We start from the raw sequence: 72,089 nt of genomic DNA, 5'->3' as shown, positions 1-72,089 counted from the left end.
ATCGCAGGCACACTGCCTCCCTTCTTCGCCAAACTCTGCACCGTGTACAACCCCATCATCTACTTTCTCATGAACAAACAGGTGAAAACCAATGAAACATTAGAAGATGAAGTCAATGATAATATCATTTTGCAACCACCAAGGTTGGCCCGTAGCGGGACAAGTGGACAGAGCGAAGAAGGGTCAATATTGACGTCACAGACACCACAAAATAATGGAATGTCTGTGTTCAGACAAGTTTTGTTGCACGGTTATTTGCCAGGAAATTGTCATGAAAATACTTCTTTGTTTGCCTGGTATTTCGTAATTACACGTCTTCATAAACGGTGTGATCTGAGACAGTAAGGTTATTATGAGTGTTATCTTGAGATGAAATCAAAGAAGCCAAAGATACTACCTAACAATTTCTTTAATCTTGTAGGATCTTTAAGATTTATCGTAAAATTCTTGTTTCTTAACGACTTTCTTCTCAACTCTCTTGGCGATGTGATAGAGGCCAAGAAGACGTTGTTGTCCCTATTTGTTACTTATTAAACATACATATTGATTATAAAGGGAGGGTTTTTGCAGTAAAAGCCGTCAGTATCGTCAACAAGTCCAAGGATTTCACCGAGTGCACGCACACCAACATGGTAATACATGTCAAAACAAAAGAGTGACAACCCAGAGTGTTTCACTTTACTTCAATGAAATTTTAGTTTGTTTCCACCAACAAACAAATAAAACATAAGAGACAGAATACATTTCAAATATCATCTTTTCGCATTTGTAAAAAATACGTTTAGTACACGTAAATCACAAAGTATATCACAAAATGTATGAACAAAGGAATCATATAGTAAGAAAAATAGTGCATTTTTGCAAGGTTGACAGGGAAGTAAATATGATGATAGAAAAGAATAACCCATTGTAAAGCAGAGCTCGTAAAACATTGATCACTCAAATGAATTCATGTTTAAATAGCGTAATCCCAAATAGATACGACTAGAGTTGTTGAATATGATGTAGGTAATATAAAAGCATATCATTGTAAATATAAATCATAATTAAAGTACAGAGGAGATACAAATTGAGAATGAGAATGCTACGCCTAGAGACACTACTTGTTGAACTCCGTGTGTCAGTAAAACATGGTAATGAAAACAACAACAAAAACAAGAACAACGACACAGACAGACATACACTAACACACACGCACACATACATTTATATACATTTTTGAACCCTCTATCAGAATCAAGATGGAACTCATCATTAGGACAGCCCTCAGTGCAAATCAGAATCAAAACGTCTTCAATTTATTTCATCTGATAAGAACTGGGCGTTGTTGTAGAAACAACTCTGAAGCTACTTTCAGCATCAATTTACTGAAGATTCCAAATTTCCTATTTGTCAGTGAAAAAAAAAGATTCAAATGCTTCACAACATATTTCAGGTAACCCTCGAGAAATGCGTCACTTATAAGATCCTGAAAATAAGTTTTTCTTCAGCTTTATGCAGTATCATCCTTTAATGGGACGGGGGAGATCGAAGGAATAAATCTGCGAAGATTAGCCTGTAAGTCGACATAAAGAGACAAAGGTTCTAATGGGTAGCAGCTTGCGTCAGAGAGAATTATGTTTTTGCAGTGCCTATGGCAACTTCATGGATGTCATAAACTGTTTTCATGACAAATTTTCTTCTCTCTCCCTCCCCCTCTCTCCCTTTATATATCTATATTTCTCTCATATGTATGTTTGTATGTATGTACGTATGTATGTGGGTGTGCATGTGTGTCTTTGTTGATCATGTCGATAGTTTAAAGATGCCTTGATTGATATGGTCTTCTGCGGGGAAAACCCATTCGACCGAGAAGACTCAGGTGAAGGGCGGCAGGGTCAGCGAGGGAATCGCGCCGGCGGGGAGGCTACGAACCGGGGACGAGGACGTCGCGTATCAGCTAGCGTCCCCACCGTCTCATCAAGGGCCGACATACCGCAGTCGTGTGGCGAAGCCGGTGACGCGGCCGACGACGGGGACAATACCGGCTGCCAATCTGCGAGCGGGACGGTGTTCGAGCTGTCGTCCAAGGTTCAGAGTGTGAAGCGCTGTGAAGTCGGCGCTCCGGACAGTCGATCGACGACCTTGTCAACGACGGCTGCGTCGAAGGTGTCGAAACGAACGACGAATAAAGTAGAGAGCCTTCCTCCGGTTGATTGAACTTGACGACATTATTGGAAGTAGAGTTCCCTCCGCAAGTGACAATGCTACTGAAGCAGAGATCCAATCGATGTTGAATATGTGCAAGTATTGGTTGGAAGAACAAAGAACTTACAAACAGTAGTATGTATTTTTGAAGTCAAACTGGGCAATACAGATGGCATTTGGTCGAGGTAAACAGTCATGATCTCTTCTTGGATGCGCACGCTTCTCCGGCAAAGAAAATATCCAACTGGTCTGTAGGAACGCACAGAATTATTTCCACCCTGGAAAATTATCGTTTATCCATATAGCACGGAGTTTCGTGAAACTAGGATGAAAATGATTTGTAAAAAGATCGACTTTGGCAATGAGAAATGATGACAATTTGAAGAACTCCAAATGAAAGAGCAGAACTGAAAAGAACATTGTACATGCCAGGACAGCAGAAGGACAAATAGACCATTGGCGAATTTTAGTTTTCTGATTTACATTACACATTATGATTGATGAGCTTGTGTTTCTATTGCCACAAACGCAGGAATCTATAAGACACATACCCTGCCACGTGCACGTTGTTTGTTTGGTTTTTTTTTTGTATTTGTAATAGTTTTCTGGTTTCCATTATACATTATGACTGGTGAGTTTGTGTTTCTATTGTTACAAATGCATGGAATCTATAAGAAACACTTTGCCACGTGCACGCTTTTTTGTATTTGTAATCGGAGTAATTGAACATTTCCACCAAAATCTCCTGTATAAGTAATAATTATTGTTTCTAAGAAACCCTTGCTGATTCAGTCAAGCTGGCCAGGAACAGCGGGTAGCACATCTTCTTGAAATGACGATTCTTCTGATGTCTGTTTGTAATTCTGGACAAGATTCTGGGTCCCGTCTTATAAAGATTTGTGACTGATTCGAATCAATCACAACTTTACGATTGAATGCAAATCCATCTTATAAAAAAGTTGTGATTGAAATTAAGACGGAGAATTGCAATCAATCACAGGTTGCGATAGATTGATTTCTATCACAAGCTTTATAAGACAGGGCCAGGTCTTGTATACCAGCTGGACATCATCAAGTATTCCTGCGAGGGAATGCCCAGTTGGTGATAAAGTTGACATTTATGACCAGAGTAAAGCCTCAAATACAAAACAATGACTGTGTCAACCACATAGGACAAAAATATTGAATTTATAGAATTGTACAGTACTTTTGATATTTTTGTGACACAGTGATATCGGTCACACTGTGCCTCTAATAGACTTGTTGTACAAAATATTCATTATTGATGTTGAGATGATATTTTGCTCACATTTCTACAATAGCTTTAGTTCTTGTCCATATATTTGCCAATTGCTGATGCTGAATCACATGAATTTGGACATGATTGTGTATACTTTGATCGCAAAAACGAGTTCAGCAATTTCAGATATTTTGCGATTAAACATGCCACAAAAACAAAGGAAATAATCAGAAATTATTGATTATTTCAAATCATAATTCAAAAAATAGTCCTTGTCATGCAATAAAAGAGATGTCATTGAGAAGTTCTTATTTTGCTCTGGACTTACTTTAACATGATTAAAAAATATTACATTATCATATAATATCTTGCTTATAATGACAACGTTTTCACAAGGATGCATAGTATCCTATATTTGTATACTCCTCAGAGACTTGAACTTTAACGCTTTAAAAATGTTGGTGAAAATCTTCGTTAGAAGATCTAAGTGTCAAGAAGAACATTACATTTTTTGTAGTTGTCTGATGTGTACGCTGCCTTAATTGCTAGCTCTGAAAGTTAGACCTCCCTACACGATCAACTCCTGTCTCATGGATACAATGATATCAATTATGATAAGAACATTGATAATTGGCATCATGTTTCATCGTTGTAACCATTCGTGTCGTAAAAATCATCGTCGCCTTTTCTGATATTGCTATTCTTATGCTCTTCTGTGTGTTTGTGCATCCTAACGCAAATAAGATTTGTAGTACTGCAATATTACTCTTAATGAATAATGTTATACATTGTCAAAGTTATACATGTAGTTGTTTTAAGTGCCTTTCCACCACGGCGTAATTTTTAAAACGCTCTACTGCGTAACACTATGGCAGTCCACCAGGTCTGTCGTTTCACGTACGACTTTTACATTCTAAATTCTAAACTCAGCTGCATTAGCGTTCAGCTTCATAACGCGTTCACATTTACCCGTGGGTAGAGAGGCTTATTTTGCATGAAATGTCTTGCCCAGTGATGCCATAGCAGGGCCGGAGCGCCGAAACATCTAGATTGACGTCTGACCAAATCGGGAACTATAAAGGCTGTTGTGACTAAGCACTTTCGACGAAAAAAAATATTATTATATATATATTCAGCAAAGTTTTCTGTGCTAAATATTTGTCAATGAGAATGACTCACTGCTAAATATCGAGTGTTCGACATTTCGTACTGTTACACCTAGTGATAATTAACCACGCCCAGCAAATCCAACACAATCTGGAAAGACAGGATATTGAAAAGAATGGTATGGAAATGACGAAATCTTAGGAACGACAGCCGTCCATCACTCCTACCAGCAACTCTAATCACAAGGAATTACAAATCGTCCTTCTCACTGGTTTCGATTCATTGAAAGTATTTTATACTGTGTGTATCGAGACTGCCGTTAATCTGTTAATAAATCAACCACGGATCGAAGTAAATCTGTTTTTGTCACTATAACCATTGATATTCCTCTTTGATACTACTAGTAGTAGTTTTATATACTTCTAAACGTTTCTTCCTTCCCTGGTACCATGCACACTGCAAAATTGAAGCCACGAAAAGTTTATTATGAGCTCAATATCATGTAATATTTTGTTCTGCTCGTTGGCCTGATTGAATTCTCCCTATAAATTAGATAGGAGAATATACGATGATCTCTCTACCCAATTCATGAATTTTGGATCGTGTCTCAGCTAATGGGTGCAACTTGAGACTGACCGAAGGGGGTAAGCTTGTGTTGTCACAATTTCCAAAGTATTCCCGCCCTCTATCGACAACCTCAGACCATCTTCGCTTACAGACCAATTTTTCCATATAGAAGTGTTAATCGCCAAGGTATTCCTGAGTGACGTGGAATCTAGTACTGTACTACTCCTAGAGCATGTTTCATAAAGCTGCTCGTAAAGTCAAGCATGACTTTACGAACGACTTTAATATGAAGTGCCAGTATGTGTGCCCATCTTTTCCTTACGTTTTAACAAAGTACGACTGTATGTGAATATTCATCAACATTGGGGGAAATAATACACTTTCAACTAAAAACTTATGTTAACATGTAAGAATACTAGTAATCCTTATCATCTGCAAATTTCAACTTTAGCTATTGAAATTAACATTGATGAGGAAACCCACTTGGCTTGTCTCATTTAAGTCGTTCGTGAAGTCGTGCGTAACTTTACAAACAGCTTTATGAAACCGGGTCCCTGTACTGTAGGCCACAAGTCACTGGGAAAATAAACCCCATATATATCTGAGAGCTACGGTTCACGCGAAGCCCCGTCAATAAAGATTGGCAGTGGAATACAAATGAAATGAAATAACTCCTAACAATGACTGTATATTCGTACCGTTCTGAATCTACCATGAAATTATTGTGAATTTAATGTGAGATGCTGGCTTTTTAATACTCATTCAGAACAACCATTTAAAGGGCAATGTAACGAATTTTCATGGATAGGAAATAATTCTGACCGAGATTTATTGTGATTATAAGCAGGTAATAGGCTCGCCTATAATAGGCTACCTCCTTTATTGTTGCTACGCCATGTTGTACCTCGTTAGCAGATTTACCATCCTAAGATGATTAGTTTGTTAAAGGGATGGTACAGTTTCGGTTGAGATGGGGCTACAGGTTACCAACGTTTTTTGATGATAATTTTTGAGATAACGAAAAACTTCTAATGAATTATGAAAGAGCACATTATTCTAAAAGGAATTCAATGTTTGTTTGATGAAGATTGTTTTTGAAATTGCTAAGATATCCAAAACAAAGCAAAAGGTGGGACCCACCTTTTATTAGGATCGCTTGGTTTTACTTTGGCTTTATATATATATATATATATATATATATATATATATATATATATATATATATATATATATATATATATATATATATATATATATATATTATATATATATACATATATATATATATATATATTTCAGCCATTTCAAAATCGATTTTCATCAAATGAACTTCGATTTTTTCTTAGAATCGTATGCTCTAAAACATTTCATAAAAATGTTTCTAAGTATCTTGAAAAGTTAAAGGCTGAATCCTCACCTCGACCAGCACTATACCATCCCTTTAAGCAGTTACTGGATGTCAAAAGTGAAATCAATTTTATATAAACACACTAGATATGTGAGAGAGGAAGAAACCCTTGCGTACGGCTTAAAAGACCACAGAAGAAATTATATACAGCAGAATGACTGACAGACACACGACGTTTATTTCAAGAATGTGTTATGCCTTGTTATCCGGCAAGGATTCGTTAAAGGAATAGTACAGTATTGGTGGAGATGAGAATTGGGCTTTAAACTTTTTGCGAGATACCAAGAAAACACCTATAATGTAGTACAGAACATACCATTTTAAGAGGAATTCAAAGTTTATTTGATGAAAATCGGGTTTGGAATTACTGAAGCATCCAAAAACAAAGTAAAACAAAGCAATCGTAATAAAGTGTGGGTCCCACACTTTCTTAGAATCACTCTTTTTTGGTTATCTCGGCCATTTCAAAATCAATTTTCATCAAATAAACGTTGAATTCCTCATAGAATTACATGCTCTTTCATATTTCATGAAAGGTTTCTCATTATCTCACCAAAAAATGTGAGAAACCTGAAATTAGGTCATAACCAGAACTATACGATCCCTTTAAGCAGATACTCGATGTCAAGAATAAAATGCTATAAATGTATAAAATACGTCAGAGACAAAGAATCCTTTGGGTAGGCATGGTATGACTAAAATGTCCACTGAATGAATTATCTAGCAGAATGTCACAGCCAATAAAGTAATTGTAATACACCTTATTGCTGCGTTCCTCCACTTTTTTTAACGTAATTCTGCACTTCACCATCTTTACAATACAAATCAGCTGTTATATGTGTAAAAATGTAACTCGCTATCGTAATTAGTCATATACGATCGAATTGTATAAGATGAAGATGAGAGGACTTTCACTAACCTCTCAGCTCGGGTATGTAGGGTATTGGCTCATACACAGAAATAAAATCAAAACACCCGGATTTAGATCTCAATGACATCAACCTTTAGTCGAAACTATTTTACAGCAAACGAATCTCAAGTCACGATAAAAGAGCCGCGTAGGCTTCATTTCTTTTATCGCTTAGTTTCTCATGAAGACAGTTTCCCGAAATCTTTTTTTTTATTTTTTTTTTTTTTTAGTTGAGTCCTCAGCCACAATCACTTTGCTGGCGATTGAGAGTGATTCCAGCAGATGGCCAAAGAGATGATAAGTCCATACATTCACCACAGACAAACTCAAGATCGAGCGGTTCGAGCCAATATCGAAGTAACCTTGGCGGTACGAGACGATTAGCGAGTGTGTTCGTCAGAAATCTCGGCATGCATTTTGGCGTTTAGGTTCTTGTTAGGCAGATCGACGCATACTAAAGCAGACTGATGCACGCCCGCTCCTATTTCTTCATATCTCCCTCTTTATCTCTGTGTTATTTTCTCATTTGGTCTCTCCCGTCGCTGCATTCATCCCCTCTCTCCCTCTTTCCAAATGCCCTGTGGAACCGATTCGCCTGGCCACCAGAGTATCAAGGCGGCAGCGGCGGTCAAGCTGGCAGCATTTGCAATGTGAAAACTCAATCCGAAATGACACTACGGCATGTAGCATCTCTTCCGCACTTCCGCAGCTGATTTTTTTTTGTTCATCCTGACGTGATTTTTTGCCATTGGTTTTTTGACTGAATCAAATGTAAAACGCAAAAAAAAAAAAAAAAAAAAAACCGTTCTAACTACTGGTGATATTCTTTTCGGTCGAGTGTTGATAACATGCGAAATGTATTGATGCACGCTTTGTCTTGAAGACCGAAGAGAGCTGCGTTGTCGGTAAGTTTTAATTCTGTATCTGTTTACGTCGTGGTCTTAAATGAGTTATCAAAACATTGATGATAAAATCCCGACATCCACTGACAGAGCTGTCAAGTTGACAATAATGTTTCTCTGTTTCGCAGTAAAATCGGTCACTAACAACATCGGTGACGGTGAGTTCAAACAAGTGTTATTTCGACAATAGCATTTGTTCATTATATTTTGATGATTCAAATGAAGAAGCGTTGACTACATATTGTCACAGCAATTGCAAATTTTTAAATTTCAAATTTCGAATGGCGGTAAGATACTATATCATAACAACAAAGAGAATTACGACCTCCTACTTCAGTGCATTCTGAGGTATTAAACGGCTTTTACAAATAGTCAAATATACTGCTAATCAAAAGTTGCGCTCGTTGCTTGGCCTCAAGGGTAAATGACTACATATAAAATGTGATGAATCACTAAGCAGCCACGCTTTATTCATATCACGTATTTAGAATTGTCGTTTTGTATCTAGGACACGTGCTTGCGTTAGGATTATTAGTTCATGGTTGTATACTTTACATTTTAGTTTTAAGACTCCTTTGCAGTGAGGTACTGCATAATTGTTATTGTCTTTTTAAAGGAAGGTTTTCTCGTTACTTGGTCCCGAGGAGAAAGGTCTACATACTGTGATTAATCAATAAACAGGCATGTAATACTCACTCACTTGACGCTTTCACATTTCTCCTATTGTACAAAATGTGCTTGATGCGTCAGGAATATTGAGTCACAGTTATTTATTTGATTTTTCATTTTTGTGACATTTCGTCAGAACACCACACTGTGTTGAATTTTTTGATGATACAACATGCTCATGAAATCCTGATTAAACTTTTCATGAAAAAGAAAGAAATTGAGAAATTTTGCATGATGAATGAGATATGCAATTTAAGGTTGGTTGACGGCGAAATGCGAATATCGAAAGGGAAATACGACAATGCGATGAGCATTGTGTGCTCGGTTGATGCAAAAATATATCCTTTCCAAAAATAAAAAAAGCGATCAGTCCTTTATAAAGACATTTTTTCCCGAAATGACAATGCTTTACTTTCCATGGTCACATTTTCCGTCGTTCGGCGCGAATAAAACAGCGCTACCCCCTTTTCTTCCTCTGGTTGGTCTTATTATCAAACATTTTCCAGCAGCGTATAGCCAGCTCGAGTTAATGGATATACTGCCTTATGACTCTCATGTGAGCGTATAAAGCTCTTTTGTTCTTTGCCGAAGCGCATGCTCTTTTGAACGCAATTCTATACTCTTTTGGTCTCCCTAGCAACACTTTTTTATTTTTATTTTTCCCCCAGAGGGTTCGAATTATGTAAACTTGCAATTATACAATATCAACCACTTTGAAAATTGTACTTGTCTTTTCACTTATGCAACCATGACAACTAAATTGATTTAATTCTTTTCCCCAATACGCCCAAGCCTCCTTGTGCTTATCTTTCTCCACTTTACTCATTCCAACTGTCCTTGCAGTTCTTTCGACTTTATATAATTCTAATGTGGTCTTTAAAAGCCACGTTTTAATGTCCACTTTGTATGGGTTACCTAATGATTCTGAAAAAAAGTAAATCTCTATGACGCAATCCATCCTTTCCATTTATATTTTAGAGCGTTTTCTTTGAATGGCAAGTACATTTCAGTCCGTGAGTGGTACAATGTGTGGCTTTTCAATGTATTATCTCCCATGGTTCAGGATAACTAAACCTCGGCAACGCAATTATTACATTCACTCAAAACAGGTAAACACAACGAGACAACCAAAAAAAAAAACAAACAACAACAACAACAACTCAGCCATCCACGTAAAATGTGCACATAATTAATTTCACTGAATCTCTAGCTTTGATTATTGTCGGTATACATAATACATCCATCTCGTAAACAAAGTACCGCTATGGCTGCCTTTATGATATTTGAGTAAGGGTCTTTATGCCTCCACCACAGGGTAGAGCTCTAAATTTAGGAACACCAGCGAGGTTATTGATGCCAATGACTTACCCCGCATAACTGTTTATCCTCTTAGCATGTCGTGGGAGTTTTCATTGCACGCATGGCCGAGAGAAGAGAATAATCCAGTAACTAAAGCAGGATGAAACGTCCCACAAATTGCAGTGACTGAACATAATGAGCGCTGATTGCATTTCTTGTTGATAAGGCACGATCCGCGGTTGGTGTTCACCACAAACTTTAATCACCATGCCAGAATTACTTACGGAGAGTTACAGTAAACTTTAAAGTTTACGTGATAATTCGAATAAAAGTGCTTATTGAAAAGGCTGGAGGTACCGCATTAATGTAATTGCAAACATCGGCTTTGATTTTGTTTGCGCCACAACATTATTGGATACATCTCTTTTGACGAGAGATTCCGCAAGGGAACCTATACTTAAAACCTTATAGCTTCTGTTCATACACACAGTCCTTCAAGTTTGTAAACAACCAAGGCAAGGTATCTAAAACAAGAAAAAAAAATCACACGGTTTGTATCAAAGTCTGTCGAGATTTATTCTGAACCGATTAGAACGTGAATAGATGATGATTGATGAATCATGCTTTCCATGAAAAACACAACAGGTAGACAACCTGACAATTCATTTTACATCTGGTTTAAAGGGGTGCATTACATATCAACGATTTAATTACGGAAAACTATAGTAATTCTGAAAGAAATGCAAGAGACCATTATACTACAGGTAATGACTGCATAAAGTGCCCTGATCTTTAACAAAAAATGAAGTGCATGTCTTTAAGCACAGGAGAGGAACCGTGGTATTGTAGTAGTACTCTCAAACAGTACACTATAGGCGTCTGGTAAGCTATCTTACTGATTGTGATTTCTACGTGTACTTGACGATATGTTTGGCTGATAATCAATTGAAACCTACAGTCTATCCATCACGGGTATTACACATCCTGTGTGAAATGTTCACATCTTCATCAGATGTTGGCATTTGATTGACTTTTTTTTCAATCAACACAAAGTCTATGTCTGTTTCTTTGTATTTCGCTATTTTCACATCTTCATCAGATGTCGGCACTTGACTTTTTTTTTCAATCAAAACACAAAGTATATGTCTGTCTCTCACTGTATTTCTCTATTTTTCATTATCGTATTCATTCCAAACATAGAAGTTGTTTGTGCCCGAATGGTCAAAACACCTTTTCCAACCCCACTGCCGCAAGTCTTTGACATGAATTAGCTCTTTCATTACGACATCGCTTATACACTGATGCTGGAGTTAAGATAACAAAAATCCCCGTAATGTCCTCGCGATTGGAGAAGTATTTCACCCTCCTCTAGAAGCGTGCTCTTGAGACCATCTGGTATAATGAATTCCTTATCAAATTGTTTTCCTCTTGTCATTTTCCTTCCATGATGTCCACACAAAGCCAGAATTACCTCTTTTTTTTTATTTCATTTATTAAGTTTCCACACAAAGTATGCAGTGTTGTATTTGCAACATCCGTCCATGACAATGTAAAGTTACACATAAACCATAAGTTTTTGCGTGGTCAGGGAGAATGCAAAAAGTTAATGCTTATAAAGCCAAAAAGTTTATTTTTTCGAAGTTTTTTTTTTTTTTTTCGTAAATGAAATATATTACGATATATAACGATATACCAGAAGTTCCTTTCTCGTAATATGGATTCCTTTCGTCGGTTCGTTAATCTGAAAACGGCATTATTATGGTTTGTTAATTAAAAAATGAAATAGGATTTGTGAGTTCCAAAAAAAAAAGAAGAAAAGAAATGTGGCTTATTGAGTCGAAAATAGATATCATCAGATTTCATTAATCCCAAATGGAATAAGATTCTTTGTTCGAGGACAGAACTTTGGTTGTTTAAAAAAAAAGAAATATCCAACTAATATCTGCTGAGGTATTTTGATGACTGTGTTTATGTTTGACTGCTTTGTACTGCCGGTACAAGCATCTGTGACTATTTTTGCAGTATAGTTACAGAAGCCTCTTGAGTTATTATTTCTAGATCATGCAGAGGAAGAAGTTGTGGAAAGTAGGAAAATGAAGATTAGGAACATACGAAGGAAAAGGAGAAATCTCTTCTGTAGATGACAACAATATTGTGATTTTTTTTTCTTTTTGTAAATTCTGCAGTGCACCCTAGGGCATTTCGAGAATGGTGACCCCTTTTCATATACGGATTTGCAAACCCTCTTTCATTTCGCATTCACGAACTTCTTTCTTTTTCGGGTCGATGGTACCTTCGAACGTTCGAAATAACGAGCTGAAAGAGTGAAAAATTACTGTATATTTTAATATCATGAATAACTAAAGCGTGTTTTATTCTAGAGATATAAAAGATATATATATATATATATATATATATAATATATATATATACATATATATATATATATATATATATATATATAGAGAGAGAGAGAGAGAGAGAGAGATTATAGATAGATAGATAGATGATATACATTAGTGCGCATTCCAAATTCATTTATGAATACACATAGTCTACTCATTCAGGTACATATTCATGTACATCGTATATATATATATATATATGAAAGGGAGTGTATCATAGGCAGTATGCACATTGACGCATTCCAAGACTTTTAACAGGCTTCTTCTGAATCAAATAATCAATGTAATATTTGATTTCGGAAAGACGAAGTTAATAGTATTAGCCATTTCTTTTGCTTTCCCCTTAGAGAGAATGCATTCTAAAAACGATTTTTCTTACCAGTGCCTTTTCTACTTTTTGTCAGAATTGATAAAACAGGAATTAATTTGATTAGCCACTAAACATCACTCATAATAGAATTAACAGCTATACAGAAAGCAAAAAATAAAATAAAAATATCTGTATGTCCAATCGCATTGATTTAGGTAAATTCTAGATTCTCGTCAGCGTTGCCATTTTTATGCGTACTGATTTACAACAAACAAACCTGATGCCAAGGTTGAAAACACCACAAATCTTACAAAAGCGTCGATAAAGCCACATAGATGACGAGATCGTTAAGCTATCATTACAATACTTCGAAGCTGTCATAAGTTATTCCCTTCCCAACGTGTCTACATTAAAGTTGACGGATTTATCGTAATTGCATGGTTTGAATTTCGACGATGCAGTAGGAATAAGCAACGACATCATAATCATTTTGATTTTAGCACATGTAGCATTGTGTTTAAATGAAAAAAGAAAATGTCACGAATGTTTTGAGCATAGTATCGGCAATACTCGCTAACATTTTTTTTTAAACTTTAAGATACCGTCATATTGATGGGTTGTTTTTGCAGACTTGATGAGTCAATGTTTTTCCTGCCAATTTGTTTCTGCTTACACTTACGATAATATTGTTTGACTGTTTTTTTTTTGAACTTACTTAAAGGGGGTACTTAAGGGAGCTATTATAGTCCAAATGCAATTTGACTTGTCTTGATTCATGATACCATCAGCATCACTCACGTGGCCAAATTCTGTAAATACATGCCATATATTTTATACTATCTTTTACTATATTTCTTCAGATTATTTGGATACTCCCACAAAAAAAAAAAAAAAAAACTTTCCAAACAAAGCTTTGGCATAATCTTGGTTTGTGAGCATATCCAAGTGTGAAGAAAAATTACAATGCTAGAAATATTATCATAAAAATATGCCAATTTTGTTACATATGCTTTTAGAAACAAAAGTGACGATGAGGGTATTATGAATTGGATACAACTCAAAATGCATTTGCATTCAGGGCTTATGAGCAAATTACCGTCGTATATACTGACAGCTTTAAGTCTCCTCTGCAGAAGAACTGGGAAATCCCTAATGGCGCAACCATGGACTGCTAACAGCTCGAACCAAGGATCTCAATATTAAGAGACAATGGTGCTGTCCACTGAATCACAACGACTGTCCTAGATACAATGATATTCACACATGATTATCGGCCATATTCATCCTCCTTCGCCGTTCTCTTCTAGCTCTTAATATACCTCATTCACACATGTTATGGTCTCATTGGTGTGCCGCATGGAAAAATACAAGTGACGCTAAATACTACAATGCCATAGTTTCATGCTATTGTTAATGAAAGTAATATTCCAAAGTAAAAAAAAAAATGGCAATGAAATGTCTGTCATGAACATGATTAAAACTACTGCAAAGCTGGTCGAAATATCACTGGCCAGGCGCAATGTTCACTTTAATGGAGCACAAATGGGCGAAAAAATGGTATCACTTAAGAATCATGCGCAGCTCCTTTTGAGAGTTGCTAGACCCAATCTAGAGAGAAGTTGCAAGTTATAAAGACATGCTCGTGCACCTAAAAAATGCATGCACATTTTAGTAACTAAATCTAACCATATAAACATATATTTATGACGTATATTGGTTATAAAACAAAACAATGTTTGTATGGCTGGATCTAGATATTACATTTTATTCACATGTTTAGTTAAAGTGCACGTGCTTGTGTGTGTGTGTGTGTGTGTGTGTGTGTGTGTGTGTGTGTGTTTGTGTGTGTGTTTGATTTTGCAATTACGCCAACCGAAGAGAAATACGGAGCATTCATTATTGTTATTACTATCATTATTATTACTGTTATTGTTATCATCATTAACATTTCTATCATCATCATTATCATTATAATTATCATCATTGTTGCTGTTATTGTTGTTGTTGCTGTTGTTGTGATTGTCAGATGAGTACAGGACACTTTTATCTTGTAGTCTTCAATAGCTCGGGAAAAGCTCAACCCAGGGTGGGTTTCCCTTGGCGTGCAGGTCTTAGGGCATTGGCTCTGGTAAGAAGAGATCGCGAAACAGTCTATTTCCCATTTATATTCTGCGAACAGCAGAGAAAGCAAACCTTCTGTTTTGACATGTAACTCTCATTGTTTCTATCACGTTCGCATTTATTTCAAGATCACAGAAACCAAAACCACATTGGTGTTTACTCCTTCTATTCTCTCATTGGGAGAGAAAAGAGATTGTTTTTACGTATAAAGTCATATCATTCACCTTTGATATCTGAAAATGCCTTTCCACATGTAACTCAAATTTCACTGAGGGCACTGAATCGAATGTATTCATACACGAATCAATGTCGGTTAATCTTGCTTTTTTACTCTTTTATATCGTGTGATGAGTAGTGGCCTTAGTTTGTTGCGCTTGTAATCACAGGATTGCATATATTTCATATTATGTCACTGTAACAATGAAGAATAAACTTAATGCCTCAGCATTACCATATAAGAAAAATGGTAAAAATACAATGGTACCCAAATTATATAATATACCAATCAAAGTTAAAGCTTGAATTAGAAAATGTTATCAATTTATGAGCGTGAATAAATCTACATATCAAAGAATTTTTCTTAAAAAAAAACAACACACATGTTGCTATTGTACAATTTATCATCTTTCATTATTCATTACTGGAGGATAAAACAGAATCCATGTGAAGAAATTTGTCAGCCTGCAAGTTATAAGCCAAATCTTGGACTCAGAAAGCTGCAATCATGTTTGTTTGGGGTTTTCTTTTTCTCTCTCTCTCATTCATTCCTACTTAAATCAGAATAGCTAGGGCGGGTGTGAGATAACTTATCATACGTTTTGTAGTTACAGCCTTACAACATCAATAGCCAAACATGTCTAAGATTGACATTGTAAAGACAACACCATCCCTTAAAACAGAAATAGATTTACCCGAGTGGCATTCAAAAGATCTTATAGGTAGACTTAATATCGATATTGTCTTGTCGGGACTTTAAACTTAGTCATTATTTCAAAGCTTAATTAGTGTCGATAAAATATCAGTAAAAGTATACCTGTCCAAAACGCTTAGATCCACGGCGATAATGTGAACTTCATGCATTTATCATGTATCACACTAAACGGTTTTATTCACAGTTTCTATATCAAACAGGGGAGTCTTTGAAGCGATTGGAATTTGTCGCTAACTTTCCTAAACGTAAACTTACACGTATACTTGAACTTGATAACCTAAAGTGACCAAGCCTTTTTTTTTCTAAATCTTACATGTGTCTTTTTGTATTTGGATACTTATGGAGGTGAATTCATGGATGACACTATGATTCTCTTACAGATGTTTATGCGATCCCTTGCTTCTTTGATACATTTCGGAGTTTCTGTTCTGTATACTGTGAGACCTGACTGCAAGAAAAGAATTATTCGGGAGTGTAGATCATTTCAAGTGGAGTAAAGCCTTTAATTTCGTTCACACTGCCGTACTGTGGAAAATTCAGCTATTGACTTTCTTTGATTATCAAGAAATAGCGAAAAGAGCGGGACATGTCATGATCTGTGAGTACAAAATCAATTGCTCTGAAGAAAGGTTCCAGCAGAAGTTTTGTGAACGCTTTAATTGAAGCTGTGTAGTACATGCAGATGTAAGAGTTTGTACGAACAATTTATGAAATATCTCTCTACTGCATGATTGATGTTATGTGTGAGTTGAGCTGATATAATGTTCGAATGAAGCAGCGGTTGTTGGCATTGGCCAATGCAGAAGACCCTTGTATCTCACGAGCTACAAACAAATCTTACATTGAAATATCTTCACTGTTAGTCCCATGCGATTGCAATGTCATTTCGTCGTCTGCTCTTGGTTGTAGTTTTTATTCTGATTAATTCTATCGCAATATGTGTGTCGAATAAAAGCTCTGGACACAGTGTTGTCATTCTGATGAAGTGTCTGAGGAATTTCCATTGTGTACTGTGATTATGAAAGATGGAAGTGTTTAGGATTAAAAGCAATAACGACTTGTTTCGGAGAGAGATACTTCAAGGTATCTTTCTCAACATTTTATAATGACACATACAATGTCATATTGTCAGAGAATCATTGTATATAGTATCAAACTACTTGTGATTTACTATTGGACACAACCAAACGCGTACATATCCAAGTGTGTTGCCATCCCTTGGCCTTGGAAGTAGAAATTTTCTTTTCATCTTCAGGAATACAATGAGGCACTGTTTGACATGATAGTGAAATTAGTTTGCACGGATCGCAAAAATTTTCATTCATGCTAAATTCATCGTTTTCATTTGGATGTATCATAAACAAAGTCATGATGACTATTCTGTGCTGTAAGCTGTTTATATACTGTTTTATGTAATGTTTATATATATATATATATAATATATATATATATATATATATATATATATATATATGTGTGTGTGTGTGTGTGTGTGTGTGTATGTGTGTGTCTCGCGAGCGCGCGCAGACAAGAACACGAACAACATCTCTAATTACACACGAAATTGATGTGTACATAACTATATCAGTAACCATCTATTGATGTATGTAAATGTAAATACAATTATATATACATATATATATATATATACATATATATATATATATATATATAGACTGCGAGAAGGTGTATATATATATATATATTATATATATATATATGTATATATATATATATATATATATACGCATATAAGAACACGAGCAACGTCTCTACATACACACAAAATTAATGTGTACAGAACTCTCTATCAGCACCTGTCTATTTATGTATGTTTTTTAGATAATAAATGCAAATATTAAATATATATATGTATTACTTATATATATGTTATGTCTACACATATCATATGAATATGAAACATATTGTATATACATTTACATATACATAGATATATATATATATACGTGTGTGTGTGTGCGTGTGTGTGTGTGTGTGTGTGTATGTATGATTTCTTTGTACATATGCGTACAGAAATCTCTTTCTATATTTCTATCCTATTTATGTTTCAATGTATGTAGAGACACCTCGTGTTCAAGGGCAAAGGAACTGATACCGCATGCTTGACCAAGCAAAAACTGTTCTCATTGGACTCTGCTTTTCACAGCTCGTTTTCTCTTCTCTGCCAATATGCATATTTTGAAATTGGGTACACAAATGTAAGAAAGAAATATCCACACTCAAATATACATGAATATGCGCATTCTTTCACAGTGTTTTGCAGCCCTGTGCCCTGCGTGTGTATATCATACACGTTTGTAAGCACGGGACGGTGTTATTGTCTCGTGGTCACGTCTTTCATTTCATAGGAAATTGATTATAGATTTAATGACCGGAATTTTACGCGAAGGTCTTCTTTCGCTCTATCGTCGCGTTGAGTTTCCGATGAAGCTTTGTCGGAGGAACTCATTAGAAATTTTGGTTTGAACGTATCATGTAAGCAGATTGCCAGAATACCAGCGTAATTGAGATTAACAGGCATGCCGAATAAATCCTTCATGTATGATTGAAAGGCCCATGATAAAAATTGCCGGACGGCCCGTTCTGGTTTGTCCCATAAACGACGCAATTAACGCACGCCAGCAAAGGCCGTAGTTCTCTATTATGTAGAAGAAGGGAAACTTTATGTTACAGCAAAACAAGACACTTTCACACGCAGACTGGGATCTTTCTTATGTTATTTTGATTTAATTCGATTTGTGTTTCCCTTACATTTCAACTTATTTCGTTTGATTCTCCACTTAATTGTCACCCCCAAGAAGACATCCTTACATACATAGATATAATAACTGGGAACTTTACATGGTACAGAGTTCAATCAGAAGGGATTGCATTTTCTACTATATTTCAAGTGGTGTAAAGGGGAGAATAAAGGTACCGTTCAACCTCATACCCATAGGTCATGTTGCTGCATCGGCATCACTTAAATGCGGGGTCTGATGTCTTCTAAATTCTGCTGAGTGAGTAATGAACACACCAAATGACACCTCCATATCATAGAACGTCGTGGAATTCAGAAGTTTGGTCGTGCTTTCACACAACTGCACTATAGCAGGTGCAATCATTTGATCACGTGACGCAGATAAGATGATGACGTCACGCGGAGATCGTTTCCAATAAATTGTACTAGTACTTAAAAGAAAATCATAATATTGCATTAATAATCTAGATTGATTGATTGCATGGAGTGGTGTGTCGTTAAAGGACATCAAACCGACACAAGATTCCATTGCACATTGGCTGTCCTTTAGTGGAGTCGGTAGGAATTTTTGCGATGGAAAAGGTTGTGAAGTATGTTTATGAGTAGTGTATCTGCCATGATACAAAAAACAAAGTCATAACTGCCTGGCGGCATCCTTTATGGACCGCATCCAATTTGGCTGAATACCTATTTGTCAGCGTTTGTGTATAATAACGCAAGCGAATGTCTGTCCAAGCCATATGAGCATGAGTTTACAAAAGGTCCACATTCAATGTGGTTGAATGCCCATTTGTGTATTCTTACAGAGGTCCATGTTTGTATAAACCAGGGCGTGCGTTTATGTGAGGGATAAACATTGCAACATATTAACCAGCCAACAGTTCAGTAATAAATGTCACTTTCACTCATGTTAGATGTTCACGAAGCTTCTAAGAAAATGACTTAACAGCAACATCAAAATATTCAAAATTTCCCTTATAGAAAAAAAAAGGCATCTATAGCACTTAATTATGGTTCGTTTTAATCTTAAGCATGCGGTTAATAAGTTTCATGTTCCTTTAACCAGACGAAGAGCCACACCAGAAAATTTAGCTAGCCTTGGTGCCAGCTTAGAAAGAGCTGATTGGTGTGGTGTTTGTGACAATGATGATGTTAATGTATAGCACTTAATTATGGTTTGGTTTAATCTTAATTATGGTTTGGTTTAATCTTAATTATGGTTTGGTTTAATCTTAATTATGGTTTGGTTTAATCCTAAGCATGCGGTTAATAAGTTTCATGTTCCTTTAACCAGACGAAGAGCCACACCAGAAATTTAGCTAGCCTTGGTGCCAGCTTAGAAAGAGCTGATTTGTCTGGTGTTTGTGACAATGATGATGTTAATGTATCATGTGATAATTTTGTAGAGATAATCAATAGAAATTTAGATGAATATATCCCCAAAATAAAAGCTAAGTTAGTTAATTATAAAACATCCCCTAAGCTTCCATGGATTTCTAAATCCCTTTTGCGTTCTGTGAATAGGAAAAATAGGTTGTAAATATATTATAGATTTAAAATGAAAAAAACTGAAGAGTCAAAAAGGAAATATACATCGTATAAAAATGTTTTAACTAAAGTTATACGATTTGAAAAGAGGAAATATTATGCGATTCAGTTAGAAAAATATAAACATAAAATGAAGAATACATGGAAGGTATTGTTCAGTTCAGTTCAGTTTTTATTTCTGCATTTCAAAATCAATAGAAATCCACAAATCCACAAAATACTTACATAGTCATTTACACAGCTAATATTCGTAACGTTTGGATCTTACATACATTTTTTTTTTCAAGAACGAATATCATATATGAAAGGAAGCAATAGGAAATGATAAAAATGAAATGCAGGGGACCATCATCATAAGCTAAGCTTGACGAGGAAGATGGCCCCAGGTAAAGAGATACATAAAGAAAATCTTGCCACTCACTGAGTGGGGGGTAATTGTGCAAAGGGCACAACGAAGAGATACATAAAGAAAATCTTGCCACTCACTGAGTGGGAAGTAATTGTGCGAAGGGCGTGCGGTGCAGTGCGGTGTGCATTGTGTTGGGATGAATCTTGGGTTGTTAGTTGAGTGTTATTTTGTGTATCAGTGTGATGAGGTGAATGTTACTTCAGTTATGGCCGTGAACTCATTGTTTAGGGTGTTTGTTGACCAGGTGGTATGAATATTTATGTGTCAGAAACAGGCCATGAACAGGCCATGAATGTATCAAAAAAGAAATCAAGTATTACAAAAATTCGATTTGATGATAAAATTTTTGAAGATTCTGATGATATGGCAAATATTTTTAATTCTTATTTGTCAATGATTGGAGAGAATTTGGCGAAAGAAGTACCACCGTCTAATACACATTTTTCAAATTTTTTAGGTGAATCTAATTCTAGTTCTATTTTTTTCGTTCCAACTACGAAACATGAAATAATGGATATTGTTACTGGAATGAATAACAAACGCAGTGCGGGTTATGATGACAATACGAATTTCATTTTAAAGGGTATTATATCTTCAATTGTGGACCCCTTGTACATATTTTCAATAAGTCTATGTTATATGGTGTTTTTCCAGATCAAATGAAAATTGCTAAGGTTGTCCTTTTATCTAAAAAAGGAGATGATCTTGATGTAAGCAATTATAGACCCATTTCTTTACTTTCATCCTTATCTAAAATTTTAGAAAAATTAATATTCAAAAGAACAATCAATTTATTTAACTTTCATAATGTTTTGTAAACTCACAGTTTGGGTTTCGTCGGAAACACAGCACTATTCACGCTTTATTGAAGTTTATTGATAATGCCGCGCCTACAATAGATAATCATTCACATCTTGTTGGTATCTTCCTGGACTTCTCCAAGGCCTTCGATACAATTAATCATGACATTTTATTTCATAAATTGTCACATTATGGCATAAGGGTGAAGGCTTTGGAGTGGTTCAGGAGTTACCTGCAAAACAATATGTATCTCTGAACGAGAATAACTCAAGTTTCAAATTTATTAAATGTGGCGTCCCTCAGGGTAGTATATAGGTCCTTTACTTTTTATTGTTTACATCAATGATTTTTGCAGGTCATCTGACACACTCTCATTTATACTTCTTGCTGATGACTCAAATGTTTTCTTTTCCCATCAAGACCCAGTTACTTTAATTGACACTGTCAACTCTGAATTGAAAAAAGTGACTCAGTGGATAAGAGCTAATAAATTATCACTTAATCTTCAGAAAACTAAGTATATGCTTTTTAGTAAATGCATATAAATATTAAGCACAGATCTTATTTTTGATGGTACTCAATTAGAACGTGTATCCCACATAAAATTCCTTGGTATTACAGTGGATGATAAACTTTCGTGGAGGCCTCATATTATCAACATAAGTAAAATAATTTCACGAAATATTGGTATTATCAACAGACTTAAGTTTCACATTCCATCGTCGTTTTTGTTAACGTTGTATTGTTCTTTAATATTACCTTATCTTAATTACGGAATTTTAGCATGGAGTAGCGCCCATCAAACTTTATTAGATAAACTATTATTGTTACAAAAGAAAGTACTTCGCATTATTTGTGGGGTTTCGTCACGTTCTCATTCAGATTCATTGTTCATTGAATATAAGATTTTAAGAATTAAAGATCTGTTTCTTTTTCAACTGGGCCAGTTCATGCTCAATTATAACACAAATGCTCTTCCCAATATTTCTAATTCAATGTTTCCACGAAATCAATCTTTTCATGATTATCTTACTAGGAGGTGTAATGAGTTTCACTTACCCCTTTTGAGAACCTTATTAGCTCAGAACACATTTATATACATCGGCCCTAAATTTTGAAATTAATTAAGTCCTGAAATAAAAAATTCTTCATCGTTATACATTTTTAAGCGTAATTTGAAATCTTTTTTGTTAAATTCTAACTGAGATATTTATTTTCATTACCTATACAGGTTACAGCAAACATGAGGGTCATCATCGGTTATTGAATTCATCATTACGCAGTGAAAAACGGCATTACTAGGCAATGAAATACGGCATGTTATTTGCATAATTTTTACACAGCTGCGTGCAGTCACCAGCTGTTCGAAGCACCTCATCAATTCTCTCTTCCGTTTCTCTTGTTCAGCGTGTAGGCATTCTCTTTCTTTTCTCTCCCTCCCTCTCCCGCCCCCCCCCCCCTCTCTCTCTCTTTCTTCCTTTCCCTTTCGTCCTTTAATTTTGTTTTTGTCCTACTCCGTTCAATTGTATCTCCTTAGTTTAGTCATGTTATGTTGTTGTGTCTCTGTTGTTTGTTCCATTTTGTCTAAATCGTTTTTGTGTAATGTATTTGTAATTGTATGTGAAGTAAGTATTTTTGGAAGAAATTCTTGAGTGGTCCACAATCTACAAGCATTGCTTTTTATTGGTCCTCTCAGTTCTCTTTTTTTTTCTCCTCAAAATATAACTTTGTATTTTCCCGTATATATACATGATTCATCTCTATCATATAGTTTGTTGTATACCGTTAATCCTTCGCACTTTGTACTGTATTATGCTTATGATGGATTTTCTAATTTACCTTGTGTTATGTTTTGTTGGAAAGAAAATGAGAATGAAATAAATGAATTGAATTGAATTGAATTGAATTGAATTAGCGACTACTGAGTTCATAACTGTAAATATCACACAAAATGAAGAGACCATCTGGTGATAGAAGGTAATGAGAGTCAAAATAGAGTCTCATTTCATGTAAAGCTGCCACTACGGCAGCGTCTAATAAAACTTCTCAGTCACTGAAAACTGTGTTAAGCTACCGAATTCCTTGCATCTGACTGGCTGAGAAAATCACTGGAAAAAAAAAAAAAAACGTTTGATGATATGCCTCCTAGAAAGGTCAGCGAGAATCAAGTTAGTCAATATCGTGACTTGGAATTAGGTAATTTGAACTCTCGTCATCTTTTTATATTATACTCTCCTTTTGAAGATCTTTTTTTTTCTTATCCGAATTAACCACGTACTAGCAGGTATGTCTTAACTGGATCCTTTAACATCACTTTTTTTTCTTTTATTATCCTCGCTGAACGAAATGAGACAAGTTAAATTACAGAGTTGATAAGATGTATGTAAAAAAAAAAAAGAGTACGTATGACAGTGAATATTGATAAGAATTATGCAAGCACTCCTACACGAGGGTAAGGAAAATAGAGAATGGTATGATTCATTTCGCGTATCACTTTGCTATCACTGGGTGCTCTCTTCGTTGAGTGTTTCATCACATTCTGATTTGCATTCGCATTCAATTAAACGTATCAATATTTTGGGAAGATTATACATGACTACAAAAGGTACGAATGCACACTTATTATGAGGTGTCAGAGCTCGTAAAGATTCATGAGTTTATCTAATTCGGCCTTTGACTGATAATAATAATAATAATAATTAGCATTTATATCGTGCTTCATACATTTCTAAGCGCCTTACATAGTATAATCATACCAAAACATAATCTTATATTAAACATAACTACAAAACTCTACAATAATTTACATTGCAAAATATACTTCAGCAATAATCAAATACTAAAATTAACATACTTGATAGACACAAAAAGAAGAAAACATAACATACAGGAACATGACATCTCTTGTAATATCAACTTATATCGACTTCATTAAATGTGTCTTCAGGAGGGTCTTAAACGTATCTAGCGAGGGTGAAGTTCTGATGTGCAGGGAGAGCTTGTTCCATAGTTGGGGCGCAGCGACGGCGAAAGCACGACTTCCATAGCGGGTACGTGGTATGGGTCCAGGGCTAAGTTGGAGATGGATTGAGCGAGATGATCGCAGGACACGGGATGATTCTTGGGAACTAATAGTTCAGAGATGTAAACCGTGCTTGGCTTTGTAGGTACGGGTGAGTATTTTGAATTGTATTCTTTAAACCATGGGGAGCCAGTGAAGGGAGCGAAGGATGGGGGTGATGTGGTCGGATCTCTTGGTGCGAGAGACGAGACGAGCTGCTGTGTTCTGGATTCTTTGCAGGGGGGCAATATGGGCATAGGGAAGGTTGACATACAGAGAATTACAGTAGTCGAGGTGCGTGGTGACAAAGGCATGGACAAGACGCTCCGTGTTGGCTTGATCCAAGAAGCGTCTAAGTTTCCCAATTTTGCATATGCCGAACGCGGCTGAGCGGCTGATAAAGCCCTAGTATTTATTTCCTCTCTGACCATTCACTTATTTTTTCATTATTTATACAGTAAAACTGCGCAATACAATATGCCATTTGGGCATGTATATATACATATAAGCAAATGAATATATATATATATATATATATATATATATATATATATATATATATATATATATATGTATATATACATTATATAACTTTTGATTTTATAATTTATGAAGTAGCCTACATTTTGCCCTCCTGAATCGTTCGACACACGTGGTGTGTAGGCTGCTTGTATCTTGCTCAGGCGAGGGTAAGACGTTCAAGGGTAGTTGTATAAGAAGGCCTTGTTTATAACGCAACTTTAACTCATCAAGGAAAACTGCACCGTTTCATAAGCACGTATTCTCTCTCTTGCCCTCTCTTTTTTCCCTACCCGTCCTCCCCCCCCCCACACACACACACACATTCTCTCGCTCTCTGATATGTGAATAACGTATGCACCAGCGTCACAATTTTTTTTTTAATACCTGTCATTATATAGTTATTATCAGGCTGGAGCATTGGCATTGGTGAGCCGCCTTATGCTGATATTATGTTTTCTGGGTTGTGTTTATTCTATTACATTTCTCATCATACTGTCAGAATCGTTTCAGGGATGTAGTTTTGCTCAGTCGGTGTAAGGGGGCGACACGCAATGAGCGTCATTACGTAGCACACAGATACGCATCAAACGCTGGCACGAGCGCACACCTCCAGATAGTATTCAATACTAATTTAGGGTGTATAGGAACATTTGCACAGACACACACTGCACCACGGGGTTGCGTCCCCTGGGTTTATGAATATTATTTCAAATTTTAGTACGCTCTCTCTCACTCTCGCTTTCCCTGTTTCTCTTTGCTGTAGCAATTGACAATCTGAAATCACACAAGAAGACATGAATAATCTGTCTGCCGACACGATGACGACTCAGTCTTTGCCAAGCTCATTGCCCTCTTCACCATTCGACTCGACACTGCCGTTTTCTTCGAGGATGACGACGTCGAGTACTGTGGCCAGCACGGCTACTGTCGGCGTTAACGAAACGACCGTCGATCCGAATTTGGTGTTTAACGTCTCTCGCGCCGCCTTCACGGCTCTGGCCGTGTACACGGGGTTTCTCACCGTCTTTGGCATACTCAACAACGGCACGGTCTTGGTGCTCTTCTACCGCTACGAATCGCTGAGGATCCCCATCAACAGCTTCCTCCTGAACGTCACCATCTGCGACATGATCGTTTCGTGCCTCGCTTCGCCGTTCACGTTCGCCTCTAACCTTGCTGGCAGGTGGCTTTACGGCGATCTTGGCTGCACTATTTATGCCTTCTTGGTCATGGTTGCAGGTCAGATCATTATCTTCTCATTCCTTAATCACCTATTACTTTGTTTGTTTGTTTGTTTGTTTGTTTGTTTGTTTTTCATTCATCCATCTATTTCCGTCTTAAAGGAATGGTATAGATTTGGATGAGATGGGGATTCAGGTTTTAACTTTTTGTGAGATAATCAGAAACCACTTATATGAAATATTAAAGAGTATACAATTCTTGGAGGAATTGAAAGTTTGTTTGAGGAAAAATCGGTTTTGAAATGGTTGAGATATCCAAAAAATAGATAGGACATGATGAAAGGTGGGACCCACCTTTTATTATGATCACTTTGCTATGCTTTGTTTTTCGATATCTCAGCCATTTCAACCCCGATTTTCATCAAGTACACTTTTAATTCCTCTTAGAATTGTATGCTCTTTAACATTTCATATAAGTCTTATCTACTTATAACGACTTATCTCGCAAAAAGTTAAAACCTAAATCCCCATCTCAACCAAAACTATACATCCCCTTTAAATATGGACTCTTGCCGATGAAAGAAACTTCCTAATTTATACCTATCAAAATCGATAGAAAGATGCATTTCTCCTTCCGCGGAAAGAGAAGCTAATATTGTTTTTTGGGCTTAGATACTGGAATTGTAAAAGAAGAGAAAATCCCATCCGTCCATCCATGCCCATTCTTACGAGCAAATCTTAGGATTCCTTTTCTCTTATCATGTTTGTTAAAACATAAATCAACAGTTGCGATCTTAACTAGATTTTTCAGAGGGCAGATAACCTGAAGAAAATTCATACCTCGCTCACAATTTTCGCTGTTCATCCACGCTAAGTCTTACACACAAATTCCAGGGTTGATGTTATACTTATAGGCCGCACAACCCCTCGACACAACCCATAGTTTGCGCATTATTCATGTGTTTCGAGCTTTAAACTAGCAACTGTAGTCTTCATCCTTACGATTGTAACAATATTATGATATAACTTGGAGTGGGAGAGCTATTATGATAAGTATAAGCTTACACGATGGATTTGATACTACTTTAGCAGTGTTTCGCAACTGTGATTATTTCACTTTTTATGTTTATCTTTGACTTCAAAGTTCAACTATTGAATCTCTTGATTTATGTACAACTTTAAGAATGAGTTGAATGGTAAATTTGAAAGAGCTAACAACGAGATGGATTTCATTGCTTCGTATCGAAGCAAATTATCGTCGTGATTACCTGTAAAGCAAAATAAGGCTTGTTATCTTGAGAATTTATTCAAGAATCGGAACTACAAGAAAAAAAAAATGACCCTAAAAACCCTGAAATAGAACGGCATACACGTTTAGTTTTCCACAACATTGGTATCAATACATGTGGATGGACGTCATTTATTGTGCATGTGTGTGTGTTTCTGTTTTTAGTAGTCGTCGTAAGCAACTTAAAATATTTACACCACTTGAAATGTCTCTTATGTGCTAGCATCAATCATGGCCATTAGTTCTCACGTTCTTATAGTTCCCCCTGTTGTAACATAGGCAGTAGTTGAGTCATTCGTATAGCATGTGTGGGAGCTGTGCAGCTAGGATAATAATTATGTTTCATTTCTTTCATTTTATATAGGGTTTAGGCGCGTTTGTGCTTGTCTGTTAATTCACTTTTTTTGCCAATGTGTCGTTGTGTGAAAAAAAGTCATTGGGCTCCAGTCACATGTCGTTAACTGCGCCATCTCACAATTTTTTTCGTGCTTATCTTGGAAGTATTGATATTATAATACTCATTGCATTTGGAATGATGGTAGAGATGATCGAAAGGCATGTGGAGAGTGAAGAAGATACCGTTGTCTTCAATTATGACTTGCACGGGCTGTATAGAAATTGAACATCCGCAGAGATGGCACAAATATTATCAACATGATCAATCTTAAAGACAAGTTTTATCTGTCGGTCGATCTAATCGGCAGGCTGTGAGCAGATAGTGGTTCTGGCCGTGCTGTCCGTACACCGGTGCCTGCTCGTAGTCCGCCCGTTCCTGGCCCAGCAGCTAAACCATCGCTCGGCAGCGCTCTTCATCGCCCTCTCCTGGATCTATTCGCTAATCATCTGCCTGCCCCCGTGGTTCGGCTGGAGCTCCTTCGGCTACGAAGGACCGGGAACCTGTGAGTAACCTTCGACCCCTGGTCGTTGTAGATGTACTACCTAGGCAACAATTACATTTGTATACAAGTGAATAAGCAAACGAAATTACACATACAGATGAACAAAACGAAGAACAACACATGTGGGAACCTCTTAATTGCCTCTATAGTCTTTGCATGAATCAGGAACCATTTCCATAAATAGGTGCAACAAAACGACAGTCATAGAATAATTGAAATGGTAAATAATGAAAAACGCTTGGCATCACAAAGTTTGACGAGGAAGAAACAATCTTTTCTTAATTGTCATCAGATGTATTTTTTCTTAAAACCAAATTGCTATAATTATTTTAAAGCGGAACGTTCTTTTCTACTAACGACATCTCTGGAAGAAGTGAAAGCTTCCATCGGTCGTTCAGCACATACTTAGCTCTGCATTATATATTATTATTATATACATTATTTATTATTATACTTAATACATTTTTCATTACCACTAGCGACGTTTTGAATGCAAACTGAGATGCCACCCTCTGCAGATTGCTTACGGCTTGTGTGTGTATGTGTATTTGTTTTATGTCTGTTTTCTACAGCATGTGCCATCAACTGGAACTCAAGAAGACCCTCGGATTCGACTTACATCATTTTCATCTTCATCGCTATCCTGGCGATTCCACTGACGATTATCATTGCGTCTTACTCTCTTCTCATTTTCGCAGTGAAAAAGGTATATACAGGCTCGGATGAATGGTTTGATGTGGTTGCCAGGATTTTGATCACAAAATGATTTTAGACGCAATCTGAGAGATAACACAAGTCCAGCTTAAATTGCCAATCGTGCCTTTGGCCGTAATGATATAGGTTCAATAATTATTTTGAACAATGTATGAAATTCTGTGCGTAATGTAACTTTATTACATTCTCAATATCATTATGTTCTCGTATGTTTCGTCATTTTTGTCAATGATACATTGCACTAAACTCTTAAATCCGTACTCATGTACTACGGAGTCTACATTCCACAAGCTTCTTTTTTTTTAGTGGACTCCTCATATTACAGGTTATTGATTACATTTGCCTGTTTTCATCTCTTGACTGTCTTGTGTTAATATTCTATCTTGAAATCAAAACAAATGTAAAATTGTAAAATGAAGATGCAGTCACGATCATTCACATGCTGATTAATGACCCTTATAAGAGATAACTGAATTATTGCGCTTTTTTGTTTGTTTGTTTGTTTGTTTGCTTGCTTGGCTGTGTTCAGATCGCCAGCAGCCAGGCCGCCCAGTCCACCGACACCAAGGCGGACAGAAAAGTCACCAAGATGGTTGTGCTGATGGTGGGGTTTTTCATGGTTAACTGGAGTCCCTACGCTATCTTCTCCCTCTACGTGTCGTTCGGAGAGAACCCACAGTTTGGGCCGGTGGCGGCCACCCTGCCGTCCTTCTTCGCCAAACTCTGCACCGTGTACAATCCTATCATCTATTTCTACATGAACAAACAGGTAAGCGGTGTATGACGCACCGGGATAGAGAAAAAGTCAATCCTTATCCCGTATACAATAGTTTTTCGTCCTGTTGTCTTTAGGAAAGTTCATTGAAACCAGAATAGATCGGACAACGGCGTCTACTTTTTGTACACTGAAAATTTTCACAGTGAAATAATAATAATCTATCACATTAAATCAGCATTTTGTTGTTCCGCTTTTTGGCACGATTATGTTTTGCTTGGATGAGTACTTGAATGAGGTATTCACGATGTATTCATGATCATATTATTTCATTTCAAGCAATATTGCTTTGTTTTCGGAAGACTCCGAAGAAGATGTAAGTAGGCCCTACGTTACGAGAAGCAGAGATAAAACATAGCATGCAGTTTGAAATGATGCAGCTGCCACATATTCAGAACCGATAACAATTCGGTATGTTGTGGATCCAACACTAGAATGGCTAAAATAGAATATAGAAAGCTTTGTATAGATCTGCGACGCGAACGCTAAGACGGCGCCTCCTCCAGCGTTGGACAATGGAAAGAGTGATCTTGCGCATGCGCAGAACACCTTTTTTTCCGGCCTAATAGGGCTCACATGGGTAAATAATTCCCCATAGAGACGTGTGTTTAAATTCAAATTTCAAAAAATTCTATAAAATAGCTGGGAGAAATGAGGTGTTTCATCTTCTCTAACCTGAATAAGTGAGATATACCCTTTTATCCAGCAAATTTCCAGGGTGGGTTCTTCTGCTCTAATTCTGTCCAAGGGTCCGCAAAGCCAGACTACGAGTTCTTGTCACTCAAAAAATCACTTTCCGTACACGTACCCAATGAAATATAGTCCCCTCAAATTCCATCAGAGAAGCTTTCATCTTCCAACCAAAATGCAGTTTGTAGAGGAATTCATACTCAATGTCTACAGCTATTCAGTTTTTTGCCAAACTACATCATTGATTTTTAATTAATTTTTTTTTTCTTCATTTATTTTGGTATCTTTGGTACGAATTTGTGAAGGGATCTGGGACAGTTCATTTTATTTACAGGTGTGAGCCCTATAGCGTCGTCTTGGTCGCAGATCTAAAGCTCGCTAATAATATATCCCTCGTTGCGACCATGTAATGTTTCGAGTGCAAAGTTCACAATGACATGAAGTCACCAATCTCTCTACATGTGTAGTCAAAAATTAAATTTCGTTAGTCTTTGTGTTCTTGTTTCTATTGGTTAATTTAGGTTTGTTAGTCTGTTTCGTAATTCTTTCGTCTATGTCAATGTTCATCTTTGAATAAGATATTTCGATTCAGTTCAGTCATAAGTTCAATGACATTTATTCCCAGCAAGCACTATACATAAGTACAACTATAATGCGATCAACTGGAAGGGGACACATCTTTAGAAATACAAAGCTTGTGGCAAATGTGACCTTAACATCTGATCATGATATACACCAATGTATGGAAATCATAGACAGAGATATAAAACAGATGAAGATACAGAACAAAGAACAAACATTACATAGCAACAATGACAGAGACAGATTGTTTTATTATTATTGGTTATTGGTTTAGACGTGTTGTGAACAATGTTTGAACTGTAATTGTTTAAGAGGTGTCTGTTTCGATTCCCTAGTTCAAAGATGCCCTCATCGACATGCTATGCTGCGGCAGGAACCCCTTCGAACGTGAGGAATCCGACGGAGGGGATGACTCGCGACGCGGGCCGCGGACGGGAGGGAATTCCACCAGACCCGCTGCCCGTTCTCGGCGGGATCGTGTCTCGAGTCTCCCGACTGCGACGTCGGCGCTCGACATCCCTCTCGAATGCGCCGAGGACAAGACGAAACAGGGCGTCGCGGCAGTTGAGGGACGAGTCCCCGAGACATCGACAAAAGTTCGACAAATTCAGGTTGCGGGGAAAAATGAGGACGGGGAAGGAACATCTTCGTCCATCGAGCAGCCATTGAAACTACCCAGAAACAATGTGGACAGTCTTCCTCCAGCGGAATGTTGATTCAGATGAACAAAATTTTGGGAAATGGATGAGGAGGACAAGGAGGAAATATTGTTACAAACACGGAGACAAACAGGACTTCAACTGAAGACATCGATCCGTATTCTTCAAGCTGGTTTGTAAGCGGCAGGTTATGATTCGGGGAATGTAGTCTGTAGATTCTGCATGAAAGCGTGTGGGAATTCGAAGTCTCCCCGATCATGAAGCCAGGAGCACGGCTCTCTTAAGCGATAGAGTCCTGCTGTACACAAGCAACATTCCATTCTCAAGCTACACATTGAAATAGGTATGAATAATGCTTGCCATTTACCTACTGCTTGCCAATATAGCTTGTCTGACAGGAAAATTGTATGCCGCCACATAGCCATTAGCCATATACGACTTCACAATCCAGTCTCTGCGCCTACGTCAAGCCGTCTTCATATTGTATTATGGAACTGGAAAAACAAAACAAACCCAGAAACAGGTCGGCACTCTGAGCATTTGCCTCTTTTGATACATCGGGTGTTTCTTTCCTTTGGCAGTCTTTTATATCACCCACATCCTCACTCATGACGACACAACGTTTTGTTAGTACATGTTTGACAATTAAATGGGGGAAATATCGGTGAAAACTGCTTCCTGGTTCAGATGAAACACATGGGGGCACTGATCAACGTAAATAATGGCTTTATTGTGTAAATTGGCGCGATTGGCTCTTCACGTCATCTCCTGCATAGATGTAATCACGAGCCAAATTAACACTGGGCTAGATACCTTGACGTGATAGGAAACCCTGTTTGCAAATAGCTTTAGAATTTGTGTTTGTTGGGGTATCTTCGTCGACATACCTGAATCCTGCAGACAATACTGCCCTTAAAGGAGCGCAAATTTGTAAAAGAAGAAAAAAAAAAGATGTTTTATTTCCCGACATCTTTGAATGTATTTGTTCAACGACTTGACGAAATCAAAGGCAAGAACAGTACAGCTTTATGGGAATCCCCTTTCCGCATGATTTTACAAACATTATCAGTGAGTGATATCAGTCAAAATCGCATATTGTAATTGTCCGATTAGATGAGCTAATACCGTCATATGACAGTCTTGATAAGTCTTGATGTCATTTAATCACTATATCGCTTGCAAGTATCATCTCGATTATTCGATTGACATAGATGCTTAACGAAATGAATACTCACAAAATGAATATGGCTTGGTCTTAAATCGTACGTAAAGTAAGTACAAAATAAGGAAGGAACTTTTATTCCGGTATAGCAATATCGTCCTTGTTTCATTGGACCAAAAGGTGAAAATAGTCTTTTTTTTTTCCATATCTTGCATTATTTATGGTGTCATGGATGTAAAGTGCACGGGTGATGTCATACAAGGCTGTTGAGGGTGTCAGTGCCTTATTGAGTGTTTTTGTTTACACTATTTTATGACTAATTCGTGAATCAATTATGAGCACGCCATGCATCATAATCATTAATTCAAATGAGGCTAACATCACCTGGAAGGGTTGTACAGTTATGTAATAAGCAATTACATTAGTCTACATGAGTCGATATGAATTTCGTCTTGTGTGACACTTGATGAAGGCATTTTCAATAGTTTATCCGATAAAAGAGATACCTTCTGTCACGGGCGATACAACAGCATTATTGCTTCGGTCATTCTGTTGTGATGTACACTTTTAGAGTACACTGTGGTCCTGTGATATTTGAATGGCCCTGAGAGTTTTCTTTAGACCAGACCGATAGATTTTGGGTATGATTATCATCAGAAATATCCCACTTTTCACATTCGAAATTTCTATGAGCGTTAAAGGGATGGTACAGTATTGGTGGAGATGAGAATTGGGCTTTAACTTTTTGCGAGATACCAAGAAAACACTTATGATATAGTACAGAGCATACCATTTTAAGAGAACTCAAAGTTTATTGAATGAAAATCGGGTTTGGAATGACTGAAACCTCCAAAAACAAAGTTTATAAAGCAAAGCGATCGTAATAAAGTGTGGGTCCCACACTTTATTAGAATTGCTCTTTTTTTGGATATCCCAGCCATTTCAAAACCAAATTTCATCAAATAAACGTTGAATTCCTCATAGAATTACATGCTCTTTCATATTTCACAAGAGGTTTCTCATTATCTCACCAAAAATGTTAGAAACCTGAAATTAGGTCTCAACCAAAACTATACAATCCCTTTAATACTTGTGTGTGAAAATCTTAGTTGCTGTATAAAGTTTGCCATGCATATACCTCAGCTATTGGTTTTTTTTTTTCTTTTCTTTTCTTCTTCTTTTTTATTGGTTAAAAAAAAAGAAGAAGAAAAGAAAAGAGAAAGTAGCCAGATGTTTTGGTGAATGAATGTTCTAGTCAAGATGACGTGTTTCCTAATGAAGGATTTGGTTCTAGGCAAAATAAAAGGTGCTCCTGACGAGATGGCTGTCTGTAGATCCATAGATACTGTCGTGATAAACATTACTTAAACAAAAATTAGATGGAGATGACACGAGTAAGACAGGTGCGAATTGTTGTGTGCTCATCCTTGTCAATCAGTGATCATATCGTAAGATGATGGGTTCGTGCAATTGAAATGTGACTTGTTGTTTGTAAAAATGAAAAGAAAATCACGTCATTTATTTGTTTCGAAAGGCTGATGGACTGAACGACCATTTTCTAATTAGGAAAATCCCAGATGAAACAAGGTTCATGATTCATCAGAACGAAAGACAGTAATATTTGTCTTTTCACGAAAAAAAAAACACCAACAACAACAACAAAAACACATAAAATATAAGATCATTACAGAAAGTTCACCCAGATTCGAAGACCATTACAGAAAGTTCACCCAGATTCGTGACTAATTTTAAAGAATATATTACGGCCTTATTTTCTTCAGCCTCGCAGTTGTTTTTGTCTCTTCATGGTTTGTAAAAAAAAAAAATCAAAATGAACTCAAGGCTGAAAGCATGCATGTTAACTTCAAAATCGGCATTTATAGGACGGAGCAAACTGTAATCAAATTGATTTAGTGCTGGGTACAGTGACGACGATTTGACTGTCTATAGTTCATCCAACATTATATCTTGAAGGTCTCGAATAGAGAAAATAAGTCTTTTCTGTGACATAAACCCTCACCAAAACCAACAATGATTAAAACAATATATATATATTTTTTCTGTGTGTGTGTTATATTATATATGTATGTATACATATATAGATTACATATAATAATATACTTCCTCCTTTAATACAGAATGCGGTGAATCAGAATCGTGAAGATATTGAGCGTATATAGTCATGAGATCAGTCTACCATCAAAGTATGGAATGAGTGGTATTCCTGACTCAGAAACGTGAGTGAGGGACACCACAGTCACAGTCGCTGGCCCAACCAGGTTCTGTAATGATGCATGTTGGACGAAATGATAATTACCTGACTTCCATATATTCTAATAGGTGTTACTCTCTGTAATAGCATATTGTCTTATTTTGATAAAGGTAACTCTGCTTTTTTGCCTCTGTTTTATTGCTATCTCTCGAAGCAAGTACCTCCTCGGAGATTTTATTATCATTCTATATATCATTCTTGAAGATGCTTGTCTTGTGTGTGTGTGTTTGTGTGTGTTTGTGTGTGTGTTTGTGTTTGTGTGTGTGTTTGTGTGTTTGTGTGTGCGTGTGTGTGTGTGTGTGTGTGTGTAAATGACAAATGAATGAACCCTTTGCTTTTCCAAACCTTGTAATTTCTCACAGGTTTAAAGGAACTAATGCAAATGCATGTTGACTTCGTCAGGTATCATGATAATTCATATAATACTCCTAATATGCTTATGAGGCCAAATGAATATCTAAATACGTGCCAAATATTCTTTAGCAATGTGCGTTTTCTCAGACTACTTCAAACCAATTCACATAGAAAAAAACGTATAGTAAATATCCTATGTGTACAGCGACCCACCGGCCACAGATTTGTTTCCGTTGGCCTACTTCCATGCATCTGCTAGCTGTGTGGCATAATTAGTCATGTTTGACTGAGAAGCGCCAAAAAAAAAAAAACTCAACAACAACAACAACAACAACAACAACAACAACAACAACAACAACAACAACAACACAGCTTAATGCTAAAGTTATAGCTTTGTTAAACGCATGTCCCTGAACCATGTGTACTGGTAACACCGTATATCAACATTCCCTCTGTAGCTACCCCTTCCCGCCTCACCTTCTCTTCTCATCCTCGCCTGCTTGCACACTGCCAGGTCAAGAGACGGATATTGTACACTGTAATCTGAAATACTCTCGTGAGGAGTGCTATGCCACCAGGGAACGAGGATACATACGTACTTAGTTCAAGGAAAATACCACTCCAAGAAGTTACTACTTCCTCCACGCTCTGTCGAGCGTATGGAATGGATAACCTGGTTTTCTTTCGATGCTGTTTTTGTTTAAGATGGAAAAATCAGTTTGGGAGTTAATCACTAAAAATAGATTATTGATTTATCTCTCTTCTATCAGGTGGAGAGTCCAATTTTCCCTATTCAACGATTGCGCAACGGCGTTTCCTTTGGCAAGAATATAGTCAAAAGGGCTTGCAGTTGCTGAGGAAAACCTCTTTAGAAGCATCGAAGTCCGAGCATATGTATAAAAAAAATCGTAGCTGTTAATCGGTGACCCACAGCTGAGCGATCCGTAATTACCAATTAAGCAGTCAGAGATATTTGGAATGCTCTTTGCTACTGCGTGCATCTGTAAATGCGTGTTGTATAAACTATACTTGTGTGTGCACGGCGTGTGTATATCAACGCGGGATGAATGACAATGTGTACACCTCTATTTCAGTGGTGGGACACGAATAATACTGTTGGGGTTTTTACGAAGAGTTCATTGTGCATGCTTTGCACGAGTCACTTGAAGGATAAGATAGCCCACCAGACATCACGTGGACGTCAAATGTCGATGATCCCCTTCATCGCGTAGAATGGCAACCGTGGAAAAAAAAAACCCGGGATGGACGTGAAACAACGCGGTGAGACCGGATTGTCAAACGTGGCAGGCCGTGGTTGCCGCGGATGCCGTGTCAGATTTTTAAACTGTCAAAAATTTTCCACAGCAGTCCCGGTGCTAATGAGGAATGTTGTATGCTGTGATAAAACGAGGTGAACGCAACTTAACACGGGGCCACGTAAAAGATCATAACACTAACAAAACTTGCAGGCGGTCCGTGGCGGGACGTGACGAAAAGTATTGATAGTCTAGCCTGAACGTGAGAACAGCGTCTGATAGCTATATGTTCACCGGGGCGAGGACTGGAACGAACAAGTCTAGAATGCGAATAGGAGAAAACAGGAGACTACTCACGGCGCACTGCGTTTCGGGCAAATGGGGCTGCCGTGGCCGCCGGGAGCATGGTGTAAACGCAGCTTTTTAGTTTAAGATTATAATGTGTGGTTTGATCGACCATGAACATGGACGGAGCAATTGTCATGTAAAGCTATTGAAAACGAACCATTTCATCAGTCTCAGAGTCGAATAAAAGAGCACGAACGAATATAATTATGTATATAGGCCCTATACAAAAAAAAAGAGGTTTTGACAGGAAAAATAAGCCAACATTTAACAGTCAAGCAAAGTGCATCACGTGCCTGTTCAATCTTCATCATGTTTTTGGACTAATAACTTTCTTCTTCTCTGTTGAGGATTTTCGTACATATATCATTCCACTTGGAAACAAATTGCCAAACAACCAATCGTAAATGTGATGGCAAAGCATATTCTTGAGCGTTTTGATTTGATATATCATAACACAAGTTATCCAAATTGCTGACGAATTTACGTCATTTACCGTATCTGTTGGTTACGTAAAAATATGATTTTAGAGTGTGTTAAAATGAGAGTGGCAATCAAAATCTAATGTGCTTACTGACACGAACCGGGCGATTAACAAAAACAAACAAACAAACAAACAAACAAACAAACAAACAAACAAACCCGCAGTGTATGCTCGTTGCTTATCGTACAGTAACCTACGATAACATGACTATTTCATTAATCATTTTTTTGTATATATAATTTGTTGCTTTGCATTTCCCATCTCAAAATTCGCGTTGCAAAGTAAATATTGGTCCTCAAGATATCTTTTTCTTGAATTCCGATATTAGCCGTTTACTATAGTTCCCGTACTGTTATATCATTATACCCGTGTGTACTATATGCACGCGGGTACGCGCACACACACTCACGCACACCCACACACACACACACACACACACACACACATGAGGTTTTTAAGCTGGAGACTCCCGAGTGCTTTGCAGGTAAAAATGCACGTAATTCTATCCGTAACACATGAATACACATACACGCACACACACACACACACACACACACACACACACACATATATATATATATATATATGAATATATTTATATATGTAAATATACATGTATATATATATATATATATATATATATATATATGAATATATTTATATATGTAAATATACATATATATATATATATATATATATATATATATATATATATATATGTGTGTGTGTGTGTGTGTGTATTACGAAGGGTTTGATCTCAAAACGGATCAACACTATTCGTTAAAAGTCCAAAATAAGACCCAGCGATACTTTATGATGTTATGTTACTGAAAAAGAATATCATTAAAGTTATGATTTTAAAATTCCCATATTTTCGTATTATTTTCTTTGTTTAAGTATTTAAGCGCAAATATCTATAGGAGTGGAGTTAACTCATTTTGCGATTAACGTGGTCAAAATCTGTATATGTATATAAACATCCATGTACAGACTTTATACATAAAGTCCTTAAGGCTTTTATTTGGCCAGCCAGCCAGCAAAGCTATATGCTCATTTGTCTATATTATCTAGCATACATGATGGAGATAAATTATCATTTCTTATCTCAAAAGATATTTCTTATATCAAAAGTGAAAATAAGGTTTGAATTTGTTTGAATTTGAATTTGTTATTATTAGCTGTTCTTATTTAGGTGCACTCTCCCGTTAATTTCCACATGTTCAATTGTTTCACGTGATGATTGCTTCAGACTAAGGAAGCAGCGCGGTAACGAGTGGTCACTCGACATGAATATGCGCATTGATAAATAAAGCTTCAGTTGTGCAAGGTAAACACTCTTTCCAAGAAGATGTAGGTAAAACATAATTTATTGATGAGTGATAGAGTACAAAATCAAAGCAATGCATTATACATTTAGGCTGCTATAAGGTCATGTGAACTCAAGTGCCCGAGTCAAATGCCGGAGTCCTTTGCAGTCTAGGTTCCCTCTTCCTGTCGGCAGCTGTTTTCGCGGCCTTCATCCGGAGCAAATCAGCCGTTGTGCGTTCGCTCATGAAATCGTCCATAATCTTTCGCAGACGACCATTTGTCGTCTTGTAGAGGGCGCGAGCTTCGAGGCGCGAAACCGCTGACGACACATTGCGGCTTCCGGTGGCCGCTTGGATCAACATCTGAGTCTTTCGTTGGATAATTCGTTGCCGGAGTTCCTCCTCGACACCGAGCTCAATGTCGCTGTCAGACCGATGCTCGATCTTGCATGATTCGGGCGACTTCTGGCTTTGCCCGGACAACGATTTTTCATTCTGATTGGACGTCGCGACCAATAATGAACTCAGTGATGCCACACATATCGTCTCTCGTCGGCGACGCAGCCTCGACAAGTTTACAAGTCTATCTTCTGTGCATTCGCCACTCTTAATCGACGATGCCGATTCTTGTTCGGACGCAACGGACATCGTATCCCAAGTCGAGATGCCCGAGTCCATGGAACCTGACGCAGGACGTTGCCTTCGCAGCATGGGTCGAGCACTGGATGTGCCATAGCTGAGACACGAATCATCGAGACTCTTTGTTGTTAGTACCGTCTTCCCTTCCAGCGCACTGGAGTCATCAGCGGGCGAGTCTCGAATGTTTTCAGCTCTCTGTATGGATGGCGTTTCTCCCTCATGTAAGCTGGATGTCTGCACGAAGAAATAAAGACAAAAAAAAAATCAATTGAATAGTATCGAATGCACATGTTTTCCTTTCCGTTCAAGGTGACTTTTCGCAAAGAGAACCGTGCCGCAGCACACCTCGGTGGACCATCTCGCGATGTGCGCTTAGAGCATGCAAGAGCGAATCGGACTACCGTGCCACAAAATGGGATTGAACACGACGGGACCAAGCTAGAGCGAACTGAGCCGTATCTCATTGACTTTACATACTTTACCGGCAAGTGTTTGTCGTTAGTTTGACGGATTAACGCATAAAAATAGACCAGAATCATTACATATTTTGTGTCAGTTTACAATGCCTATTACAAAAACAGTGCTAAAACTCAACTATTTGTTAAGCCTTAGGTATGTTATGTGTTGCTTTTTTGCAACATACCTAAACTTTTTTTTAGGTGTGTGATATATCACCAAGTAATGTTGAATCTCACCTAATAAGCGCCGGGCATATATGCACATAGACACACACAAACATTTTATACACATACTCTTTCGCACAGGTTTATTGTGTTGGAGTATCCAGCAAACACGTGGAACAAGTATAATATTACGCAAAAGGCAACGCCCTTATAAAAATATCAGCTTTTTTGTTAATGTTTATTGCAACACATGCAAAGGAAATTCCCCTGAAGTCTTAAAATGCATTTACTTCCTACATAAATGTGGTGCAACATAATTTCATAGAAACTTTTTCAGGTTTTCATTTACCTTAAGTCCTTTTCAAGAGAAAATATGCAACGACCTTAATCTGCACATGCTCAGATTGAAACTGTGAACTGGGTTATTGTGGTACTACATACAGCCACACTGCTCTCAACAAAATATAGAGAGCCCTTAGTTTCTGCTAACGCAATAACGCACATGCACACAATTATAATGGAGCCACTGTGACTGTTAGATTCTATTTTCTTTCTCCGAAATTGTCCGTACGTCATAGGTTTCCACCTCATTCCTCGGCCTCGCCCTTGCCCACCTGATAGCCCTTGAAAGACAAGTCAACTTCGTGACGACACGCCACTACCGTATTGTGCACCTGTCGAGGCACATTATGACAGTGTACGTCATGAATGTCTCGCGGAAGCAGTGCACAAGCCTTGGGATTGATTTTTTTTTCTTTCTTGAGAGAAACCAACAATGCGTAACTTATTTACCCGATGCGTTTCAGACACAGATCATTGCAATCGATTTGTATTGAATGTGGTTGACTCTGCGCACTCCGGGCATTCACGTTCGATGACCTCTCCCATTTTTCGAAGAAGTCCAAATGACTATTTAATGTTAGCAGTTGGGCAGATTAAATGGTGGAAGCCAGATTAAAAGAATTGGAATTGGCCCCGTACAGAAGAAGTCTGGACTTTCGCGGGTGAGAATTTCATGTTTGTATATATCTATGATTCAATGAAGTCACGACGAACAATAATGACTTGTACTTCAGGTGCACTCCATGATAGGATGCGTACAAATGTACACACAGTTTAGTGTATGAGTTTAAATGATGTATAGGTAGGTATTATGAATAGACTGCACACATTCAGAAGCACTTTATCACAAATGGTTTTAGGACATTTGCTCCATGCGACAATTGCTCCAATAAAATACCTGCAAGCTTAGCCAAACGTAACCCTAACCTTAATCCTCGTGTCAAACTGAACCCAAAATCCTATCACAACCAAAACCCTAACCCTAATTCCTGGAGAAAATCAGACCGGAGCACTTGTCTCTCGAGCAAAATAAAACGTAGAGCTGGTGTTAGTTGGAGAGCTATAAAAGAGATTTGAGGTATTAAGCTTAAGAGGGGAAGGGAGTCAACGAAGAGACAATAGTTTTGTCTATATATAAACGTCTATATATAGACCGCCTATACAGAATGTTTCCCCCCAAAAAAATACAATCGGATTTGTGCATCGATAACACCCAAAATGATTAAAACGTCTAAATACTACTTTAGGGTCTTAGAATATAACATCTTAGCTCTATTTTTTTCAGAAAGTCCCATTCAATTTGGTTAAGCAGTCACAGAGAAATGTGGACTGTTGTAAAGCATGTCATGAGTCTGATTCTTCCCAGTTTATCACTTGGATGCTTTTAGAACTGCATATCAATGTGTAAACACAATAAGCAGAACTTGGAGGGAAGGGATTCCTGACATTCTCTACAAAAAATCCTTATTTCTCTTTGACCACTGAAGCAAATTGAATGGGGTTTTCTGTAAGATGTGGGGAATGAGTTAAAGTTTCATACCCTGAAATTGTGTTTGGATTGATTCACTATTCTTAAAGTTATCGTTGCGGAGGGTACCGTTGTATTTTATTTTTTTTTTCATTTTTTGGGTGGGGGGGGGGGGCATACGGTATTCTGATTTGTTTGTGTTGTGAATATAATGAGAGCACCCGCTTAAACTGCCTCGTGAACCTCACTCACCTCTAATGGCAAGATGTCCGAGTCAGACTCCGAAGGATGCGGCGACCTCCTCGAGAGAGAAGCAAGCGGCATGCTGTGTCTCGACCTGATTGGTGACGGGGTGCTCTCCCTGCTCAGCGATCCCACGGTAAGTTTGGCGATAGCTTTTGATCTCTCCTTCATTAGACCTTCCAGCTTTTCTCTGTTGGCTTGAAGACTGCTTGCTGCGTTCGAGATCCTCCTAGGAATGTTGCCCGTACTGCTGGCCTTGCTGGACAGACTCGGCGTTGGGGATGCCGAACCAGTGGAACTGGCCGGGGAGCTCCGATCGCATCCCATGGATGAACTTTGGGGATGGGGAGACAGGGATCGAGGCGAGATCGGACGGGAACCTGAAGACACGGGAAGGGACATCCGTCGGCTTAGCCGAAAACCAGGTCTAGGTACCTCCAGGTGTGGCGACGACGAGGGCTTCCGTGGGGCTATGACCTCGCTGTCGATGCTGTTGATGCTGGTATTAGACAATGCTATCGTTTTTGCGTTTGAGGTGGAAAGGAGGGAGGATGTCGGACTGACGGATAATGGACGGCAAGGGAGTAGTGGACTACGTCGAGGAGATAATGACATTCGACGATGTGGAGGGGTTTTAGGGGGAGTTGGTGTGAGTGAACCCCCCAGGGAGGGTGAGCAAACGCTTGCTCTCCGACCACGCGATGGATTGCACTCCTTTTTCTCTTGATGAAATCTTTGTGACGGCGTGATTGAACTGTCCACCACTCTCTTCGCCACAACGGTCCAGCGATACCTGCTCTGGCGCTCCCTAGGTACATTTTCTCCGATGAGCTTCTCCCCCCTCTCCACAGTTTCAATGTCTATCGCACCTGACGTTTCTTTCCTCACTTCTTTGCCATCTTCTGATTTTGATTTGTCGTCGTTGTCGTCGATGCCATTGACTGACTGCAGGGCCTTTCTCGCTTCGGGGCTGGCAAATACCGAAAATGAAATCTGTGGAACCAATTTCGGCTTTATGACTTCCGGCTTTACGAGAATGTGATCCTTGGACGTTGTAGAATTTGAAATATCTTCTTTGCTGTCTCCAGCGATACCTGTAGTAAAGGTCGGCAGATGACCGGACACTGGCACCCTCATGGTGACTGTCTGTCTTTCTAAAAAGTCAAGTACTAAGTTCGAGAAAACGTTTGGTCGCTAGTCAGATGTGCATGAGACTCTCTGTACAGCACTATTGAAGCGGTCAAGATTGTGTACCGAAGCAGGACGGAGCGCCCTTTTATATCACTCGACGATGGTCCCTCGCGTCTTAGCAAGAAGGTACTAGTCTTACGTCACCCGGCTCGTGTGTGCGGAAACTGGCTTGGTGCCCAAACCTGAACTGATTGAGTGCACACAGAATGAGCATTATGAACAGGGACTTAAGTAAGACCCTCGGTACCACAAAAGAAGCAATGCACCTTGAGGGAAAGTTGATTCAACAAGACCAAGACTTTTTGTACTGTATTCCATCTCGATTGGACCCACACGTTTCAGATGAATGCTCATGAATCCACACGTAAACAGAAATCACATTCAATGTTTCGGAATCTTACGACAGGTGTACATGAGTTCATAATCTTACGACGGATATTACAAATGAGTTACAAAAACTGGCAGTATGCCTACTGAGAACGATAGGTTTTTATTCTTATTCTTGGAACGCTGGTGCATGAATTTGTAATGAGGCCTAATCGGAAAAGGAATATACGTAAGATGTTGTTGGATAACGTTTTGATGCCACCAAAGAGAAACGATTATAGTTTCGTAAACATCGCAGAATCATTATACGTAACGACCATCTCCCTCCCTCTCTCTCTCTCTCTCTCTCTCTCAAAAAAAAAAAAGGAACAATACGTACAGCATCTCTTGAACCCTGGAGATGATAATGGAGGCCCTTGAGAAGCAAGGCGTACCAGCATGGCCTTGACGTATCCAGAGAGGCATCAGGTGCTGATGTAAAGGTTATTCTAAATCATGATTTCGCAACAGCCCGTAAGAGCAAATTTTCAACCACTACTAGCAGCAGTTCAGTTCAGTTCAGCTGGGCATTTATTTCCATCCATCCAGTCACAAATTGAAACAAAATACAAAGCATATATTACACAATTATTGTTTTTATCATTTTGTAAGAATACATAATAATTATAATGATCATGAGGAATATGATAAAAACATATATTCAATATAGGACTACTCAGCAAGATGAGAAGGTGTACGTTTATAGGTCTATCTAACCCGTGGTAGTCAGTCATCATGAAACTTTTGTTTTACTCAAGACATGAGGGTTAAGATTTTACTTGATTTTGAAAGGTATTTTGTAAATTGGTGTTTCTTCTTTATATTCAGTATGTAAATAATTACAAGTAAACATGAAAATCTTGACACCATTGAAATAATTTCTCATGTAAAATGACAGTTACTTATTCGTTTATTTCATTGTCATTTAAAGATTGATTATCAAGCTTTTGTTTGTCTCCTAAGAATGATGATATAATCTGGCATCAATATCATTCAAAATATGATTCGAGATCAACATTTCAGCATTCTGACAAAAGAAAAATCGTATCAACTGGTAAAAATTGACAGCTTCTTCTTTTATTCCTGGGTTTTTGTTGATTTTTCTAGTCCTGAGAAGTTCCAAGAATACCTTTATGCCTTCCCGATAAAACTGCTGTCAAGGAGCGTGTCCCACATTGATCGCGTTCTAGATAATTCGGTTCGGTGAGTTTAACTTTTGCTTCTCATTGTTCTGAAGCATTTCGTAAAAGGGTAATTCAAAGCACCAGCAATAATCTGACGATCAAACTCAATAGCTACAGTATAGGGGCTATGAATGCGCGATCGATATTCCCTTTGCGTTTGTATAAGAGTTAATCACCTAACGAGAGTTTTGAGCTTTGAGAGGTGCGGAAAAAGGAGTCGAGCTATTGACGATAGACTATAGGGTGATACAAAGGAATAGTTATCCAACAGGGGATGGGTATAGGAAGTCACGTGCAAGGGCACATTATTTCCTCCCGTCAGTTATCTCTCTATGCCGGCTCGTATAGATGATAAGATCAACATTCTCTTAAAGGCATAATTTACCATTTGCAGATGAAACAAAAACCCAGCATTAGTGCTTTAAAATAGTTCTAAAATGTGAGTTAGGGATAGAAACAACAACTGTCAAAATTTGAATTCGTATAATCGATGTTAAGTGTTGTTAAATACATAAAATGTGAACAATAGTTATAATAAAAATGTTTCCAGACTAAACCGTATACAGTTACGGTTTATTGAGAAAAACCCTGATATCTCCTTATATTTTAGGTTTTATTGCAAATATTTCATATGGTAGGATGTTTTATGATACAACAGACCTACACATATGCATCAAATGTGATATCTTGAACATTTTTGAAATCACTGCTCCCAAAGGTAAACTGGACCTTTAAATCTTGAACCCTGAAGTGACAATCACTTTCAGCAGCACATCGATGCTGTCCTGGGATGGTGAATATTGTTGCGTGCGGATAACGGTTGTCATGGTAAAGCGAACAAGTGTAAATCTCACTTAAGCGCTTAAAAAGTGATCATGAGCATGGCAACTAAAAAAAGAAAATAAACAAACATGGTTCTGTGCTCAAAGCATGTGCGATCAAATACTCGTTATTTTGTCATCATTGGGTAACTTTGTTCTTTATTTGCTCTGAATGTTCACAAGTGCATATAGGTTTCATATCAATTCGCAAGGTGAAAAGCGTGATGGAAAACTCCACTGGTGACTCGTGATTATCGTTAGTGACCTTCAATCTTACATTCAAACATCATGAGTCAGCGTACACATTATGGCTAGTCAGAACGTTGACTTGACGTTGGCAATGCGTTAACAATGATATCTATAAAATACATGGCATTCTTTCAATTAAATCATCACAAGCGCTGATCAGCGACAATTCAATTGATGAAACCAGGGTGGCGCCAGATAAACAATTTTGTCCTTGTATTTCATTTTCTGTATTTAACTTGGCTGCCGGTGTGTGTGTGTGTGGGGGGGGGGGGGATACAATACTAGTGCTGCATCATGCGAAAATCAAATAGTTATACCTTTATCTTTTGGTGGTTTAAAATCAAAGCGAATTTACAAAGCAAAGCCGAGAGAGATAAATTCATCGCGAAGTATTCCTTCGCTTTTATCCTGTTTCATTCACAAAATATTAGTTACCATTTCTCTTAATACACACACACACACTGTACACACGTACACATGGTCTTATAGTCCGTTCCTTTTTGTCATGTAGAGGAAGTATAAAAATAACAATGATTGTTCTCCTTCAGTCGTCCAGGAGATAAAAAGGAGCTTTAGATTTTAGACGCGCGGACGTTCCAAGGAAAAAAACATGTTCTGAGCGTCGCCTGAGTTTTTCACTACGCGTACTGGGCTATTTTTACGTCCGCACAGTTTGCAAGGTAGAGAACTACTTCATGCACTGATCATAATTTATGGGGGCGCAATTTCATTTTTTATACGTTGCGTCCCAGAGTAATCTAAAGCTACTTTTCGACACGACGCAGGGAGAGGAGAACGTCCAGCGCAAGCGTCGGCTCAAACGTCCGCGCGTCAAAATCTAAAGCTCCCTAATGAATCCAAAAGACCCATTCACGAGCTATAGGTTGCTGTGACGTAATCCATGTCATACAAGTTATTGATACTAGCGTGGGAAATGAAACCGATCTATCGATATGATGGAAATTCATGGCTTCTTTGCTTCTCTCAATTTTACAACTCATAGAGATGATATCAACGTAAGCGGAAATAAACGGAATCGGTGTTGATTACAGAAGTGCCTATACGATAGATTGAAAGTGGCTAAGTAGCTATAAGGATTTTTCTCCATACAAAATCTGGAGAACATTCAACTCTCGAATATAATATACACCGTCTATCATCCACACAAAACAATCAGGCAAACACAAAAGGCATGCACAACAAAAATTTTTGTTTGTCAGAGAGAGAGAAAGTCTGATAAAATCAAGACTATACTTGGAGCAAAGATGTCACTGTATTGAAACATGTTTCATTTTGTGTTTTCTTGTTTTCTCTCGGTCATCCGGTTTACAAATTAAAATCCAATCGCTCCCGAACAACATGATTTTAATGAAGATACGAACTAAGATAGTAGCGATTGGGTTCGTGCAGGAAATGAGTTTTCCAATACTTAACATTGCATTTTAAGTCCCGCATCACTGGTCTTTAATTTGCTGTGACATTGGCTTTAGAATCTTTATATGAATGAGCATGGACCCTAGGGTCCATGGAATGAGCAAACTTCTCCTTCTGAGATGGTGCAATATAAACAACTTCACATACTTAATTTCTTTTTCATTTGTTTAATGGTTTGAAATGCATTTTCATAACTATAATATAACTGTCAATTTCCATTCACCATACTGTTGCAGGCAGACCTCCATAATATTGTATTGATAAAACGAAAGGAAACTAAAACTGAAAGGAAAGAAAAGAATGTATATGGAACACGACCCACCACACAAGAGTTTTACTGCACTCCATAGCAAAAATGAAATCCTCCATGCCTGTCAGCTTTGGCAGAAGGCAGCAAATATAATGACAAAAATGCTACATCTCTCAAACGGATAAATTGCATCTCATATTTAGGGCCTATGATTTCAGCTAGATCATGGTGTCTTGAAAATGAACTTGCTCCGAAGGAAAAGTTAGTCGAATCCTATAGAACAATGACTCGTCTTTAAATTGTATGCCACGTGCTTTCTTAGCCAGACAAGGACACCTCGTGGTTTATACGAAGAAACAGCATTACATGCTACGACGTCACTTTTATGAAATTATATTCATGGTAAGAGTTGAAATAACTACGTAAGATGGTAAGCGGTGAATGGCAAAGAATACGTTCGCGCTGTTATCGATTGTTTTAAAACAACCCAAATCGAACATCGGGTTCAGCTCCACCGAATTCGAGAAAACAATGGAAGCACATTATCTATACACCCACCTTAGCTCTGGAGTCTTTCGACCCTCTGACATTTAACGTCATTGTAATGATTTTCTTCAAGGGGGTCAAACACTGGTCGATTAATGATAGGATTATCGGTTTCTGGTGATGGGGAGAAAGACAAAAGGAAGACAACACACCAGCACTCCCTGTGCCATGTCTTATATTCTGCTTTAAACTCTTCTTTTTGTTCAGCTCATTATCTTAGCGGCTTTTTATTACCATCATTACTATCCCGTGCTACTTTAGTTTTTGGTCTGCTATGTGACCCACTTTGAATCGTAATCAACGAATGCAATCTTGTTTCCAGAAAGATATAAAATCGGCCGTCAGATGTAGGCAAGAGTAGATTATGTTTTCAATGATTACCATAGAAAAAAAAAGTGCTATGATGAGGTTTCCTCATTTAGCAAAGGACTATTTTGGTTTTGTTTTGTTTATCTTTTTAATCGCCGCTCATGATTGTTATCAATGACATTATTGAATAATACACTGTTGATCACAAGAGCTCTGGTCAAAAGAAACTGCGTTTATTAGGAAAAAAAAATATTTTGATGAAAAAACAGGCACTTCGCATGAAAAAAAAAATCCATTAAATTCGTTAAAAAAAGTCTTAAATATACAGGATGCCAGGTAAAAATATCAGAGGTAAAAATGTCAGAAGTAAAAATGTCATTACCTCTGTCATTTTTACCTCTGACATTATTACACCGAACCGGGGAAGAGAGGCTTACACTTCCAAATTCATATTTGCAAATTCACTGCATAGCAGGCATTAAAAGAGTCAGTACACTGCATTGCCGTACGCAAGTTTGGGGGATACAGCTGAAAATCGGCTCTATAAGTGCGAAATGTGTGTGTGTGTGTGTGGGGGGGGGGGGGATACCCCCTTCTCCATACTCTTTTGGTCCATCTTAATTGACTTGCTTAGTACACAGCGACGACACACCCGCGGGTGGGGGGAGTAAGTTGGTGACAGACATAACAATTCAGCCATTCACATTGTTCTGGAATGTTCATTTTTCTTACTTTTTCTTTTTTTTACTGAAAATCTTGTAAATATCCACCACAAAGTGTGCACTAGATCGTTGAATTTCAATTCTTAATATGCAAAAGCTCGCTCAAGAGGGAGGGTGCCTTCGCACACACTTACTCGCTTCCATGCCACCCGACTGTGTGTATATAGGCTATATATATATATATATATATATATATATATATATATATATATATATAAAATATATATTATATTATATATATATATATATATATATATATATAAAATATATATTATATTATATATATATATATATATATTATATATTATATATATATTATATATATATATATATATCATATCATATATCATATTATACTACGTTATATTTATAATATCTACATAATGTTAATTATGTAGGCCTACTAAACGTTTGTTTGTTTGTTTTTTGTTTTGTTTTGTTTTGTTTTTTGTTTGTTTGTTTGTTTTTTTTTGTTGTTGCTATTTCTTCGTATGGGCATGGTCAGTTGTTACGACCATGTTCTTCCCATTACAGCACCAAATGCGGTGACAGGCCCTACACTAAATAAAACAGAGCATCAATGCCCTGCCCATGTGCAACTTGTGATACCACAATATGTGAGAGGTCTTCTTTTCTTTGCTGTGTTGTTTGTTGTTTTTGTTTTTTCTCAAGCTACCCCGACATGTCTGTAAATAGAATATCAAGCATCATGACTTTTAAGCCACCCTATAATTAAATAAGGAGAAAGCTGGAGACATCAATCTTGCAAGATTCTTGGAAAATGATGCTGAAAAATTGTGTGTGGTTCTTCATTGCGGTATCAAAGTAATTACCCCCGTTTGAAATTGCGGGAAATCTGCACCTGTGTCTGGTTGTTAAACTTATTTCCATTCTGCGTGTGTGCGTGTGTATGTGTGCGCGTGCTTTTTTCCCCTTCGTAGTACAGCAGATCACATTATCTTTATGATAGCTGGAGCAATGAAAATAAGATTTGAGACACGTGCAAAGAGGGTCGTTGTTTATTGCTCTTAATCGCATGATTTGTTAACGCACAGTGCACTTTTATACTTTGCAAATACCCCCCCCCCCCCCACCCCTTCCCCGGTCAGGTCAGCTGATGAAAAAAACCCAAAACAAAACAGGTCAATATAATGAAAATGGACAGACAACGGAAGAACAGGCTTGAATGCACATATCCAGAGTCCTGGCACATTTGATATCAACCGTGCAGAGAGCTTTATAGTGATTATGACTTTGATTATGACTCCAATGAAACATACACATTGCTCTGATAGAACGACAATTCATGCATTCATTCATTTATTCCCAACCATCCATACACGTATTCACTCATTCATTTATTAATTTTTACCATTTCCAACAGAAACATTATGCTTTTATTGTCAAAAAGAGATGAATTAACATCACAATGTGCATTGCGACAATGCTGGAAATGAGAGGTCAAATGCTTAAAAGCAATGCTTGTAGTTTCCATTCCCCCAAACATGATAAAAGGTAATACAAATGACATTATGGATTATGTTATTATACATAAAAAGTGGAATTACGAAATTCAGTTAGATAAAATGAAAGTAAAAAAAAAAAAAAAAACTTATATAGCCCTAAACAAGAAAGACCGTAGACAAATTGCAACATTGAGTTGCCGATAGAGAGGGCACAAGAGAAGAGAGAGAGAAAGAGAGAAAAGGGCAAGAGAGAGATAGAGGAAAAAAAAAAGAATAACGTGGTAAGAGGTTATGGATGTTCGGTGGCGCTGAACAAGCTCGTGATGTTCAAAGAAAATCAACAAGTCAGCAGAGTTTTACAATATTTCGTTTATAGTGTGAATAAAACTCTCTCTTAAATGATGGGACTCAGGTAAATTCTTGTTGGTAACTAAGAAATTTGTTTTTTTCTTGAAAATTAATCTAGAAAGAATTTATTTTTTCACTTCTTTTTCTTTGCCTTTCCTTTCAAGAGGGAGGAAAAAAGTTGAACATAGTGAATAATTATATGAGTATTTCAAGTCATCAAATTATTTCGGTGTACTGACCGGTGGTTTAGGAAAGAATCTAATAGTTAGGGTCCTAGATTAAACTACCCACCATAGCCATCTCGATAAGGAACGAAAACCGAAACCAACGTCAGCAACAACAACAACAACAACAAAGAAAAATGGTCGGGATCGCAGGTGCACTCAGTTTATTTTCGGAAGCATTGTCTTGATCAGCCAAAACAAGCACAGTGTGTTAAAGAATACGTCCGTTCATGCAGAGGTCCCAATTAGTAATGATTGTGTTCCTTTTAAAGACGATTAGCTCGTCTAAGAAACTCACGTGTCAACGTGACCGTTTTCTCGCCGACTTACGCGTCAACTCCATCGAAGTGAATGACCGTTATTTAAAGCCGTCTTACGTGATAACCGCGTCTTTCTTGCATAACACTGATACGCTCTTTACATAAAAATACACACTTTATGCATATTATTATGATTATTTGGCGGAGATTGATATTGCAAATTCCCAGGTGGCGTGTCACGAAGCATTTTGTCAGATATTTTGTGTCACAAACTGTTAAAAGCTACTGAAATCCTTGCATCTGATTGGCTTAGAGCAACTTTATCCGGCAAAGTTGTCGGACATTTAGAATATATCAGGCGTTTTATCATGACATTTATACCTACAAGGAATGATCGTTCTTTGGCAAGAGTAACATTTACATTTGGAAGAGAAATTGCGAGTTTAAAACTATGTTTGCTTGTGTATCAACCTCTGATAAACAATAGTGATATCTACTCATCCAGTCGACTTGATCGTAATTATATCTAACATAAATATGAGAATGAATTTACATATGTGAGCAAATTAAGGCAAAGAAACAGCTCGTTATAGGATCCCTGCGAAAATCGGGCAAACATCGAATCATGACTGTATGAATATTCACGAAGCTGTCAAAATTATAGCGTACCACCTCTTACCTAATGTACACTTGATTTCGACATGTGATTATGACGTCATCTCCAACTTCTATACTTTGTCTCGCATGCTGCTGAACACTCTCTGTGTATACTGCTTAAAAGTCGTCTTTCTCCGAGAAGTTTCCTGTTCTTCCCTCAAGATAAATGCTGCAGTTCGTTATTCCAAAGGCTCGTTAATACGGAAAAAAAAAAGGTTCGTTATACCGAGGAACGGGTTCGTTAATCTGAAAACGAAATAGGGTTCATAATTCCGCAGGTTTGCTAGTAGGCCTATATACGCACATCATCTTTTTTCTTTCTTGTTTTTCATTTTCGGTTTAACGAACCTTTGGAATAACGAAACTTATTTCATTTTCGGATAAAAACAACAACAACAACAACAACAACAACAATGACAATAAGCGAACCTTCGAATTAACAAACCATAATTCATATTCGCTACAGCGAACTTCGGAATAACATTGAGAGGGCTATAGCACTCTATCATTGTTAGCCAGATTTTACTTGCTCTGGTGCTCTAATATTGATGGCATTTCATTCAAATCAACTCTCTCTGTGGGATTAAATATTCTCCATTAGATTGTAATATATGACCACACACACACCCACACACAAACACACACACACACGTATATATATATAAACTGCGCGGTTACCATGCACTGTGGCAACAACTACCACCAGTTTAGACGCATTCCATCACAAGCAGGTTAGTTTTGAAATCCGTCCGACCAGGAGCAGACGTATACCCTTGTGTGTATGTTCTGCTTCAGAAACGGATTTTTAATCTAACATCACATCGCATCCTGGTCGCTGATGAAGAATGCGATGACTAACCTGTTTGGTGTCTTGTTTCAAAAACATGCGCTTTCCTCGCCAGGATAAAGCGTTTTAATGCCATTTTAGGTTTTAATCTCATATATATATATATATATATATATATATATATATACACCTGGTGGTTCTATCCTGTTCTGTTCTATATATATATATATATATATATATATATATATATATATATATGATATATATATATGTATATTATATGATATATATATATATATATATATATATATATATATATATATATACTACATCAGTATGTGTGTGTGCGCGCGCTTGTGTGTCACGTGTATTTGTGTCTTCGTTTTTCCACTGTGTAACAATTGTCTGTTGTATTTATGCTGAATGGAAATAGACTTCGATCAAAACGGTAATTCTCGCTTGATAGGATTGTAATAAATCGCTGTCGCAATTGCTAAGCATAATAACGTCTATACTAGAACTGAGAGCAGAATTTGCGCGTTGATAAATACAAGGGGGTAATATTCTTTTGGAGTGATGCCAGGGACAGTGAAAAATAACTCAAAATGGGTTCAGTTTCCACATTTTCAAGTCTTCAAGTGTACATCAGAACTGCAGAACGATGGCTTGAGGACGACATGAACGCAAGTATCTTCGACCTGATTCCTCCTCACGTACTCTTGGAGGTGCGGTCAGGTGGGTGACCAAACGAGTCTTAATGCACTTGGATCGATATTATGCTGTCCACTGCATGGGAGAGACGCCAGTCATGATACTGCAGGTGTGTTCGCCGTTCAACGTAAAGACTTCCAGTGTGGAATGCGCCTTGCATTCGCTTCGCCGTCTGTGTTGCAGTCAAAGGCGATATGGGACCATGGACTTGGTGTAAATAAAAACATGTGAAGAATTGTGAATGCATTTAAGTGCAAACATATCTTTCTTTTTTCTTACAGCGTCTTCATTGGTATTTATTTCCATACTCTCCATGCGACTCCTCCCCCCCCCCGTATCTTCAAGGATACGCATAATGCTGGGCCACTCCCACTGAAAGCACCCTGTGAGGAAAATGCTGTTATCCCCCCCCCCCCAAAAAAAAAATAAATAAATAAAGAATACAATACAATACATGTAGTACATAACGAGAACAGCAATGTTGATATTGTCTTTGGATACAGGCAATGTTTTGATAAGTATTTCAAAATTGTCAGCAACGTTGAACATTGGAATGTGAATAAAATTCAGAGAAGTACAAAACAACAAAATTTAGGCTTTTTACACAAAATGAATATCATAGTAAAGAAGATTTTATTGAAGAATATGTGTAATAAACAATGAACAGTGATGATAGAAGACTAGCAGGATGCACTCATAAATGACAATGTGTAGACGCTAGCTAGGCTACATAGACAATTGCACAGTGTATGGCGTAGTTACCGTATCACCAAGGGCGCCGGAAGCGGGGGGGCAGGGGTGGCACTTGCCCCCCCCCCCAAACAAAATGTTGGGGGGGCAAAACGAGTTTTTGCCCCCCCAAAGTGCCCCCTGTAACAAATAATTAATCACTGATTTAAAGACCAAAATGAACAATAAAGGCATATTTCTTGTCTAAATGTTGTAATTTCATAACTGAAAATGCAACAAATTTTCGCCCCTAACGGGGCGAAAATTATAATACACTAACAACATACATTATTGTATCTATACACTAATAGTAACTTATGAGTAAATTTAGTGTATAGATGGTAGCCTCGTGTCCTTGAGTGTGCCTGCTGAAACATACCTTTAGTAAACCTTACACATTTCATTTTCTTCTTTGCTTTCTAGCATAAGAATATTTTTTATTGTTCGAACGATGCGATCACGTTTAAGCTTTTAATGAGTACATTTCAGATAAATTGCAAAGTAAAAGTTGCTCGCTCGTTCTGCCCGTACTTATAGTAAAATGAAAAGTTTTCATAAGTTATTATCATAGTCATTCGCAGTGATTTCTTTTACTATGTTTAATTCCTCAGAAATTTAATTTAAAATGCTCGATAAAAGCGACTTTTATACTCTGTTTTTACAAAAAGTCCCTACCGTGGGAGGGGGTATCCCCCTCCCACACCCTCCCCCGCTCGGTCGCTTCGCTCCCTCGACGAGGATCTCACACCATCACATAATATACCCCCGTATGTTTAAGATCATAGTCCTTCCAACTGATTTTCTTCAATATGTTAATTCCCTAGAAATTTGCTTTTAAATGTTCTATAAACGCGACTTTGATATAATACTCTGTTTTTACAAAAAGTCCCTACCGTGGGAGGGGGTATCCCCCCTCCCACACCCTCCCCCCGCTCGGTCGCTTCGCTCCCTCGCCGAGGATCTCACACCATCACATAATATACCCCCGTATGTTTAAGATCATAGTCCTTCCAACTGATTTTTTCAATATGTTAATTCCCTATAAATTTGCTTTAAATTCTCTATAAACGCGACTTTTACACTCCCTGTTTTTACAAAAAGTCCCTACCATGGGAGGGGGTATCCCCCCTCCCATACCCTCCCCCCGCTCGGTCGCTTCGCTCCCTCGCCGAGGATCTCGCACAATCACATTATTATGTACTCCCGTATGTAATAATGAGTCCTTCGCACTGATTATTTTTCACTATGTTTAATTCCTTAGAAATTTGCTTTTAAATGGTCTATAAACGCGACTTTTGTACCCTGTTTTACAAAAGCTCCCTACAGTGGAGGGGGGGGGGGGGAGGGAATCCCCCTTTCCACACACCCCCTCCCCCTCCCCCTCCCCCCTCCCCCCCCCCCCCCACTCACTCACTTCGCTCCCGCGCCGAGGATCTCACATCGTCACATAAATGTGCCCCCGTGGAGATTTTGCCCCCCCAAAACCAGAAGTGTTCCGGCGCGCTTGCGTATCACAGAATGTCAACAGACGAATTCAGAATTTATGACATAGGTTTTGGCTCTTGTAGATCTTTTTGGTAGACAAGATCGAATTTTGGAAGAAACTTAAGTCATTTTAATGTTTTCACAGGTATAAAATGAGACTATGTGGTTTTACTGTCAAGTCTAAAATCAACCGGCAACGGCGAAACCTGTGTGCTAATTATAGCTCAGTCAGAAAACATAGAATTGTACATGTGGGACTGAGGTAAGATCGAGTGTATTCACGTACGAGAAATGGCATTAAGAAATGTGTAATTTCACTGCTTACCTTTTATACTGAAGAGAAATAAGTTGGTGAATAGCCAGAATTTGCTTTGGAAGTGTAATGTCCAAAGATGAGAGTGTAATTTTTGTTGTATCCAGGTTAATTCCCCGGCGAACAATGGTCGCTGCTGTGTACTTCCCAATTGAATTTGCCGCTGTGCGTGACGTAAAAACTTTTAGCCAATCAGCGTTCAGAGGCGTATTGTCTGCACTTTAGGACTCCGGGTCAAGGGGTATAAAAGGGGGCCCGGGAAGCTTGAAATTTTACCCTGGCTGAGAATTTCGTTGATGATCTTGACCCTGTACATCCTTGATGTCTTGTTGATGCTACATTTGTGATCTGATAAAGTCTGAGGCTATAAAGTTAGAGCAATCGTAAGTCTAAAATTCTCTAAGTCCCTATTGTTGTTAGCATTGTTAGAACTTATAAACTGAGATATGAGGATATAAACAAATACTTAGAAAATATTTGTGATGGTTTTCCTAGTTAGGGAAATTGGAAACAATTTTATTAAGAAGATGGATAGCGAATTTAGGGCTTCTTTTCCATTGACTTAGGCGAAAATAAACTCTGCTTCTCAATAGAGTAGGGACAAGTATGGAGTACCAATTGTTTGAGAATATTTTCTTACATGCTCACAGTCTCTTAGGCAAATTTATTAAGAGAGGATGTTATTTTTCTTTGCTAAACAGAGAGATGGCGACGATGCAATGCAGGGTCTGGGACCCTGGGATAGGGGGTCATGAACGATGTCTCCTAGGATAGACTCAGTCTAATTATTGTTGTTACCCAAGTTGTTATCCAGTTTGTTGCTAGAATTTTACCCAGATTGGCAACTAGTGTTTGGAATTTAAACTGTGTTAGGATTCTAGTTAGTGTCGTCTAGAATCTAACTGTTACTGTTAGTTCTGCTTTTGTATGAGACACTTGTTGAGACTTAGTCATTTTCAGAGAAGTGTGACTTCAACATTTTTGACAGTGTCAGCACTTAGAAATTTTTCAAGGGAAGTGTGAACTTAGAATATTTTATGGTGTCACTAGTCAGCACTTAGTCATTCTAAGAAAAGTGTGACTTAGAAATTTTTGACAGTGTCAGCACTTAGAAATTTTTCAGAGAAGTGTGACTTAGAAATTTTTGACAGTGTCAGCACTTAGTCATTCTAAGAGAAGTGTGACTTAGAAATATTTGACAGTGTCAGCACTTAGTCATTTTTCAGAGAAGTGTGACTTAGAAATTTTTGACAGTGTCAGCACTTGGAAATTTTTCAAGGGAAGTGTGAACTTAGAATATTTTATGATGATAATGTGATGTGCAGTGGATTGTAGTTTAACATCTTATGAAGACATGAGGTGGTACCATAGTAACGTTAGTGCTCTTTGCATTTGAATACCGAATAGGTTACACAGATATAGGTGTAGGTTGTGATGAGTGTTGGGCAGATTCCCCTTCCCCTTTCCCCTTCCCCCCCCCCCTTTCCCTTTCATTCCCTGATGAGGCGAAAGACTGACGGCAGATTCTACAGCTTGATGAGTGACGTGTTACCATGCCAAACCAGCAGTTGTGATGTTTGCAGTGTCGGAGACTGGGTTCAAGATGAAAGACAAGTTTGATGCTTTAGCGGAAGGTTGAGTCTCAATGATGCTGAAACTACAAAGGGCTTAGCTGCAATCTGGCAATTGATGTCCTACTCCTAGCGTGATGTGGTCATGGCAAGCTGCTGTTCTTTCCTCTTCCCCCCCCCCCTTTTTTCCCTCCTTGTGTTTCTGTCTTTTCACTCATTACTTTTAGTAAATTTAACAAGTGTCAAAATCGAGTGTGCCTAGGGCAGGCCTGACTAGTGCACAGTAACGGTCGAGGTGCTGATTTAGTGTCAGAAGATAGTTATTTGAAAGCGGTGTTTGTGTCCCACCAGTATGGCACGCCAGAAGGGAATCAAATAATTATGTTCGACACCAACTAAAAAACCATTTCATCAATTTAAATTTCATTCCACAAAAATATATTCGATAAAATATATATTTCATAAAATATATATTCAAACAAAATATATATTTGACAAGAAAATATGAAGGTTTGACAGAAATATATTCGACAAAATATATATTTGACAAAAATATATATGTTTCACCAAAAATATATTTCACAAAAATATATTTGATCAAAAATATATTTGACACAAACTATGTTTGACCCAAAATATATTTGACAAAAAATATATTTGACCAAAAATCATATTTGACCAAAATATATTCGACAAAAAATATATATATTTCACCAAAAATATATTAGACCCAAGATATATTTGACATGGCGTTCTATACTTACGACAAGAAATCGTTCGATGAACAAAAAACTATTCGATGAACAAAAAACTATTCGATGAACAAAAAATCATTCCATGAAAATAAAAAGTCATTCGATGACAATACAGCGCAGCGCAAGCTTACACTGCACGTGTCGTTGCGTGTACACTGTGGTATACACCATCAATCTGCAAATTGTATGCGCATGTACATCCGCGCGCGCTTGCTAGCCCGTATACCGTGCGGTGAGAGCTAGACGCTCGCGTGGTACGCGCGCTATTATACAAAGCATTAGCGATTTCGATGTCTGTCTCTTCTGAAAGTGGGAGTAGGAACGATCTCGATGGCGTTATGCAAGAGATTCAGCTCCGCCATTGCCAGTGAGATGACGAGCGCGAGATCGATCGGGATCAGGTCGCCCGGTCGTGGACATACTTGGAGACTAAGTTAGCACGAGCAGAGCAACATCAGCGGTAACCGCAGCAGCGACCCCAACACGTTACTGGTACAGCGCCCGGCCGCCCCGGGCGGGGGTTACATCAGCGGCAGCGTTTACGAATAGCCCGACCAGACGGAGGTACGCTGTGCGAATATCCTACGTACAGCGACTGGGCTGCGTATAGTTACGGCAGCGCCTGCCATGACGATCCGGTCTCCAACCCAAACATCAAGCAGGCCAAGGGCAAGACCACAGCCTGATGCTGTAAATAGGCTCAGGCTCAACCACCGGCACCGCACCGGCACTACGGATACGGGCTCAGCCTCAGCAACCCCAGGTTGGTAAACTATCGTAGACCGATGAGATCTGTATCTGTATGGTTTAGTCAGCAAAATGTCCAGGAAGACATATCCACGCTAACTTGTAGAGGAGCACTACGTGTGGACAGAGCGCGACCATTGAAATTTGTCTGAGATCTGTCTCTTCTCGTTGCCGTCGGTCATGGGCTTCTTAGAGACAGATTCCGGCGGTAGTAAAATGGTAATGCAGTATTGGCAGTAAGCCAATATCGTATCTAAGAGGCAAGAAGATATACCTCAAATTTCACTCTACCAAATTCCACCAAAATTTCAGGGATTCCTTAGTATCTCATTTCCAGTCACTCACATAAATTTGAATTAAATGAGACATGGGGAAGCATTGAATTCAACGTTGACTTAGTTGTGGTTGTTTCTGCTCGCGCTCACAGCTTACGCTGTCTGATGTTAACGTTACACATTACGGTGGCTTTTAAATAAGGGGGACCATCATAGACATCATAAAAAACAAGGTTATATGCCTTCTAACCTGGAGTAATGTGTAACTCATCATGAAATATAGATTGCTAGTTGTTCTCCCCCCCCCCCACCCCATGAGACTAACAATTAGAGTTACTGTCACAAAGGTCAGTATCATTACGACAGCGCGTTGCTGACTGCAGTCATTCACGCGATCACGATTACTCTCCACAGGCATTCATTGTCGGCAGGTAGTTCGCCGTACAGGAGGAAAAGAATATGAAGTTTCCGTGACAACCTGAGGACATACGTTGATGCAGCAGGAAGAGATGATGGATGTGTGAGGTAAGACATCGTGTCCTCATTGCTAGATTCCCATTGGTGTGATATTTTGAATGGAAAGTGCTTCAGTAATATACTAATCACAGAGTTAGGAAAATTGACTTTATTTCTTTTTTTTTTTTCTTCTATGAATGTGATGTTTCTTATGGAAAGTTATGAGATTGAATAAGCTGAATGAACAATTCTCAGAGGATATAGATATGTGTATGTGATATAAACAGCCATCCCTATCTTTCAACAGAGCAGAATTCTGGATGCCTAATCCAGTCAAGTACTAACTTAGTCAAGTACTTGTACTGTTTGAAAATTGTTGTTCAAATTTTACCTCTTTATTGTTATTTATTTGTGTGTGTGTGCGTGTGTGTGTGTGTTGAAACTAAAGTTTCAAAGATGAAGTTTAGGAAGTCAAGACTTTATGCCCCATTGTGAATGTTTTTTACTTTTGTGATAAACTTGGAATATAGTGATTTGGTGTGTTTTTTCAAAGCTAGTAATATTAGGAATAATAAAGTAGTGATGGTAGTGATCATAAAATTTTCATGATGAATTATCACTGTTGTTATGACTTGAATAATGAAAATGATGTTTCTAGTCATGATTATCATCATCATCATCATCATCATTTATCATTGCTTTACCCCTTGCAGAATTACAATATATATGCCTCTAAATATATTGTAGGCAAACTGTAATAGCAGTACCTAGAGAAACCTGAAACAAGTACCGGTACATCAATATGGTACTAATTGGAAACATTTCAGTTCATCTTTTCAACATCAAGTTTATTATATGTTGATAAAATTATGTTCCGAAAGGTATACAGTATTTACCCAGTAATGTCATGCATTGTATTTCTGTTGTTTCCACTAATACACAATGGCAGCTACAGTGTGAGAATGTTTGAGGCCATGAGGGGACCTGTACTATGCCGTCTACGAGATCTGGGAAACACAAGAGGACTGGAAGACGCGAGTCACTTTGTGTTGATCTCTATTGATCCAGTGATTGTTTTGCCAAGGTTTGACACTGTAGCTCCTTATTATAAAGCATAGATTATTAAGTTCAGAAGAAAATCAAGCAAACAATTCCATACTTCTTCAAATTCATGAAATTCTTCCGTCGAGATGTTTTCATTGCGACTGATTGACAAATTGCCCCACATCGACGTAAATAAGCACTGAATTGATCAGTGTTTTAGTAGTAGCCATGATATTTACGTCGATGTGGGGCAATTTGTCAATCAGTCGCAATGAAAACATCTCGATGGAAGAATTTCATGAATTTGAATAACAAAGCAGTACCCGCTGCATGCTATAAGGATTAGAACCAACACTTGCTTTCGGGCGAAAGCTCGGTAGTCTAGTGGAGATGACGCCTGTCCGGTGATCAGGAGGTCGTAGGTTCGAATCCTGCTCGAGTATGTACGCCCATGATTTTTTATCATGGCTACTACTAAAACACTGATCAATTCAGTGCTTATTTACGTCGATGTGGGGCAATTTGTCAATCAGTCGCAATTCCATACTTCATTTATCAGAATAAATTGTGCAGTATTAAAAGAAAAAAAAAAAGTGTCTTTTTCAGAATGTGTTCGCTGTTATTGTAGTTTGTGTTTATTTGTTTGTTTGGTGGGTCATAGGATTTCTGTACCAGATGTAATTGCTTATGATTTGTGGTATTTTGTAGTACATGTATCATGTTCTTTGTTGATAAGCTTGTCTTGTATTCTTTCAGGAACTTTGCTGGTGCCAAGTCAAAGTCTTTCCGTCGAGAGAATGTGGATCTTTTGGACAAACCAGAGCAGCTGTCTTCAATGGCTATACCAGGTGAGAGTCATGTTACCCCAGTGATAGCTGGAGTCCAATTCCAGAGTGGTTAACCCTGACTTTAACTAGTGGGGAAATTCTGTTTAATCAACATATTGCTTACAGGAGCCATGCTTGTGCTGCGATAACTATTTTATCAGAGGATCCTGATCAGTGTATATCAAAATTTTACGACCCTCATAAAGGTAGTTACATCAATCAGCTAATCTTTGAGGAGTTGTAGATTCAGAAAGAAATGAAGACAGGATACTGTAAAGATTTTTGTTTCAAAAAGTAGATTCTAGAGTATCTATCTTGTGTTGCAATAATCAAAAGTGCACACCCAATTCTTAACAATCTCTATTCTCTACTTACACAAAATGTTGTTCTTACACCCCAATGGAAGTAGTTTTGTGCATACTGTAAAGCAAGAAATATTTGCAGTGTGAAATTTTCTTGAATCACAGCTGACAGCCTTTTTTTTTTTCTTTTTTTTTATGCCTCCGCCACGAAGTGGTGCCGGAGACATTATGTTTTCGGGTTGTCCGTCCGTAATGAATTTTGTGGACAGCGTAACTAAAAAACGTTTTGAGGTATCGTAATGAAACTTGGCATGTATGTGTATTAGGGGGTGAAGTTGTGCCTATCAACTTTTGGGTGCACATGCTCAAGATCAAAGGTCAAAAGGTCAAGGTCAAATATGTAAAATTTCACTATTTCCACCATATCTATGCAATGCCTGAAGATATTTTCTTAAAACTTAATGTATACATGTATTACCCAATTAAGATTCTCTGGTGGAAGTTTGGGGTCATGAGGTCAAAGGTCAAAGGTCAAAAGGTCAAGTAACAATTTTTTTTGTCCGTAACTTGGAAATTGTTCATGGTATCTTCATGGAACATAGCATATATACATGTACTGACTGACAATGATTATCTAGAGAATTTAGGGTTCATGGGGTCAACGGTCAGGGGCCAAAGAAAAGGGCAACACTTCAACATTTTACTATTTCCCTCATATTTATGCAATGCCAGCGGGATTATTATTCTTTTTTTTTTACACTTGGTGTATGCATGTATAACCTGATAGAGATTCTCTGGAAACTTTTTCTTTTCTTTTTTTTTTTGCCTTAAAGGTCAAAAGGTCAAAGATCAAGGGAAAGTGCTGAACTAACTTTTTCCTCCATATCTCAGAAGTGGCTCAAGGTATCTTGAAACTTTCTACATATTTATGCATGTTCTGCCTGACAGTGATTATCCTATGAATTTTACGGTCAAAGGCCAGATGAAAATGGTAACAATGTACTTTTCAATACAGAAATTGCACTTTTTCTCCATACCTTGAAAAGTACTCAATGCATAAACTTATGAATGGGCAAAGTCAAGTTAAAGTCCTTAAATCCCCAAATGCATGCTCTCCTATTCATCCAATTAAACTTAGGTCAAGGAAGGTGAATATTCAACACATTTGTGACAAACTTGTTATTTTAATATTTTGCCAATTGTGTGAAAATGTAATCACACATTGTCCACATGTACAGTAGACCTATTAGGAGAATCATGCATTATGGCGGAGGCATACCAGTCGCCTTAGCGACATTTCTAGTTCAGCATGCCACTTGAATTCAATGCATACAGTGCATACAGTGTAAACAAGAACTTTTGCATGTTCATGTATTTTGATTTTGTGACTCTTTGATCTCACAAAATTTGCAAAATTGGAATACACACGAAAATGTTTGGCTTAAAATGGTTCACTATTTTTGCTTCAATTGAGTTCTGCATGCCAAAAACGAAAGATTGTATACTTCGTTCCGTTCAAAATAATTGTATGGTGGAATAATTATTCAAATATAGGCATTAAAGACTCTAAACAGTGTTTTCACGGAAGAATTAAAATGGGTTGATGCTTATTCTCCAACAAACGTTATTCATTCATCCATTTCATTCATTCATCTCATTTATTTTCACTTTCATTATTGGTTGACAAAATCTGTATTAAAAACACAAACAAACAAAAATGCACTGTGTCAAATATGATAATGGAGAAATCATGAGAAGCACAACGTAGTCTTATTGAAAATGACCCCTTAATAACAAATATGATGTAAATATGTGTAATCATTTATAATCATTTGTAATTTGATTGAAACAAACATGAATACAAATTGTGATAAGATTATGTATTGATTTCTACTTTGCAAGAAATCAGTTGAAATTTGAATTATTGATGAAAACTTATCCCGTAATGACCAATTTGCATGGACACATTAATGATTATGCAAAAGTATGAAGTGAAGGATCTATGAAGATAGATTGCAACATATGATTTTGTTTGTTTGTTTGTTTCTCTGTGTTGGTAGGAGCATAGCTGCCTTGGACCCTGATAGCCCTATCCATCATCATGAGGTTTCCCAACCCACTCAATGCCATGCAGAGCCTTTGGATCAACGTCATCATGGAAGGACCACCTGCTCAAGGGTGAGCCACAATGTGCACACATCAGCAGGTCTGAGAGTATTCTGAAGGGGGAGGGCAATTATGCCGGCAGTGCAGTCATTATTCTGATTCAGTCTAATCAGGCCACTCTGCATAAAGATTCACAATCAATCAATCAGTCAATCAATCAATCAATTAATCAATCAATCAATCAAATTTCTTCAAGCAAATATCTTTGAACCACATTAAAGCTTTGGTTTCAAAATATTTCATTTTACCTTTTCATCGGCTAAAGCAGCATCTTAGTGAGTACCATTATAATTCTTCAGTCATGGGGAAAATAATTTTGTAAAAGTAAAAATCAATACCTCTCAAATCAGCAGTGTTTTGAAGTCTCATTTGTATGCCACTCTCCTTCTCTTTGTGACCCTTCTTATTGGAAAGTCTGGACGCCAACTATTTCTACTCTACACATTAATGTTGTTTCCAGAAATCCTTTCTGTCTATATGGCTACAGATTTTATTGTTAATTTGGAAGAAAGGACAAATATATGTTCATTCTTTAAAAAAAAGAAAGAAAAAGTGTGTATACATGTATTATCAAAGATGGATAGTGAACAAATACTGACATGAAAAAAAAAAAAAAATTGTGCATTCTGTAGTTCACATTACTGTATGATAATGTTTCATTCTCTCCCCACTCCTCTGTCCAGTCTCGGAGTGGAGCCATTGGACAAGGATGTAATAAGGAAGCCTCCTCGTTAGGTTCGTGACCCCATGATCACCAGACCTCTTCTTATTTATGTAGTCATGTCTGCCCTCATCATCGTCGTGGGGATCCTCTGGGTCTTCTGGAGAGAGGTTAGTGCTCCCTTTATTGTCCATGACTGTACACACATTTCTATTAATATTGGTCAAGTTCTTCCTTTACATAATTGTAATATTATGCCCTTGCTACATTGTGCCGAGTGATAACATTAGTGCATTTAGCAAGCTATCTTCTGTCAGATGCTTTGTCATGCGGATTGTAATATTAGATAATGATGCATGTATTGATTTGATTAGATTTATCCATTGTCTTTATAGATACTTGGCTGTGTATATTAGTACATGCAGTAGCAACATTCATCTTCACATACAGTATGCAATGAATTGTTTTGCTCCATGAAGCCTTTTCAGAGTATAAGGACAAGCATGATACTATCTTGAGCTGGGATTTATCAACTTGTGCCTGTCGAGCAGTCCAGATGGCACTGTAATAATGACTGCTCCTCTCGATTAGATGCAATCCTGCCTCAGCCTTCTCTGTGTCAGACAAAGTCATAAAAAGACGTGTAGCATACATGTATGAATACAAGACCATACATACTGTCTGATGCACCACTGGTGATGAAATTACTCAATTGTGTACAGACTTTGTCAGTACGTTTCAACATAAAGTAATGAGTGATAATTTTGATAAGTAATGTTGTCAAACATGCAGATCATGCCTTGGTTAGCTGTCCTTCAAGATGTAACTGATGTTGGTTATCTACTTCCCACCACTACAGGAAATATTCCAGATGGAAGCACTGTCAGTATAAGGTGAGTGTGGCATGAACTTCCCTCCCCTTCTCCCATCCCACTGGTGTATTCGCACACTTTTGCCATGTTATTGTTGAAACCAAGGGCCGTCATTTAAATATCACAGGCTAATTGTTAATTGTACACATTGTAAAATTATTGCCCATTGTACGCTAATGTGTACAAATGTGTCCTTTAAAAGCAAAAAAATTGAATGAGTTAACTATGTGTAAAACATCTGTCATTATGATTGTACTTCTTCACAACTAAACCTCAGCACTTCTGTAGGATTTCTTGTATTCTGCTCTGCTTCATGTTTTGAGAAAATTAGAGGTTTCTTATACTTTTTTTTTCACTTTATAAGATATTTGTAGGAAAATAATGCTATATATTTGGTTTCATAGGCTGCTGACTGGATGGTATAATTGACTAATTTAATGTCTAATGCACTGCAATGACTTCCATGTCTGTTTAATTAGAGGGGCAATCAGGCACAGTTTTACTCTTTTCCATAGAACTCCTTTTAATGACTTACTCTCGATTGACTGATTTTTGTTGCTCATTTCAGATATCTGTTTCTTGGTGATGCTGACTTCCTCTGTCTTAGTTGTGCCGGAGATTAAAAGTAGGGTCATCGGCGGTTGAGTCAGCGTCACATCATCAAGCAACTGTGTGATTTTGAACTTGTTTGACCTGACGATGGTCTCATTGATACTTGGCAGGAATCTTATGTGGTTTTGCAGTATTTCTGACGCATTCAATCTGTCAAAATCTTCATACATGTACTGGTGCACGGACATTTGTTTGGTTGGGTATACTCAGTGAAAGTCATTAATAAGTGAAGACTGTGTACAATTGTACCTGCTACCTGTATTTTAGGTGTAAAACTCATATTTAACGAAACCCCATTCGATAGAGAGGGTCTGTTGCATCCAAAAATTTGTTATATAACCAGTTTAAAAGCCGTCACGACATACCGGTCAGAAATTCCCGGGCTAAATCACCCCGCGCCACTGACAAATCGATTCTCTGAATAATACTAAATAAAATCTTCGAACCGGACTTATCAGTCGCCAACACGCTGTACTGCACGACCATTTTCCGACACCAGGTGTTGTTGTTGTTGTTGTTTTTGATAATTCGCAAACCCGTATCGCGCCCTCTCTCAGTAAAAACGATGTATTTCCTTTTTTTGTGTGTGAAAAGTTCAGGGTCGGGGGGTTTTCTAGGGTCGGGCGGGTTACGCCAATACAATGATTTTTTTTTTTTTTTGCCTTATGGAAGTGTTCCTGTTTGCACAAGGTTTTATATTTAAGTGTTTCTCATGGTTCTTATAATGGGCATTTACTTTAAACAATTATGACTGATAATGGTTTTTATTGATGATGAAGGTTGCCAGTATTGAGTAATGCATTTATATTTAGTTCATTTCTTGAATCTGTAGCATTTGATTTCATGTATTTGAAATTTTGCAATTGGTACATGAATGCCAACTCTTTCATCTGCACTATTGCAGTCTTTCAGCAGTTACAGATTTGTATGATGATAAGATGACAAGAACATTTTAATGTGTAATGCTGCTTAAAGGGACAAAACAAATCATGCCCCTATGAAATTGAATTCAGGTTAGTTCTCTCCCTCCCCTTTCCCAAGTAAACATACAGATTTCATAGTTGTGATGACATTCTCTGTCAGAATCGTCTTTGATATATTTGCAAGCTATATAGCACTGGTTACTCAGAGGAATACCAATACCAATGTCAACCCATCACTCTCAGTCAAGCCATTTTTTTTTTTTTTTTTTTTTTTTTTTTTGGTTGATAGCTGATGATGTTAGGGGAAGGCGAAAGATTGATTATATGGCTCATTGCCAATCATTCCAATGTCTAATCCTCTCAATGTGTTTATGTCACATCCTCAGTCATCATGACATCATAATAGTGTTTGTATTATTTTTATGACAATATTACATCCCTATCACATCGCCAGCTCATCAACATGACATCCTCACATCATCATCATCATTAGATTATCATGACAGAATCCTGATAGCTGAATTACATTCATGAATGTGAACAGGAACCACAAGGAGAACAGTGCAAAGATCACTAAAGTGGCTACCCTCTATGAATAAGACTGAATCATCATCATCATCGTCATTGTCATCAAGACATAATTCTTATACCTTTATAACATCATAGCATCATTCTTACATTATTGTGATATCATCACCAAACACTGTGACATCATCATGACACTAATGTGACATCACATCATTTTCCTATCATTCTTCATATTGTCCCTAAACCGTGACATCATCCTGCCATTAACCTTCCATCGCTTTCCTTTTACCCACTCCAATGAATAGCACTTTTAATGGGATAGAGATTTTATAGTCTCTATGCAAGGGGTAAACCCATTTTATCCTCTTTATTATGAGCAGGTCTAGCTCTGTAAGAATATTGGATATCACCTTGCTCAGTACAAAAATACTGTCTGTGGTGTTTCCTCAGTATTCATGACTCTTTAAATTGCCAGAGGTTACAATGTAAATATCTCGAAATACTGCACCATTTAACTTTGAATGAAATTTTATGATAGATTAATTTGATCACTGTGGTCCAATTGAAATGTACTTACATTGTTAGATTACATGATATGAGCTGAAGGACCCCTGACTGTAAACTATAAACTGCCATATGTAGATTGTTGAAAACAGTAAGATTTACAGTGGAAAGGCAGGATTTACATCCTGGTGTTGGGAAGAAAAATCCACATTCAGTTTTTCACATTGGCTGTGATAATGCTGGAAGAGCATAAACAGAATTGATAGTGTTTAGCTCTCAGTCTTCTAAAGTTCTAGTGGGTTTTCCTTAGTTCAAAAATGTGATTTAGTCCACATTGTGAACAAAGTTCCTTCATAGGTGTGTGAGTTTTTATTGTGTGTCTGTCTGTTTGTCAGTGTTGTTGAGTGTATATGAATCTTTCTTTTGGATTCAGAAATTATTCGTAAATGTACAAATTATCATCTTATCAAGGCGGTACTAGTACCTCCTTGGTCTTATAAAGTTTTTATTTTTCAATTACTTAGCAATGTACAATCCATACAGGAGTGCCTCTCTTGATTGATCATGTTTTCCAGCTTATCTGAGATTCTAATATTAAAGACTTCCTACAGCAAGTGTAATTGTGTGGTATCTCTAGACTGATAAATATCTGCATAGTTCTATTTGTCTCAGAGTTAATTTTAAAGGGGTGTTGACTTCAATCCTGTTTATTTAAGTGATCAATGTGAAATAGTTTTGTTTATTGACAAAGTTGAACAAAGTTGCTTACAATATTCACTGGAACTGGAAATACAAATGAAGTCAGTGACACGATGGGTGCATCTGTTTTACACTCTACATCTTTATTAAAGTTGTACATATATACTGAATAATATACTAGTATGTGGTAACGGTTCAGCATTGATGTTCATAAGGCCTTGTGTGTAGTCTTGACTTTCAGACCCACCTTATCTTTGACACAGTTGTAGTCTGTATCATGTTAACTCTGATTGTTTGTAGGTTGTTTTCACAGTGAAGTACACAGCAGGATCCTGTATAAACTATTGATGTGCAGTAGTCATACTCAGAGAATGGGACTTCATTGGATGATACAATACTTTACATTGATGATCTTTGTCCTGTAATGGCGGCTGACAGTAGACTTGTGTAAGCCAAGTTTTCATGTTAACAAGAATTTGATTATGTGTTCAGTGCCTTCAAAGATCAGTGTACATGTACCACTTGCGAGTAAGAATCTTTATGTCTGGAGGTGCTTCAAGTCTGGCTTAACAGAGTTTCCTCTTAACCAATTGAGAACCAGTCGGAGTATACTAGGGCAGGTGTCTATGGGAAATGCTTGTTGTCGCAAAATCAGTCAGTCCTCATTGGGTTAAGGCTAACTTGTGTCGTAAGCAAATTTCTGCCCCCTCTGATTGAAACAGGTTTACAGTATACAGCATAATTTCAGAGCAGAAGCATTGTACTTGCCATTCAAAATTAGCATTCATTAATTATTGTGAGACTGAAATGAAATGAATTTGAAAAATATAGAAAAAAAAAGATATGTGACAAGGCATGTACATTTGTGCCAATTGCCTCATTTAGATTGTAGAAGATTGGAATTTGATTTCATGAATTTGAAAGATTGGAATTTGTGACACCTTGATTGTGGCATTAAGCTGGCAATGCCAGAGAAGCTTCAACCACATGACATGTAAGAAATATGATTGAAGCTTGGAAGTTAAGGGATCTGTTTTTGATAGAAAAGAAAGATCCCTTCTGAAATGAATCAAACCTGCATTAATTACTTGCGACTTTTCAAAGTGTAATATTTCAAATATTGACTGGATGTGCCATGCCTACGAGCCCCCTACATGTTACATTGTAAGTGGATCAGTGTTGTAATTGTTGAAGTGCTTCAAGTCTTTTTTGAAAAGGCACTATATACTGTAATTATTGGTTATCATATGGGCATTTCCGTGAGTTGTGCGACATGACCACCAAAATTTTACCCGCATATTTCAGGACAACTGATAATCTTACTTTGTTAGCCATAGTTTGAAGTGTGTGAAACCAACTTTACCTTTAAGAAAAGTTCCCTTTTGTGCATTTTTATACCTTTTGAAACCAGAAAGCATTTCTTGACCTAAAAATCCCTAAAAATGCATTTTTGTTGCTCTTTGTGATTATTTTTTATATTTGAGGCTCAAATCAAACTTTGTTTGGTTTTACAAATCAAAAATATATTAATCTAGCAGTAAATAAAGTGGAGACCTCGATATAAGATATTACTTTGGACACCAGCGTGCTCTTACATAGCTCGAGAAGCTGCTGTAACGTGAGTTACCGAAATATGAACTTTTTAACCTAGCAATTTTACTATGCCCAACTGAGACATGGTATTTTGGATTATCAAATAACTATGCAGCACACATCCAAGAAATATGATGGGACTTATAGTCTTTGCTTCAAATTCTCATAACAGAGGTCTTAAAATTGTAACGTGAGTTACCATGTAACGTGAGTTACCACAATGTAACGTGAGTTACCAACATGATTTTTCTTTAATACCAAGAAATGATTGAAGGCTGTGATTGTAAGTAACCAATGAGTACATGATTACTGAACTCTTGTATTAAGATTCTATTTCCAGTAGATTGTTATTCTCTTGGTCTCTCTCCATCACCAAACCAACTGGTCTACATATACAATGTATTAATTACACATGTTCATCACGTGTTAACTTCTGAAAGAAACTGTTCCATATTTACTATTTAATATTACAGTGCATGTACTGTAGTATACTGATCTGTTACGAAAGTTGTTAAAAGACATTTCTTCTAAAGCTGCATGGACCTTGTTCCAGCAAATTATCAAAATGTTGTGATAACTATTAATAGCCTCCTGATTGGGATAATCACTGCATGATTACTCTTGAAAAGTTCTTGTTTTTGTAATTCAAGTGATTACTATTTGACATTTCATAGTTTATACCTACCTGTATAGACCAAAGCCATTGTTTATGAGGCTGAAACATTTACATGTATGAACAGAATTTTAAGATTGGAGCTCGCTTCCTGCTGTTTTTCTGAGATTTTTGAGAACTGAACATTGTGAATTTGACACGCTTATGTGTTTTATACTATTCTACTCTGAGGTTTTAGCTATTTTGTTGCAAAATCCTACAATGAAACTTTTCCATGTTTACTGTAATTTACTTTACATGCTGATCTATTACCAAAAACTTGTTGAATGTGAACCTCATTATCAGACATTTTCTTTAAGAGCTGGACAGTCATGTACCTTAAAGCAAACTATCAACATTTTGTGATATTAATAGTTAGCCTCCTGATCACAAAATATTTTTATTCATG

The 72,089-nt window shown here is 37.6% G+C and overlaps 3 protein-coding genes and 1 long non-coding RNA gene across 5 annotated transcripts in view; 3 read left to right on the top strand and 1 right to left on the bottom strand.

Annotated features, from left to right (window-relative positions):
• The window catches only part of LOC140238435 (pinopsin-like), a 16,463-nt gene extending 14,264 nt beyond the window's left edge, over positions 1-2,199 (top strand). The window contains exons 4-5 of the mRNA XM_072318661.1: positions 1-81; positions 1,798-2,199. The exon at positions 1-81 is cut by the window's left edge and continues 159 nt beyond it. Of these exons, the coding sequence (XP_072174762.1) occupies positions 1-81; positions 1,798-2,199 (483 nt within the window). The remainder of the gene's footprint in view (positions 82-1,797) is intronic.
• Positions 2,200-25,976: 23,777 nt separating this feature from the next.
• Positions 25,977-32,003, top strand: LOC140237408 (pinopsin-like). Its single transcript, XM_072317676.1, has 5 exons — positions 25,977-26,397; positions 28,332-28,526; positions 29,099-29,232; positions 29,770-30,009; positions 31,623-32,003. Exons 1-5 carry the CDS (start codon positions 25,977-25,979, stop codon positions 32,001-32,003), a joined length of 1,371 nt encoding a protein of 456 aa, XP_072173777.1.
• A 7,224-nt stretch (positions 32,004-39,227) lies between these two features.
• LOC140236408 (uncharacterized) lies at positions 39,228-43,578 on the bottom strand. Its single transcript, XM_072316647.1, has 2 exons — positions 42,451-43,578; positions 39,228-39,999 (listed from the first exon to the last, which is right to left on the bottom strand). The coding sequence occupies exons 1-2, from the start codon at positions 43,576-43,578 to the stop codon at positions 39,259-39,261; spliced, it is 1,869 nt and encodes a 622-aa protein (XP_072172748.1). The 3' UTR covers positions 39,228-39,258.
• An 18,473-nt stretch (positions 43,579-62,051) lies between these two features.
• On the top strand, positions 62,052-65,450 carry LOC140228270 (uncharacterized). 2 transcript variants are annotated; one of them, XR_011901224.1, is made up of 4 exons: positions 62,052-62,189; positions 63,304-63,373; positions 64,531-64,648; positions 65,320-65,450. It is a non-coding gene; the product is annotated as an uncharacterized lncRNA (long non-coding RNA). The 2 variants fall into 2 exon arrangements; XR_011901226.1 differs by lacking the exon at positions 63,304-63,373.
• Positions 65,451-72,089: the final 6,639 nt, after the last annotated feature.

The sequence above is a fragment of the Diadema setosum genome, chromosome 1, assembly GCF_964275005.1.
Source record: "Diadema setosum chromosome 1, eeDiaSeto1, whole genome shotgun sequence".
NCBI lineage: Eukaryota > Metazoa > Echinodermata > Echinoidea > Diadematoida > Diadematidae > Diadema > Diadema setosum.
The sequence above is the reverse complement of the archived record's forward strand: the minus strand, read 5'-3'. Positions and strand labels throughout refer to the sequence as shown.

Bases quoted from the DNA above. Each gene is read 5' to 3' on its own strand.
- LOC140237408 (XM_072317676.1), top strand. From the start codon at position 25,977: ATGACGACTCAGTCTTTGCCAAGCTCATTGCCCTCTTCACCATTCGAC. The intron at 26,398-28,331 runs GTCAGATCATTA...TCTAATCGGCAG, and splicing joins CTTCTTGGTCATGGTTGCAG to GCTGTGAGCAGATAGTGGTT. The intron at 30,010-31,622 runs GTAAGCGGTGTA...TCGATTCCCTAG, and splicing joins ATTTCTACATGAACAAACAG to TTCAAAGATGCCCTCATCGA.
- LOC140236408 (XM_072316647.1), bottom strand. From the start codon at position 43,578: ATGAGGGTGCCAGTGTCCGGTCATCTGCCGACCTTTACTACAGGTATC. The intron at 40,000-42,450 runs GTGAGTGAGGTT...TTCTTCGTGCAG, and splicing joins CGGACATCTTGCCATTAGAG to ACATCCAGCTTACATGAGGG.